This window comes from Schistocerca americana, chromosome 4, assembly GCF_021461395.2.
Source record: "Schistocerca americana isolate TAMUIC-IGC-003095 chromosome 4, iqSchAmer2.1, whole genome shotgun sequence".
In the NCBI taxonomy this organism is placed as follows: domain Eukaryota; kingdom Metazoa; phylum Arthropoda; class Insecta; order Orthoptera; family Acrididae; genus Schistocerca; species Schistocerca americana.
In genome coordinates this window covers 93,510,536-93,582,624 of record NC_060122.1, presented here as the reverse complement: position 1 = coordinate 93,582,624, position 72,089 = coordinate 93,510,536, and positions in this window count along the sequence as shown.

Genomic DNA, 72,089 nt, shown 5'->3' with positions numbered 1-72,089 from the left:
GGCTGCGTTTAAATTTGCAGTAAAGCTCTCTTTGCTTTCGCGGTAGTTTCGTAACTTTGTTGTTGAACCACGGTGGGTTTTTCCCGTCCCTCACAGTTTTACTCGGCACGTACCTGTCTAAAACGCATTTTACGATTGCCTTGAACTTTTTCCATAAACACTCAACGTTGTCAATGTCGGAAGAGAAATTTTCGTTTTGTTCTGTTAGGTAGTCTGAAATCTGCCTCCTATTACTCTTGCTAAACAGACAAACCCTCCTCCTTTCTTTATATTCCTATTAACTTCCATATTTAGAGATGCTGCAACGGCCTTATGATCACTGGTTCCCTGTTCTGCTCTTACAGATCAAAAAGTTCGGGTCTGTTTGTTACCAGTAGGTCCAAGATGTAATCTCCACGAATCGGTTCTCTGTTTAATTGCTCGAGGTAATTTTCGGATAGTGCACTCAGTATAATGTCACTCGATGCTCTGTCCCTACCACTGTGCCACGACTTTCTCTCCTCTGCCCATCAGTTACAACCAACGTCCTCGGTTATTCCAAATTTGCTATTACGTGTACACTCCGCAAGCCACTTTCCGGTGTGATGCAGAGGGTGCTTCGTGTACCAGTGTCCCTCCCTCCCCTTTGCTGTTCCAGTCGCGAATGATTCGCGGAAGAACGGCTCTCGGTAATCGACCGTGAGGGCTCAAATCCCTATAATTTTATCTTCATTGTCTTTTCGCGAGACGTACGTAGGAGGAAGCAACATATTTTTTGTCACCTCTAGAAATGCGAGCCCTCGGAAATTCAACAGTATACCTCACCGCGTTGCAGAACCTTTCTCTTGCGGCGCCTGCCACTGAAGTTGGGTAAGCATAACTGCGCACTTTCGGGTTTACTAAATTAACCTGTAACGTTACGCTCTGCTCTTCTTTCGATCTCTTATGTTATCTCTATCAGTCCTAGTACGGATCCCCGTGCCGAGCAATATTCAAGTAAATGTCGAACAAAGGGTTTGTAAGCTGCCTCATTCGCGGGTGGATTTCTGATGGTTCTTCCAACGAGTCTCAGTCTGGTATTGACTTTACCTGCGATTAGTATCTATAGGTTATATTCTAATCTCTATCTCCTCCTATAGTATTTGCCCTCTACGACGCTGTCTAATACCAGGCGACTTATTCGTTTATGTCGTAACACATTTCATGTAAATTTCTCCCTTCTTCCAGTCATTCGCTTCCTTAAATTCCCTCCATCTCCCTTTCTGTGAAGAATCAACGCGTTGTTTATCTTACCATCCCACTTAATATTCAACATCCTTCTGCAGCAGCGCATCTGAGTCGGTTTGATTCTCTTCTTTTCCAGATTTCTCCCAGTCCATGACCCACTGTAGTACATTTCTGTCCCATTTCCGTGGCGCTCACCTGGTGTTATGTTTACCTCTGATGAAGCATACTTCATTATAGCAATGTTAGTTGAGTCAGGACCTTGCAGTTAGTACAGGTACTGTTTAGATTGAGTCGTAATCTTTTTCTCAATGTGAGATTTCAGTTCAGTAGGAAATTCTAACCTGCCTCTTATTGTGCTAAATATAAAACGTAGGATTTAGTAAAGTTATTTTAGATAGCAAACGTCACTAGTGTCTTCTGTGATTTTGTTTGCAGCGTATGTTGTCAACAAATAAGGAGAGGAGGCAAGAAATTTGAATGAATCCAAATTCATGGTAGTAATAAGAATTTTCTCTTATGTGAATTCTGCTCATCGTCCATTCCATCGGCAGTTTTGTCTGAAACAGTATGATATTCCTACCTGCAAAATCAGTTCCATGTTTTATAAATATTTATGTACATCCGTAAATGAAATATTACAGTCTTTGTTTTAGCTCTCCACGTTTTATTACTGCTTTTGATGTAATCATTCTCAATGAACTACTAATCGTCATGAAGTCTAACTTGTTTTTAACACAACACTTAAGACGTAATAACACTTTTTTCCAACAAAGCACGTCTACATCTACATGGTTAGTCTGCAATTCACACTTAAGTGCCTGGCAGAGGGTTCATCGAACCATTTTCATACTACTTCTCTACCATTCCACTCTCGAATGGCGCGTGGGAAAAAGGAACACCTAAATCTTTCCGTTCGAGCTTTGATTTCTCTTATTTTATTATGATGATCATTTCTCCCTACGTAGGTGGGTCTCAACAAAATATTTACGCATTCGGAAGAGAAAGTTGGTGATTGAATTTCGTAAATAGATCTCGCCGCAAAGGAGACTATCTTTGTTTCAGTGACTGCCACCCCAACTCGCGTATCATATCAGTGACACTCTCATCCCTATTGTGCGATAACACGAAACGAGCAGCCCTCCGTCAATCCTACCCGGTAAGGGTCCCATACCGCGCAGCAATATTCCAGCAGAGTACGGACAAATGTTATCTAGGCTGTCTCTTTACTGGGTTTGTCGCATCTTCTAAGTGTTCTGCCAACAAAGTGCAGTCTTTGTTTCGCTTTCCCCACAATATTATCTATGTGGTCTTTCCAATTTAAGTTGCTCGTAATTGTAATTCCTAGGTATGTAATCTGTGGTGTCACCGCCAGACACCACACTTGCTAGGTGGTAGCCTTTAAATCGGCCGCGGTCCGGTAGTATACGTCGGACCCGCGTGTCGCCACTGTCAGTGATTGCAGACTGAGCGCCGCCACACGGCAGGTCCAGAGAGACGGCCTAGCACTCGCCCCAGTTGTACAGCCGACTTTGCTAGGAAACGTTCACTGACAACTACGCTCTCATTTGCCGGGACGATAGTTAGCATAGCCTTCAGCTACGTCATTTGCTACGACCTAGCAAGGCGCCATTACCAGTTTATATTGAGATTGTTATTAATGTACCATCAAGAGCGATGTACACCAATTATGGATTAAAGTTAAGTATTACACCAAATGCATCCGTTTTTCTAAGTTCTCAAATACTTGTCCTGTTCCAGACCTCACGCCAGTCTGCGTGAGATTAAACGCGTGCATTTCGGCCTCCTCTAGCAACACGGTGTTGGCTCTTCTGCCAAGACTTCATAATCGAACTAACAGCCCACAGATTTGTGCGATTTATCGCTGTTGTTGTTGTTGTTGTTGTTGTTGTTGTCTTCAGTCCTGAGACTGGTTTGATACAGCTCTCCATGCTACTCTATCCTCTGCAAGCTGTATACGCAAAATTTATCGGATTTCTTTTAGAACCCATGTGGATGACCTCGCACTTTTCTTTGTTTGGTGGTAATTGTCACTTTTCGCTCCATAAAGAAGTTCTCTCTAGATCACTTTGTAATTGGAACTGATCATCTGATGATTTTGCTAGACGGTAAATTACAGCGTCATTTGCAAACAATCTAAGGGGGCTGCTCAGATTATCACTTAGATCATTTATATAAATCAGGAGCAGCAGAGGGCCTACGACACTACCTTGCGGAACGCCAGATATCACTTCAGTTCTACTCGATGATTTACCATCTATCACTAAGAGCTGTGACCTCTGTGAGAGGAAATTACGAATCCATTCACACAACTGAGATGATACTCCATACGCACGTAATTTGATTAATAGTCGCTTGTGAGGAACGGTATCAAAAGCCTTCTGGAAATCTAGGAATATGGAATCGATCTGAGATCCCTTGTCGACAGCACTCATTGCATCATGGGAATAAAGAGACAGCTCTGTTGCACAAGAACGATATTTTCTGGATCAGTGTTGGTTATGTATCAATAAGTCATTTTCCTCAAGGTGATTCATAAAGTTCGAGCACAATATATGCTCCAAAATCCTACTGCAAATTGAGGTCAATGATATAGGTCTGTAATTTAATGGGTTACTCCTATTTCCTTTCTTGAATATTGGTGTGACTTGTGCAACTTTCCAGTCTTTAGGAACAGACCTTTCGACAAGTGAGCGGTTGTTAATGATTGCTAAGAAGGCGCTATTGTGTCTGCATATTTTGAGAGGAACCTGATTGGCATACCATCTGGACCGGAATACTTGCCTTTCTTAAGTAATCTGAGTTGTTTCACAACACCTAAGATATTTACTTTTATATCATTCATGGTAATAGCTGTACTGGTTTCGAATTCTGGAATATTTACTTCGCCTTCTTTCGTGAAGGAATTACGGAAAACTGTATTTTGTAACTCCGCTTTAGTGACACCATCATCGGTAGCATTTCCATCGCTATCGCGTAGTGACGGTATTGACTGCCTTGTTGCCACTGGTGTACTTTACATACGACCAGAATCTTTTTGGGTTTTCTACCATATTTTGAGACAATATTTCATTGTGGAAACTATTAAAAGCATCTCGCATTGACGTCCGCACTAAATTTCGAGCTTCCGTGAAACTTAGCCAGTCTTCGGAAGTCACGATTTTATAAAATTATTCCAAAAGTTTCGACGTTAATATTGTAACAGAATAGATTTTCGCTTACAATTTATTTTCATTTGCCTATTTCTAGTCATCCCAATGGTTAATAAAAATACTAATAAAATAATAATAATAAAAATAATTACTGATACAACCAGTTAACCAAATAATCACAAAATAAGCATCAGAATTTTTCAGAATGAGATTTTCACTCTGCAGCGGAGTGTGCGCTGATATGAAACTTCCTGGCAGATTAAAACTCGGGATCTTTGCCTTTCGCGGGCAAGTGCTCAACCATCTGAGCTACCGAAGCACGACTCACGCCCGCTACTCACAGCTTTACTTCTGCCAGTATCTCGTCTCCTACTTTCCAAACTTTACAGAAGCTCTCCTGCGAACCTTGCAGAACTAGCACTCCTGAAAGGAAGGATATTGCGGAGACATGGCTTAGCCACAGCCTGGGGGATGTTTCCAGAATGAGATTTTCACTCTGCAGCGGAGTGTGCGCTGATATGAAACCTCCCGAGTTCGAGTCTCGGTCGGGCACACAGTTTTAATCTGCCAGGAAGTTTCATCAGAATTTTGTTTTATAATAATCATTTTATAAATATGTATGTAGAAAATGTTATTTTATGAGAAGTATTGCGGTTGGTGTTGTTTCCAGATGCAGTGTATCGTGTTCTTCAGTACACAACGAGAGTGCATGATTGACTAGCTTCTCTAAAATGCTTACGGATCCCCGCCTGGATTTTTCTAGCATCTTGTGACTGGAAGAATGTGCTGTAGACACCTTGTTCGTTTATTTCATTAAAATCTACTATTTTTATGACGCTGGAATGGTAGTTTCAGTGTCCATTTTGTGCATTACGAAGACAATGTTTAGATATAGCGAGTTTCGTTACAGGGAGATCTTCTCACTCAACTTCAGTCACCATCTTTCTCCCCCGAACGCCTAAATATTTTGTTTATCCCATCTACATAGAAGGAAGTGACCAGCCTAATAAACTAAGAGGAGAGGTATTTCACACGGGAAGATGTACGTGTTCATTTTCCCCACGTCTATTCGAGAGTGGAAAAGTCTAGAAATTGAAAGTCGTTCTTTGAACTGTCTACCATAAACTTCAGTGTGAATTCCAGAGCAGCTATGCAGCTGTAGATACAGATCATCGTCTCCAGGCCTCTTAACTCTCTTCACACTTGGCTTTATAAACGACATCAGGATTACTGTCAGAATATCTATATTTTCTTCATTAACCACAAGGTATTCCCACGTAGATTTTTTGAAAGTACATACGTTTAAAGCTCTCTTTCCATTCTTCGGCCGTCTTCTGTCTGTCGTTAGTTATTGTGTTAAAAAAGATGTAAATTCTAGTTATATCAACCAATACTTATAAACTTCACAGAAGAGGGAAATAGTGGAATGGAAGGCATGTAAACTTCTTCCTTGTGTAATCAAGACAAGAACACATGTTAATAATGTAGTAAAATATTTAACACAAAATTGATGTAAACGACATGAAACATTAAAAAAGAAACGTACGTTACCCATTTGCAGTTTCGTATGAACTACATACACAATCACATTCAGTGTTATTTGAAAGATTATTATATTGAAATAATTTTGTATATTCCAGTATTTATGTCCGTAAATAATTATTTATGCCGCTTGAGACGGTATAATTGAATAAAAAATTTTGTTCAACATTTACAAGTAGTGTGGAGGCGTTTTGACTCATTAGCAATGTCACACTTAACAACACCTGGTGATTTTCCGGTTGTGGTTTACATACATATGATTGCTGCGTTGGGAACGTGTGATGTCTGTTTTCGCAAGGGTTTTGTACTTCACGTTCTTGGAATCAGTTTCACTGTGGTAGCTTCGGCATTTCTCTGATTAGTTATTGGAACTTGATCTCCAAAAACACAACTAAGTTTTCTTGCTATAACAGAGTCCACTGTCAGAGCGATTGCTTTCTCCAGTCTCCATTAATTGTCGGCTGGCCTATCGATGTAAGACCTAATTAGCTGCAAACCTACATGAGACAGAATCATTCTGCGACGATTTGATAATTTTCCTTTCCAGTTTGGAAAATACTGTGAACTCATTTACAGTTCCTGTGTTGATGTGTAGAACAGCAACAAGGACAAGGACCATCTTCGTTATCCCGTTACTGTGGTGTAATGCTTAGCTATATTGTCCACTTTAATTACTCAAACCTTCTGGAGACAATATTTTCTTTTGTGACTTATTTTACGTGGACAATTAACATTTTTGTGATAAAAAAGGACTTTCATAATGTTTGAGCTTAACATATCCATAGCTCTGAAAATATCTTCTTATTGTGTCTTCCTAAGTTCTCTTGTCTCTTCATTCGTTTTCTCTTCTCATTCTACACTCTACCCACACAGAAATGTGTGATTATGTAAGTTATTTTGAATAATAAGTACAATCAAAGAGACATATTGTATTGCACTTATTAATTTTCTAACACTAATGCTATATTTTTTAACAGACCATCGTTTGGAAGTGACGGTGAGTCTGTTTCGTGACTACGGTCATCCGACCTTGACCAATCTGTTTAGCCGCCATGACGGATGTCTCACTGAGATAATGACTAATTGCAATAATTTTATAGAAACTGCTTCTTTTTGCAATCACGAATTTCGATGCGCCATTGCCATTGCGAACAAGATTGGCGTTCTTCAGATATTTAAAATTCACAGTCACAGAATAATTAACCAAGCCATCTACTTCTACCATCTAAGTTCAGGTGGTTGTGCAACATAGACACGAGCAGTTCATCAGTGTTCCATTTTAGAGTCACAAGATGAGATTTGTTCTGTGCTGTGTTCCATTTCACTGAATTCGATGGCCACGCGGAGTGGTCGCGCGGTTTAAGGCACCATTTCACGGATTGCGCGGCCCCTCCCGCCGGGGGTTCGAGTCCTCCCTCGGGTATGGGTGTGTGTTTTTCTTAGCATAAGTTAGTTTAAGTAGTGTGTAAGTCTAGGGACCGATGACTTCAGCAGTTTGGTCCCTTACGAATTCACACACAGTTCAACATTTCTTTTTGGTTTCGATGTTTAAGCGTCCATATTTATCTAAAACTTGATTTATTACTGTCACAAGCGTATTTCCGCGGCTGTATCTTCTTGGTGTAATGATTCACTTCTTTCGTTGCAACATGCATGCCAGCCTGACAAAAGTCACGGAATTAGAAACAACGTGAACACTAGCGTGACTCTTTAGAGGCTCTCTGTATTCCCCACAGATGGAAGGAGGAGAATGGCGGGGATTAAAGCGCACGGCAAAATATTTAGTATTTATTAGACTTCAGGACGGAATATTAGAAAATGATACTGATATTTATAAAGCAAAATATATTTATGATAATAACAAACTTACTTCATGACGGTGTCAACAAATTTTCTCAGCATGACAATAATATATACGTGATCTGTATATCTCCCAGCCACAGTCGTTGGTATTGCCAAGGTTCGTCGATGGAACTAAAGTTTCTAAGTTGGTTTCTTCGTGACCTTTTCGTTTTCTATTGATTAATGTGCCTCTCACGTGCTCTACAAGCAATCTGCGAATAGTACACTTTAATTTAATGTATTCTATAATGTTTCTGTTGTCATCTCCTTAAAACTCTGTCCTTCTTTTCAATAACTGCATTCTTCTCGTGGTCACTTCCGTTGCTTCTGCTGCACCTCCAACATTCCTTGTTTGTCTAAGCGCGTCTGTCAAATGTTTCCCCATTTTTTTTCTATGTTGGAAGAACCTTCATTGTCTAAGACACTGAACTTTTTGATGCTTTAATCTGATACACCACGTTATCCTTAAATAATTCATCCGTATCTACATTTCTCATTCTTTATTGAATAGGTCTATTTCTTTCTACTTATGTATCTACTACTTCTCTACATGTTATTAGTTTATGATAACCTGAAATTTCAAAATAGTTTAGGACAATCTCATCCGGTATTCCTTAGTCGTTGTTCAATTTTGAGTTTGTTAAGTCAATTATCTATTTGTTTTCATCCGTAAAAATGTTTTAGGGACAAATTTTCTTCCTCACACCTATATCTGCTAATGCCTTATTTTATATCTCGTACAATATACGAAATTTCCCACTAAACGAAACCCATTTGGTGATTTTCCTACTTTAAATCGCAATCTCATACAATCTTCTACTGGTGTTTTCTGTCTTTCTTGAAGTACTATACTTTTCCGTAGATGTTTTCTACTTTCTCTTTATAGAACCAAAATGCACTTCTTCATATCCATGGAGTATCTGGTGCATATTTTTTTAAATTATCTTTTGCAATGTTCTACGAAATTACTTCAGTGTCAGTCTTTAATTTCTCAATAAAGCCTCCAGCCAAAATCCTTCCATGTTCAGTTCCTTTGCAACAGTACATAAGTACTGACTTTAATCCTACTTCATTTTAGTTTACTCGTCGTACAGCCAACAAACACACTGTATGCCAAGAGATGTAATTGACTTCGTCTTCTATTTCCATCAAGTTGACTCTGAACTGTAAAGTTCGGCAGTTTATGTCTTCCAAACAAAAACCAAGGAATTTGCAAGTATGAAGTCCGTGTTATTTCTTATTCAACCAAACTCAAAGTAACAGTGCTTCTTTCCCTAGGTCCAAACCCTTTACGTGAGTACACAGTCATTTCACAGTATTCTTTCACCGAGTTCAGAATACGAACTTTCCAGGACCTCGTCGTTCACAGTAGGACTCCTGACAAGTCTGCCTATGTTACACTGGACGACAATGATATGAAGCATTTACCGAGAAAAGTGAACAGTGCTGCAATCTGACAGAGGCTGTCAGCTGTGTGACTGCAGCCCTGTTCCTAAATCTCGAAGTTTGGGACCGACACGACCAGTATGTTTGCTAAATATGTTCCAGTAAAGCATTCAAGTTAATATTCACATTCAACAGCGAGTAAAGTTGTGTGTGAATTGTAACCTAGTTAACTCCAGATATTTTGTTTCAACATTCTGTCTACCGTCTAGTTTGGCCTCATATTTGTCCCCCTCAAACTGACGCAACAGGGCACTTACATCACGGATGCTAACAGATTCATGAAGTGACCATCTGGACGTCACATAAGTATCTGTTCTGGTTGTGCTTTAATGTTTATTAAGACTGAATTCATGCCTTGGTCTCCCAGTTCTTAGATACATTTTCTGTAATTTTAACTAAAGAAAAATTTAACCGTAATAGTCTGTCTAGACAAGCAGTGTTATAGGATTTCACATTATTCCTACATTTTTAAGTGTCATTTACTTATGTGGGTTCGCATGTGGTCAAAATACAATCAGCTTTTTATCATCAGTTGTAGTCTTCGTCTGCTAATATTATAGGCATAGGTCTACATAGTATCTTTTTGACAAAGCTGTGTTTACCATCCGTAAGAAGATAATGAACTATAGCCTGCTCACTCTTTCATTATACGGTAAAAGCTGATATTTTCGTTATAGTATGTTCTGACCCGTCATTTCAATGAAGAGTTTGCTTCCAGTTTACTACTTAAGCGGCGCCTCTTCGTAGATTCAGGGGATTCTAGATTGAATGTACATTATGTATCACTCGGCAAGGACTATACAAAATTTTCACGAACGTGTTTGTGGTTGTTGATATTCCCCTTAATTTTTCTTCTGTATTAACAAATAACTCTTGTACATGACAGAAATAGTTTTGTTATTACTGTGTATTTTTCAAGCTATAAATTAACGACTCTCCATTATACGTTCTTAGTAGCTCCCGCAGCACACAATTAAGCTCCATCATTCTGGAACTAGGCAGCGTTGTTTGTTGCTGATTGGGTTAGTTGTGTTACTGACACATTGTCCAAAACATGCAATTATTTATCCCCTGATACGACAAAAAAGGAAAGATAACAAGCAGCATTCATGGTAAGTTTTCCTTTGCAGAAAACGGAGTAGCCACGTGGATATTTTTCTGCTTCAGAAGTTCATCTGCGTCATCTTCCCTTACATAGTGCCTTTTCCCTCCCTACAACATCCTGTTTACATCCACATACGCTAAGTCCGACACTCTTTTTCTTAAGAATATTATACTCAGTAATGTTTAAGAGGAAGTTTTGAATCTAAAGGCACACCTCGTCTGTCGTTTAGTAAACATGTATTACTTTTCCTGTCTCGTACTGTATCAGCGGGTTTCTAGAGGAAAATAAGAATCCTTTCTGATTGGATGTCACCATATGCAATCTTGTGTTCCTCATAAACGAATCGGCGTTTGTGGAATGAATGCTGATTTTCCTAGATAAATTCTTCATTGTCGGGAAAAAGTTTTCGTACGTTAGCGACACACATGTTCCAAAATTAAAGATTTCCTGCTTTTAATATCGACTTGTAGCAAGAGCGTAATTCGACTCTTTCAGAACAACTAAGTGATGATTTGCTCACTTTGCTGTTTGTGAGTCCTTGTGCCTTGGAGAATGAACTGATTACTTTTCTATTCCTGTGAGTGTACGTATGAAACAACGCCACAAATGCGTGCGTGTCTGTGGGTGTGTGTGTGTGTGTGTGTTACGCGTATTTCCTGTGTCGATGGAATTCACGATAGGAGTATATGAACGCACTTAACAAGCTGGACAATCGGTGATAGCATTCCAATGTTGTGAAAAATAAAAATCCAGTGGCAGAGTCGGATGAATGACCAATCGACTGCGAGCTCCGGAATGTTTTAAAGGGAGAGCTGAGATAGCCACTGCAGCTGTGTGAGTACATTAGCTCGATCATTTGTCTGCAATATTCTGTACTAAAATGTAGAAAGGATGGCAGATTTAAATGACGGATAACAGTAAACTAACTAAAGGGGAATCTTTTGCGAACAATATTAGGCAAAAGGAGTTTTTACTAATGGTGAAGAAGAATCTTTAATAAGTGACCTATGTACATTATCTTTGGATTTAGCGTGCCAGAATGTTGTGTGACTAAAATTACATTACGTGATATTCTGAAATAAATAAGGACGTAAAAGGTGCATGTGTGTGTGAATCTACATATATTTCACTCCTTATGTAGCTACATGGCCTAATAGTATTCAGATGCTATCATAATCAGTGTGTGTACAACGTAGTTTTTATTGCACTGCCATACTATTAAAGTGGTCTGTGACCATTAACGTAATGCAGAAGGAAGTATTCATTTTCCTCTCTACTGATCTCTCAGTGATTTTATCCGTTGTCAAAGTGAAAAAAGAAACTATGTTATTGATTTTTTACAAAAAAATTTAGTCGTATTTCTTCATATAAATTTACTGAAATGATTCTTTTCTTTAGCAGCGTTGAAAACATTTCTGTTAGATGTTTTCCTAGTATCAAAGAGTGGATTATATATATATATATATATATATATATATATATATATATATATATATATAGAGAGAGAGAGAGAGAGAGAGAGAGAGAGAATATATAATACAGCAAACGCATGTTTCAAAATTAAAGATTTTCTGATTTTAATATCGACTTGTGTTACTGTTAGTAGCCAGCGCGTAATTAGACCCTTTCAAAACAACTAAGTGGTGATTTGCGCAGTTTTCTGTTTGTGAGTCCTTGTACTATGATAATGAAGTGATTAATTTACTATTCCTCTGATTGTAGGTATGAAAGAGTGCCACAAATGCGTATGACGGCTGTGTTCTACTATAATGAATAATAAATATGCGTTTAGCTAACGTAAAATCACAGTATATCCAAATTAAGCTCTACAGTTTAATATTATAAGCAGATATACCTTCCAAATTTGCTGTCATCCGATTGGAAAAGCTTTAGTTATCTTTAATGTACGTCATTGGCAATAGAGTTTGGTTCTTAAGAAGTAAAACACCAGGATCTAATCTTTACTTGATTCGTGCTGGTGTGATGAGATTTATTTACGATCTTTGGAACTGTTACCGTTAAATTTTGAGTAATCTCAATCATTTTCAAGAGCTCGTGTGGCAATAATAACTTCGGATGACTCAACCCACTGCTGCAAGTATTGCAACCGTACACCAATTCGTCGACTTTTACCTCCGTAACGTATCCCGTTGCTCCTATTGGGGAAAGAGATGTACAGTTAAACGTGGAAGACGAACCATGTGTCGTTGCTGGTGAATACACCATTGACAGCTGAAAACTAGGTGAAACGCATACTGAAAAATTTCAGTGGCCCGACTACGATTCAATTCCGCGACCTCTCCATTTTCTGGCATGCAATTTATCACTTTTTTCACTACTGCCTCCCCTTACAGTGCACCTTTTGCTCGCCAGTTTTGCTCTCATAAATGAAGCCAATACAAGTTTTCTTCAGAACATTCTATTTCCCAAATTAATGTAATTTCTGGGCTGTGACTTTCTTTTTAATTAATTAAAGTTTTCTTCTAAAAGAGATGGAACTCAAAATCAGGTAATCTAGCCGAATTTTATATTACCATCCTAAAATTGGTACGTAACGAGTTGTTTCAAAACACAACTTCAGCAGCTAAACTTTTTTGAAACAAAGTAATAATTTAAGTAAAAACCATAACAATAAAAAGAACCTCCTGCATCGTTAAAATTTATTTATAATGAAACGTCTATTTCTTCTTTCCTGTCTTGCTTCAGCCCTTCTATGGGCCCTTCTATTACAAGTTTATCCACTTCTAACGTGCTGATAAATAACTTTTTTTTGTTACTGACCCTTTCCGTTTTCCAGTAAACCATTACAAGTTAGGTAATGACGTTGGTAAAGTTATCGTCCCCTCTGATATCAATTGTTAACATAATTTCCCAGTAACTACATTACAGTATTATTTCTTGTGATGAGATACAGTTTGGTGTCAGGCCGACGTGGGATGTCTGTTGCGTGGTCGATTTCGCGGCCCCTTCTCAGTAGTCCAGGTCTATTCCTGGTCCATCTCTAAGGAATCAACCAATCTAATTGAGGAGCTTTTATCCATGTCATTAAATCCTACCAAGTTATGCACTGAGATATAGGCAATTATGTAACTAAGAAATTCAATGTGAAACTTTATAGGCTGCCTCCTCTCTTTATCAAGAATGTGACTCCATAAATATATTGACTTGTGCTTGCTACACGCCAACTGTTCTTTCACAGTAAACATTACCACATCCAGTACATTAGTTACACTATTACAGTATCCCTTGTAACCTCACAACCTACGGGCTCATACTCTCACTATCCTGTCAGACGTAATTAATATACGGAACCTAAACTGGAAAAATTATGTTGAATGCATACAGTTCTGAGCCTTCAGTGTCAAGAAGAGCTATTCTTGAACACTGTAGTAAGTAACACAGTCTTGCAAAACGTCGATAATTGGAAAACAGCCAATCAAGTCATTTGCTGGATGATCGAACTGTTAGAACAAAAGTTAAAGTTCTGACAAGCTACTGTGGAGCACTCTCCGTGAATCATGAGTTCGCGCTGAGCACAAGTACTGAAAAAGTCAGTGTTCTTAGCTACAATCGCCGAAAGGATGGCGTAGTCCAGACGCACCGAGCTAGTAGAGGCCCGTCCCTGGGGGCGCGATATCTCGGTTGGAGAGGTGCAGGACGACCACACCAGCAGCACCTCTGGCGAAGTTCATCTACATCTACATCTACATTGATACTCCGCAAGCCACCCAACGGTGTGTGGCGGAGGGCACTTTACGTGCCACTGTCATTACCTCCCTTTCCTGTTCCAGTCGCGTATGGTTCGCGGGAAGAACGACTGTCTGAAAGCCTCCATGCGCGCTCTAATCTCTCTAATTTTACATTCGTGATCTCCTCGGGAAGTACAAGTAGGGGGAAGCAATATATTCGATACCTCATCCAGAAACGCACCCTCTCGAAACCTGGCGAGCAAGCTACACCGCGATGCAGAGCGCCTCTCTTGCAGAGTCTGCCACTTGAGTTTATCAAACATCTCCGTAACGCTATCACGGTTACCAAATAACCCAGTGACGAAACGCGCCGCTCTTCTTTGGATCTTCTCTATCTCCTCCGTCAACCCGACCTGGTACGGATCCCACACTGATGAGCAATACTCAAGTATAGGTCGAACGAGTGTTTTGTAAGCCACCTCCTTTGTTGATGGACTACATTTTCTAAGCACTCTCCCAATGAATCTCAACCTGGTACCCGCCTTACCAACAATTAGTTTTATATGATCATTCCACTTCAAATCGTTCCGTACGCATACTCCCAGATATTTTACAGAAGTAACTGCTACCAGTGTTTGTTCCGCTATCATATAATCATACAATAAAGGATCCTTCTTTCTATGTATTCGCAATACATTACATTTGTCTATGTTAAGGGTCAGTTGCCACTCCCTGCACCAAGTGCCTATCCGCTGCAGATCTTCCTGTATTTCGCTACAATTTTCTAATGCAGCAACTTCTCTGTACACTACAGCATCATCCGCGAAAAGCCGCATGGAACTTCCGACACTATCTACTAAGTCATTTATATATATTGTGAAAAGCAATGGTCCCATAACACTCCCCTGTGGCACGCCAGAGGTTACTTTAACGTCTGTAGACGTCTCTCCATTGATAACAACATGCTGTGTTCTGTTTGCCAAAAACTCCTCAATCCAGCCACACATCTGGTCTGATATTCCGTAGGCTCTTACTTTGCTTATCAGGCGACAGTGCGGAACTGTATCGAACGCCTTCCGGAAGTCAATAAAAATAGCATCTACCTGGGAGCCTGTATCTAATATTTTCTGGGTCTCATGAACAAATAAGGCGAGTTGGGTCTCACACGATCGCTGTTTCCGGAATCCATGTTGATTCCTACATAGTAGATTCTGGGTTTCCAGAAATGACATGATACGCGAGCAAGAAACATGTTCTAAAATTCTACAAGAGATCGACGTAAGAGATATGGGTCTATAGTTTTGCGCATCTGCTCGACGACCCTTCTTGAAGACTGGGACTATCTGTGCTCTTTTCCAATCATTTGGAACCCTCCGTTCCTCTAGAGACTTGCGGTACACGGCTGTTAGAAGGGGGGCAAGTTCTTTCGCGTACTCTGTGTAGAATCGAACTGGTATCCCGTCAGGTCCAGTGGACTTTCCTCTATTGAGTGATTCCAGTTGCTTTTCTATTCCTTGGACACTTATTTCGATGTCAGCCATTTTTTCGTTTGTGCGAGGATTTAGAGAAGGAACTGCAGTGCGGTCTTCCTCTGTGAAACAGCTTTGGAAAAAGGTGTTTAGTATTTCAGCTTTACGCGTGTCATCCTCTGTTTCAATGCCATCATCATCCCGTAGTGTCTGGATATGCTGTTTCGAGCCACTTACTGATTTAACGTAAGACCAGAACTTCCTAGGATTTTCTGTCAAGTCGGTACATAGAATTTTACTTTCGAATTCAATGAACGCTTCACGCATAGCCCTCCTGACGCTAACTTTGACATCGTTTAGCTTCTGTTTGTCTGAGAGGTTTTGGCTGCGTTTAAACTTGGAGTGGAGCTCTCTTTGCTTTCGCAGTAGTTTCCTAACTTTGTTGTTGTACCACGGTGGGTTTTTCCCGTCCCTCACAGTTTTACTCGGCACGTACCTGTCTAAAACGCATTTTACGATTGCCTTGAACTTTTTCCATAAACACTCAACATTGTCAGTGTCGGAACAGAAATTTTCGTTTTGATCTGTTAGGTAGTCTGAAATCTGCCTTCTATTACTCTTGCTAAACAGATAAACCTTCCTCCCTTTTTTTATATTCCTATTAACTTCCATATTCAGGGATGCTGCAACGGCCTTATGATCACTGATTCCCTGTTCTGTACATACAGATTCGAAAAGTTCGGGTCTGTTTGTTATCAGTAGGTCCAATATGTTATCTCCACGAGTCGGTTCTCTGTTTAATTGCTCGAGGTAATTTTCGGATAGTGCACTCAGTATAATGTCACTCGATGCTCTGTCCCTACCACCCGTCCTAAACATCTGAGTGTCCCAGTCTATATCTGGTAAATTGAAATCTCCACCTAAGACTATAACATGCTGAGAAAATTTATGTGAAATGTATTCCAAATTTTCTCTCAGTTGTTCTGCCACTAATGCTGCTGAGTCGGGAGGTCGGTAAAAGGAGCCAATTATTAACCTAGTTCGGTTGTTGAGTGTAACCTCCACCCATAATAATTCACAGGAACTATCCACTTCTACTTCACTACAGGATAAACTACTACTAACAGCGATGAACACCCCACCACCGGTTGCATGCAATCTATCCTTTCTAAACACCGTCTGTACCTTTGTAAAAATTTCGGCAGAATTAATCTCTGGCTTAAGCCAGCTTTCTGTACCTATAACGATTTCAGCTTCGGTGCTTTCTATCAGCGCTTGAAGTTCCGGTACTTTACCAACGCAGCTTCGACAGTTGACAATTACAACACCGATTGCTGCTTGGTCCCCGCATGTCCTGACTTTGCCCCGCACCCGTTGAGGCTGTTGCCCTTTCTGTACTTGCCCAAGGCCATCTAACCTAAAAAACCGCCCAGCCCACGCCACACAACCCCTGCTACCCGTGTAGCCGCTTGTTGCGTGTAGTGGACTCCTGACCTATCCAGCGGAACCCGAAACCCCACCACCCTATGGCAAGTTCTCCGGTTCCAGGCTGGCTTTATCACTGCCTTTGCTGCCGCAGCGCGAGCTTAAATCCTCGGTATGCAGAGTGCAACGTATTTCTGACTAGCTGCTTGTCGTGGTCGCAGAAGCAGAACACAGCCTCAATGGGAGCATGCCGATGTTAGCTGTAAGCAACGATTGAGATTTTGGCGCTGCCACCGGCGTCGCCCTGTGATCGTCTAATCACTGACTTCTGTAATCAAGTGAAGCCGCGGGCGTTTGAACTGTGCGGCTGGGAGACATTGGGCAGGTGATGCTCTGCGGTAGAATGATCAAAGTTTTTACAGAAACCGGAGGAAAAGAGGGCGCATTTTACTCCGGTCAAAGCAAGCTATTGAAATGACGTCTCTGATTCCAGAAACAGCCGACATAATAGTCCTTTCGGGAATGCAAGTCTGACGTTCTTTTCACTGATTTCTTAAGCAACGGGGGCCATCCTGCTGTTCAAAAAAATGGTTCAAATGGCTCTGAGCACTATGGGACTTGACATCTTAGGTCATCAGTCCCCTAGAACTTAGAACTACTTAAACCTAACTAACCTAAGAACGTCACACACAAACATGCCCGAGGCAGGATTCGAAGCTGCGACCGTAGCGGTCGCGCGGTTCCAGACTGAAGCGCCTAGAACCGCTCGGCCACACCTGCCGGCCATCCTGCTGTTAATAACTAGATTTCCTAAGTTTTCCAGTCTGCTCTTCTTTGGTAGACGTCTGCTTTTCATGTCCTCCTTGCTTCGTTCATCATGTGTTAATTTGCTTCCAAAGTATAGAATTCCTTAACTTTGTCTACGTCGTATTCACCAACTCTAATGTTCAATTTAATGCTAAGCTCACTTCTGTCGGATTCGATTATTGGGTTCAGCACATCCCGCAAAGCCCCTTCACTTAACGCTGACGATAGCAATCACAGCAACGAGTCATATCATTGATATGCTCTCACCCTCAATTTGAATCCCACTCTTGAATCGTTCTTTAGTTTCCATCACTGTTTCTTCGATGTGTAGACGGAACAGTAGGTGCGAAATACTACATCTGTGCCTTAAACCCTTTTTAATCTGTGCGATTCATTCTTGGTCTTCCAATCTTATTCTTCCCTCCTGGTTCTTGTCCATTTTGTATATTACCCGTCATTCTCTGTAGCTAACTCCTATTTTCCTGAGAATTTCGAACATCTCGCAACATTTTACATTGTCGAACATTTTTTCCTGGTCGACAAATCCTATGAACTTCTCTTAATGTTGTTAAGTCTTGTTTCCATTACCAGAACTGGTCCTGTGGTGGCCTTACCTTCCCGAAAGCCTAACTGGTCGTCATCTAACACATCCTTAATTTTCTCTTCCATTCTTCTGCATATCAATCGTGACAGCCATTTGAATGTATGGCTTATAAGCTGAGTGTGCAACAGTTCTTATCTACTAACCACTCTCTACGACCTCCAGAAAATGTGCGATTAGAACAATGGATCATCAATTATAAAACAATGTTACAGCAGTACACTAGACAAACAGTTACTCAGCTACATCTATATCTACATTTATACTCCGCAAGCCACCCAACGGTGTGTGGCGGAGGGCACTTTACGTGCCACTGTCATTACCTCCCTTTTCTGTTCCAGTCGCGTATGGTTCGCGGGAAGAACGACTGTCGGAAAGCCTCCGTGCGCGCTTGAATCTACTGGAGATATTACACTTTTCCTTGATTATGGCGTTAATTTGGCGAGCAGAAGCATATCAATGAGGATGAGATCCCGCATGGTTAGAAAACTGCTGAAATATGGAGAAATGTACTGATATTTTCAATGGCACTTACTTTGTTTTCCAGACAGCGTGCACTGAAATCTGCGACATCGCGTGTCTATATTAATATCTCTGTGTTGGCCGCTCCCCATGGATACTGGTCGCAGGGGCAGTCAATCCGCACACTGAAACTACGAAGTGAGCTATGATCAAACCAGCTGCACGACTAAACTATTGCTAGTGAAATTTTTATAATATGGTTTATGATATCATTACTGCGAGAGAGAAAACTGTTGTGGATTGGCAGGAGAGCCAACCCACGAAGTTTAGAGGAAGCCGAAAGGCACGCGTTTAAGCTCACGCAGGCTGGCGTGAGGTCTGGAACAGGACAAGGAAATTAGAACTTAGAAAAACGGACGCAGATCGTGGAATACTTAACTTTAATCCATTAATGATGAACGTAGCTCTTGTCTGACCTGTACATTATTTACAATATCAATAGCAACTGATAATGGCGCCTTGCTAGGTCGTAGCAAATGACGTAGCTGAAAGCTATGCTAACTATCGTCTCGGCAAATGAGAGCGTATTTTGTCAGTGAACCATCGCTAGCAAAGTCGGCTGTACAACTGGGGCGAGTGCTAGGAAGTCTCTCTAGACCTGCCGCGTGGCGGCGCTTGGTCTGCAATCTCTGATAGTGGCGACACGCGGGTCCGACGTATACTAACGGACCGCGGCCGATTTAAAGGCTACCACCTAGCAAGTGTGGTGTCTGGCAGTGACACCACAAAACTTTTTTGATTGATTGGATGAAGACTTCATAATAACGTAATAATTAATTTTCCTTGCTTTAATTACGTGGGAGCTGCGGCATGCGCATCATTATGACAATTTGGTATGCAACACAGAACTTTTTACCTCCACTTAATTAGGCAACATTGGCAACAATTCAGGGAAGATTAACTCAGTTAATGCAAACTTTTGTAATCTACGATGAAGTTATTCTGTAATAATTCTTTGAACATGACGCTGTGAAACAAACAACTTTTAAGTATTTTCAGAGTTTGTCATTTGTTTGCAATTCTTGATTATAATGAAGAATTCTTGTATAAAGTGACTTTTCTAAATCTGTCAGTACACCTTTGAAAGGAATCAGCATTAACGTAACTTACCAAGTCATAACCCGTTTCCAGATCTTTGTCATTCCTTCAATAAAGTTTCACGATTGCAATTTAAAATGCAGACACGTGGACTCACTGCACACGGAGTTTACCTGTAGTTAGTTTGTCGCCCAGTAAATGAGACACGCCTTTTTAGTAGCTGTCAATAACAGCAGCAGTATCCTGAGAGCAGTTGCCTGAACGTTGTTCATTGCCACGGGTAAGCCAAAAGAGAAGAAAAAAAAAATACATTTCTGATTTCAAGGAACTTCCCTTTATACGACCAGAAATGAGTTAACGTTTTGTCAAATTCTATTTCAGAGAAGTAAAGAAGTATGAAGCAGAATGTTACGATTTATGAAGGGAACTTAGGTAAAATCTGGTTCTCTTTATTAAGCGACTCAGTACACTTTCTAGGAAAATACGCAGTCAGATTAATTTCCTTTTCGATTCGTTGTTTGGAATAGACGCCCGTTCTCAAACAGCCTTTCAGGCAACCAAGTAAAGCAACTGCCATTGCAAAACCAGTGAATAGAAACTATCAGCAAAACCTCTTTCAATAAACTTTCACTTGGCGACGTCTCTTTAGAGGACAGTTATCGTGGATATTTTGTGAAATTTTTATTCAGACCTACGTGCACTGCCCTCGCCTACGATTTTTTTGGTAAATTTCCGCTGCATTTGTACTGTATTTGTAGTGTCGATGCGCTTTTTGCTAGTCATTTGTATATTCTTTTTTCGGCCTAGTAGGAACATTTGTGATTTTCCAGGTTTCTATACTTCGTAAAATTCTGGCTCAGTTTAGACAGTGGCAGGAGAAATCACAAAACAGATAATTAACCGCATTAAACCAGAAATGATGAATTTAGGAACTTGAATCGAGGATATTTCCACCATCCAGACACATTTAGGTGAACACGTCGCGCAGAGAGACAAATAAGTGGACGAGAGATTCAAGGACCTCACTAAGAAATACACCAAGGATAAAGAACAAATGAGTCTGAGCACTATGGGACTTAACATCTGAGGTCATCAGTCCTCTATAACTTAGAACTACTAAAACCTAACTAACCTATGGACATCACACACATCTATGCCAGAGGCAGGATTCGAACCTGCGACCTTAGCAGTCGCGCGGTTCCAGACTGAAGCGCCTAGAGCCGCTCGGCCACAACGGCCGGCAGCTAAAGAACAGATCATTGCAAAAATCAAACAATAGTACCCAGTGCACTAGTTACAAAATTAGAAGAACAGTCACAATTAAAGACACAACAGATCCAACAATTAGAAGAGGAGACAGAATCACTACAAAAACTAACGAATTACATGGACTTGGAAATTAAAGAACATTAACACACTTTAAAAGAACGATGGATGACCTTTCGCAGATAATTTCACAAATAAATTTAAATTCCGACACCCACACTGATGATACACGTCCGATACATTTTACCGAGACGGAAGAATACCAATCACTTAAACGATTCAAAGGAGTACAGATGGCTATAAATGATAAGCAGAAAACTTGAAATTTACAGACTACCTGTTCAGCTCGCTGATATACAAAAAAGATTACTGACAGAAGACATCATACACGACTCTGGGAATCAATATCACTGTTGTGCACAGGAAAAACCTTACACAGATCATCCAGATAGACTTGCTAGAGAATGAGATTACGCAAACAGAACCGAATTCTCAAACACTTTACACAGGCATGACGATTCAGGGACACAAAAAATGAAAATTTTGATTACAAACATTTCCTCTCTATTCGAAAGTTCCAAGTGTTGAGGAATGGTACGAACGACTTGCATCCATTAGACTGGGTTCAGCAATTTAGCTTTTTCTTCGACTTATCGGACTGTTCACACACAAACTTGAATTCGTTTGTGGTTTTTTAGAAAGTGAGCCTACCACGCGAATGAGACCGGTCGTTGGACAGTGTTACTCTCTAGAAGAGTTTCAAAAGGCATTTCTCGTTGCATTTTGGTCAAAAACGAGATAACGCCGAGTAAAAGACAAACTAATCAGATTATCAAATTTCGAAAATTCTCACTTTACAGTGTTGACTCAATTTTTCGAATACGTAGTACAACAAAATCAAAAAGTGACAGCCCTTCTGCTTTAACATACCTTTGCATTTCGAAATTACCCAGATCGCTAAGAATATTATTGCTAAGAAGAGATTATAAAGACAACATCAATGTTTTCCGCGATGTATTACGTTTCCGGAATCAGACAATGTAAACTATTCATACAGCGGGAGGCACTTATCAGGCAACGGATGCAATTACGATCACAGACAATACAGGGGACGGCAGAGACGGTACTTCAATCAAGGAGCTCATAGCTACGACAGTCACAGACAGCCGCACACTCATTTTCAACCTGAATCAAATTATCGACGACGTAATCAGCCACGATGTAAGTCAGATAGAAACATGAATAATGGCGCAAATCGGCAATCAGATCAGCAAACAGACACTCACACCACACAGGATACAGAGGAATAACTAACCGCACAGACAGCGACTGCAGCCACAGCTTCCAAATCATTCCAGTTACAGACCATACAATAACGAACACAGAGATAACTTCAGAAATACAAACCGAGCACAGATCAACTGGGACGGATCAAACTGCGGAATGAACAACGTTTGTCTTTAAACAGTTCTGACAGGAGATCTCATCTAAGACAGGCAATTCGCCATCGCTAGCCTCAGTTCAAAATATTTAGTTTCGTCCACCGGACCCCAGACGTGTTAACACTCAGAGTTGCTACAGCGTGGGACAACAGTGACTAAAAACACAGCCTCCTAAAGATGCGCGCGTACTGCCAACACGGAATATTACTCATTCCAAGACCGTTGTTTCAAACATGATCACTCTGGAAAACATCAGGGACACGTTACTAGAACAGAAAGAAGAAACTAAAGGAAACAGTTCACCACGTTATTACCATACAAACAGGAAAACCTACTTTGTCTGTAGTTTTGGATTCGGGCTGTGCCATCTCACTAATCAGTGGCCGGCCGAAGTGGCCGTGCGGTTAAAGGCGCTGCAGTCTGGAACCGCAAGACCGCTACGGTCGCAGGTTCGAATCCTGCCTCGGGCATGGGTGTTTGTGATGTTCTTAGGTTAGCTAGGTTTAACTAGTTCTAAGTTCTAGGGGACTAATGAGCAGTTGAGTCCCATAGTGCTCAGAGCCATTTTGAACTAATCAGTGACACTGCTTTCAACGGATGTAACGAGGATGAAACTTACGCAACACTACCTTTACAGAGCACGAAAGTAAGAGGTGCTATTTCAGGACGAGAAGTAGATGATAAAACGCAAATATATTTACTTGTCGGCCGCTGTGTCCAAGTGGTTCTAGGCGTTTAAGTCCAGAACCGCGCTGCTGCTACGGTCGCAGGTTCGAATCCTGCCTCGGGCATGGATGTGTGTGATGTCCTTAGGTTAGTTAGGTTTAAGTAATGCTAAGGCTACGGGACTGATGACCTCAGATGTTAAGTCCCATAGTGCTCAGAGCCATTTGAACCACATTTAATTCACTGTACAAGGCAATACATATATTGCAAATTTCTTAATCGTCCGCTGCTTACAACCGAAGCTCTACTTGGCATGGATTTCTTGAGTAGACACAAAGCTATACTTGATTTCAGTAATTCTTACATTTCTCTCAGAAATAACGTCACTATGGTTGCATTCTATTTCGATCATTGCATGACGAAAGAAGAACAAGACATTACCACCTTCATTCTTTGACTTCACACAGAAACATGAATTGGTTTTCATCTCTTCATATTATTATAGAAATGCCTCACATAAACGAAAACAGCGAAACTGACATAGTATTTTTCACGTAATTCAGAACAATGTAGATAAAGTTGAAGCCGCGACAAATAGTAACAGAGCCTATGCTACAACGAGGTATCATTGAACCAGCTGTCAGCTCTAATAAAAGCCGTCTACACATTGTTGAAAAGAAAGATGGTTCGATCAGATTTCTTTTGGATTGACTACAAATAAATGCAATTATTGTTACAGAAAATTGACAGACCTCAAACACTAGACGTTTTCTACAAAAATTTCATGGCATCACCGTATTATCCACCCTTGAGCTCAAATCGAGTTTTTGGAAGATAGAGTTGCACCCAAACTGTTCTAAATACACATCATTCCTATGTTATGGAAATTGCTACCAATCTTTTAAATTCCCATTTGTTTAAATATCCCTTCAGCTGCATTCATTACAGGTCTGAATATGATTCTTCTAAACTACTTGGAAGACAGAATCACATCTTACGTCGATGACATTCTCGGTGCAGAGAAAACTTTGTATGACCGTAATTCCACTCTAACATTACTGTTAAAAAGCCTTTTAAATCATGGCGTTACTGTCAATCTTGTCAAATATGAATTTGGAAAACCCTCATACAATATTTTTAGGACATATCGTTTTGGGCACAGGCATTCTACCATATCCAGAAAAACCACAGGCACTTCGTGACATTCAAACTCCTATAGCAAAACGTCAAGTTAAAAGCTTCATTGGTCCCTTTTTTTTTCGTTGCTTCATTGACTGCAAGGCTCTTAACACTCCACAGTCATGCCAGCCAACAGGTAGGAACACAGTTTGGAATTGGGACAAACAAAGTCAAACAGAATTAGATAGTATAAAACATGCATTAATTAAAGCGCCATTCTTTCCCATCCCGACCTTTGTTGTGACGTCTGTATTTCCACGGATTCTTATAAGCCTGCACCTGCTGTACTATTATTTCAGGAAACTGAAGACAGAAATCTTATACTACAAAAGAGTATTGCTTTCGCTAGCTGTGTTCAGATCGTAATTATTCAGTCACAGAACTTTAAGCACTAGTTCTCGTTTGGACTTTTACAAGATTTCGGTACTTCTTATTTGGAAAACACTCCAAAGTCTGTACTGACTACCTTGCACTGAAAATTTTTAATAATCTCAGAGCATTACCACAGACGTCTGGCTCGTTGCTCGTTATTCGTGCAACAATTTCGATTTCCTGTAATACACATTCCTGGCACACAGAGCACATTTACTGACGCTCTTTCACCATCGATTGGCGGAACACGACATGATACAATAGAGAAATTCTGACAAAGCAACTTTAACCTTTTATACGTACAACAGGTAGCTTTTAAAATCTTTGGTCTCATCTGCTCTGAGCGACACTGTAGAAGAAAAAGACAAAGGTCCGATTTGGGAACACATTAAACAACGATGGTACGACAAGAACAGTTCGACAGTAAGAAACTACTGCTTGATGAGGGACGACATTCCTTTCGAATGACAGAATCCAAACAGTTCTACTTGGCTTCTATACATACACTCCTGGAAATGGAAAAAAGAACACATTGACACCGGTGTGTCAGACCCACCATACTTGCTCCGGACACTGCGAGAGGGCTGTACAAGCAATGATCACACGCACGGCACAGCGGACACACCACGAACCGCGGTGTTGGCCGTCGAATGGCGCTAGCTGCGCAGCATTTGTGCACCGCCGCCGTCAGTGTCAGCCAGTTTGCCGTGGCATACGGAGCTCCATCGCAGTCTTTAACACTGGTAGCATGCCGCGACAGCGTGGACGTGAACCGTATGTGCAGTTGACGGACTTTGAGCGAGGGCGTATAGTGGGCATGCGGGAGGCCGGGTGGACGTACCGCCGAATTGCTCAACACGTGGGGCGTGAGGTCTCCACAGTACATCGATGTTGTCGCCAGTGGTCGGCGGAAGGTGCACGTGCCCGTCGACCTGGGACCGGACCACAGCGACGCACGGATGCACGCCAAGACCGTAGGATCCTACGCAGTGCCGTAGGAGACCGCACCGCCACTTCCCAGCAAATTAGGGACACTGTTGCTCCTGGGGTATCGGCGAGGACCATTCGCAACCGTCTCCATGAAGCTGGGCTACGGTCCCGCACACCGTTAGGCCGTCTTCCGCTCACGCCCCAACATCGTGCAGCCCGCCTCCAGTGGTGTCGCGACAGGCGTGAATGGAGGGACGAATGGAGACGTGTCGTCTTCAGCGATGAGAGTCGCTTCTGCCTTGGTGCCAATGAAGGTCGTATGCGTATTTGGCGCCGTGCAGGTGAGCGCCACAATCAGGACTGCATACGACCGAGGCACACAGAGCCAACACCCGGCATCATGGTGTGGGGAGCGATCTCCTACACTGGCCGTACACCACTGGTGATCGTCGAGGGGATACTGAATAGTGCACGGTACATCCAAACCGTCATCGAAACCATCGTTCTACCATTCCTAGACCGGCAAGGGAACTTGCTGTTCCAACAGGACAATGCACGTCCACATGTATCCCGTGCCACCCAACGTGCTCTAGAAGGTTTAAGTCAACTACCCTGGCCAGCGAGATCTCCGGATCTGTCCCCCATTGAGCATGTTTGGGACTGGATGAAGCGTCGTCTCACGCGGTCTGCACGTCCAGCACGAACGCTGGTCCAACTGAGGCGCCAGGTGGAAATGGCATGGCAAGCCGTTCCACAGGACTACATCCAGCATCTCTACGATCGTCTCCATGGGAGAATAGCAGCCTGCATTGCTGCGAAAGGTGGATATACACTGTACTAGTGCCGACATTGTGCATGCTCTGTTGCCTGTGTCTATGTGCCTGTGGTTCTGTCAGTGTGATCATGTGATGTATCTGACCCCAGGAATGTGTCAATAAAGTTTCCCCTTCCTGGGACAATGAATTCACGGTGTTCTTATTTCAATTTCCAGGAGTGTACGAAAAGACCTAATAAACAAAACTGTGTGATGTATTCATCTCACCTGCGTTCATTATAATGCAAGAAAATGATTTCGCGTGCTAAATCAGACGTTTTATTCCTTCAAAATGGCAAACCTATTCGTCATGTTCTTGGCAAATGCGAACTTTATCAGAAAGATAAACCACCCGCAGTCGCACACATTGCTCGCACTTTTCCTATCATTCTAGTAAAATTACGTCCTCTAGCCACAGTTGATCTCCACGGAAAAGTCCTAACGAGAAAACAAACATATTCTTACATTTTTGCTGCAGTATGTCAACTTCTAAATTTGTTTATTTTACACTTTTACGAAAAGCAACAGCCTCTGTTAAGGACATCTTACTAGCGACTCGCTCTTTTCTCGCATAACATACTGAAAGCCACGTATCGAGGAAGTAGGATGGATGCAGTATTTTTAGGTTTTCGAAAAGCATTTCAAAAATGGTTCAAATGGTTCTAAGCACTATGCGACTTAACTTCTGAGGTCATCAGTCGCCTAGAACTTAGAACTAAGTAAACCTAACTAACCTAAGGACATCACACACATCCATGCCCGAGGCAGGATTCGAACCTGCGACCGTAGCGGTCGCTCGGCTCCAGACTGTAGCGCCTAGAACCGCACGGCCACTGCGGCCAGCCGAAAAGCATTTCATTCGGTACCACACTTACCCTTACTGTCAAAAGTACAATCGTGTATGGTACCATGCGAAATTGTTAGTTGGATTGGTGATATTTTGGCAGGGCGGACGCAGCAAGCTATCCTGGATGGGGAGTCATAGACGGATGTAGAGGTGACTTCGGGCGTACCCCAGGGCAATATCTAGAGTTACTTGCTATTCATGTTATATAGGGTATTTCAAAACTTGACGATAGAATTTCAGGAATGGATTCTTCATGTGACAAAAGGGAAATAAGTCAAGAAAACATGGCCTCAGATATACATAACAAGAGCTATGAGCACCTTCTCATCTTCAATAGTGCGAAACAAATCTGTTCCATTGCAAGCTCTTTGTTTTCCATATTTTGAAAGGAGGTAGTATGGACAAAAAAAGAAAAAATCAAGTAAACATGACCTCTAAAATGCATACATTAAGATATAAGAGTACTTGTTAATTAGAAGAGATGTATTTGGCAGTACCGAGATCAACATGTGCACGCAGCTCTTAAAGTAGGTATTTTAGAACCGACGTGTACTGGATATTTTTTTCTTGTTTTCGTCCATACTACCTCGTCCCAAAATATGGAAAGCAAGGAATTTGCAGTAATAGAAATTTGTTTCACGGTATCGAAGATGTGTTCATAACCCTTGCGGTATGCATTTTATAGCCCATGTTTACTGAGCTTTCGTCTTGTTGTTATAAGAGGAATCCGTTCGTGAAGTTTTGCTTTTGTGCTTTGAAACAATCCTGTACATTAATAACGCAACGGACAGTGTTAATAGTAACGTCAGACATTTCGAAAATGAAGTACAGTCTGAGAGAAGCTACACATATATTCACTCAGATCTTAATATGATTTCAGGGGCGCCGAGTTATAAAAAATATTTGGCAGGGGAGGGGGGGGGGGGGGGTACTGGGGAAATTTCCTAAATTTTAGATGTAAAGTAGTGAGTTTTAAAGTTTTTTTTTAAACATATAAGAGTCATATGATTAACATTAGAGCTCCGAAAACTGCGCTCTCGATAACTCGACACTCCGGGAAACACGAAAAGCCTGACACATTTCTTGGCTTTAAAAAAAGTAACAAAACATAAATACGTACGGTATTTCCGTAAAACGCTAATTTAATTTTCAGTAATAATTATGCTATTACAGAACAGTGAATATATAGCTCTGAAAAGACTGAAATTATAATTAAATAAATTCTAAACTATCATTAAAAGAATAAAACATAAAATATTGCTGTCGTACAGTAATAGCACTTTGATTAATAAGTGATATAGCTAATTTAAGCTTACTTTGAGTAAGGCACAGTGATCATTAAATAAAAACCATATCTCAAAGTTAATGCTTCAATACAGTTAATAATGTTAATACAGTATGCCTAATAGTTTCAGTCAAAAATTATGTAAATAGCGGGTTTTAATTGGGTCTTACACCCAAAAAATATTTAAGTATTTGAAAATAACTAATACAGTGCTATAGTAATATAGTAATACACTACTAAACTAGTACTAATATTTCGAAATTGAAAGTTTAACGTTAAGTATGTATTTAATTCTCTATTTTATAAAGATTTTTAATATTACTCTAAATGCCATTATTAGGGTTAGTGTGTCTTTAGAGAGGTGTCAATGTCGACCGTCTGACTGGATTACTGAATATGAAGTCGTTGATGACTGGTCGACTATCCAATTCATCCAAAACATCTCGGTGGGCATGAAGAACAGCCAAATTGTTCAATCGCTTCTGTCCCATTGTTGATCGGAGATACGACTTCAGACGTCTAAGGGCGCTAAATGACCGTTCTGCTGTTGCTGTCGTGATTGGAACTACGTGGAGAAGCTTAATGCACTTCACTATTTCACATAACATTTCTCCGTCTGCAGCCTCTTGTGTAATGTACTTTCTTACATCACGCATGTTTCTTAGGTCCATTTGTTTTTTATTTGCGATATCGGCTAACATATTCAACAATTGAAAAAAAGTGGAGTTTACATCTTCGTGCCCTCTAATTGGTAATCCTTGTCGGCATAGATATTGCATGGTAGTAAAAATTGTCACAAGAGCTAAACAGCCTTTCTTCATATCACTATCTAACTGTTCATGCAACTGTGAGGCCATACTTCCGTTAGTGATGGAATTTAGTTTCAGAACACCTTCTTTATGCGTAAACGTATTTTCATAAAGACGGAATTTTTCCAAAGCCTTTTTTCAGTTAGAAAACCCTATCGAAGTAAATGCATCATCCTTTTTTTTTTAAGAAAATTGCAATAGATTTTTAGCGTCTGACTCTTTGTAGGTTTTGCAAAATCCTTTTTCAGTAGATGCTTCATATTCTAGCCATGTATGTTTGATCAACCAAGACTTCTGAAATTATCTTCCCTTAACGGATTGTCCAGATTTTGGTTGTGAACGGTTCTCGCATGAAGACGACGAAGCAATTGACGACACAATAATTGTTAGAGGTTGACTTTCAGTATCACCAACTTCCAAGCCCTCCTTTTTAGTAATAAATTTATCCATTGCAAACTTAATTCACAATACACTAAGGGACTAAAGTAAACGTTAAAATATAGTCATATAAAATAGTCCACTGGACACTAGAGTCAGAACACTAAACACGTCTGCAGCATGCACTGAACGAAACTATCCACACTGAATGACTGCGTCAAGGTGACACGAGGCGGAGGGTTCCAGGCGCTTCCGCTCCAGTCCTTTTGATGTCGCCGCAGCCGCAGCACAGGCCCGCCGGCGCCAGACTTTATTCGAAGGTTCGCGCACCGGGACAAATCCTAAGTGTGCCCTCAGCACCGTAACACTATCATGATTCACACCACTCGTTTCAAAAAAATGCTTCAAATGGCTCTGAGCACTATGGGACTCAACTGCTGAGGTCATTAGTCCCCTAGAACTTAGAACTAGTTAAACCTAACTAACCTAAGGACATCAAAAACATCCATGCCCGAGGCAGGATTCGAACCTGCGACCGTAGCAGTCTTGCGGTTCCAGACTGCAGCGCCTTTAACCGCACGGCCACTTCGGCCGGCTCACTCGTTTCCATTTAACCTGCTTATTACCGTAATAATTATTTGTTTTAAGTCATTACTGAATGTATTTTGATAGGTAACTACCATCAAAAAAGGAAAATAAAAATTCCAACGTAATTTTGTCATTTTACAAAACAAAATATAACTAATAATATTCATAAATTATTGGGGGGGGGGGGGTTCAGTCCCCCTCAGGCCCCATGAAATCGGTGCCTGTGTATGGTTTCAAAGTTACGCGAAGAATGGAAACCCGCATTAACTGATCGTAAATGCAAAACTGTGCACTTCACAAAACGAGAAAAGTGTAGAATCCTATGACTACGACATCAGTGGGTCAGATTTATAATCGGCAAACTCTCAGAAAAGACCTGTAGGGACATGAAATGGAGAGCCCACGTAGGCTCAGTTGCGGATAAAGCAACTATCATACTTCGGTTTATTGGTAGAATACTAGGGAAATGCAATCAGTCTACAAAGAAGACTGCTTACGAATCACGTGTGCGACTCATGGTAGAACATTGCTCCAGTGTGTGGAACCCGTACGAAACAGGACAGACAGAGGATATTGAACGTATACAGAGAAGGGCAGCACGAATGGTCACAGGTTTGTTTGACTTGTTGGCGAGTGTGATGGAGATGTTGAAATGACTGAACTAGCAGACTCGTTGAAGATAGACGCAAACTTTCCTGATAATGCTTGCTTAGAAAGTTTCCGGTACTGACTTTAAAAGATGACGCTATGAATGTTTTACATCCCCCTACATACCGCTACCACAGGTGTCGTGAGGATGGCCGGCCGGAGTAGCCGTTCGGTTCTAGGCGCTAAAGTCTGGAACCGAGCGACCGCCACGGTGGTCGCAGGTTCGAATCCTGCGTCGGGCATGGATGTGTGTGATGTCCTTAGGTTAGTTAGGTTTAATTAGCTCTAAGTACTAGGCGACTGATGACCTCAGAAGTTAAGTCGCATGGTGCTCAGAGCCATTTGAACCATTTGTCGTGAGGACGAGATCAAACTAATTACAGCCCGATAAGAGGCATTTAAACAATCATTCTTCATGCTCCCCATACATGAATGAAATGGCAAAAGCCCTCGTAACTGGTGCCATGGGAGGTACCCTCTGCCATTCACTTCACAGTGCATTATAGAGCATGCACGTAGATGTTGAGTCCCTTTCTGTGTTGTCAAGACCACCGAAGATGTGCAGCTTTATTCGCTGCTGTTAGCAATGGCTTTTGCGGGATATCCGACTCTGAATGTCCCTTGCACACAGTTCCCTTCACACCGTTCTCTCGGAAACTAGTTGGCAAGGACCTGCATTCGTTGCAGCAGCATTCCTGTCGGGATTGAAACCGACTGGCATTGAGAAGGCCATTATGTCTTCACGTCTATCTATCTCATTTTCCTGGTGGCATGGAACTATATGGCACGTAACACGTTACTTAGCTGCTCTATCTTAGACCAGCAGTCGAAGGTCGCATGACCACTTCGTGGTAGTTTTCCACCATCTGCAGCACTCCAAAGCGACCTAGTGCTCTTTCAAGGAGATGACTAACATTTCGTCTAGAGTTTCACTGATTGCTTGACATTGCAGCAGGGGGTCTGAGGAATTTCTGTAGAGTGTCACTGACTGTTTAACACTGCTATATGTGATTGGCGGGGGGGGGGGGGGGGCAAGTGACTAACATTTCATCTTGGAAGCTTATGTAAGTTGTGACTGATCGCTTGACACTGCATCAGGGGATGACTGACATTTCGTCGAGTTTATTTAGAGTGTGAGTGATTGTTTGACACTGCACTGGTGGGGGGCAGAGGGCTAAAATTTCGTCTGGGGAGTTTATGTGGGCTATGACTGATTCATTGGCACTCATGGGGGTGGCTGGCTGACTGGTTGATGCTGCATCAGGGAGTGACTAACATTTCATGTGAGGAGCTTATATAGGGTGTAACTCTTTGTTTAAACTCAGTGGGGGGGGGGGGGGGGTTACGTTGGGGTGGTTGATTGCTTGATGCTGCAACGGGGGATGACTAACATTTTGTCTGAGGAGCTTATGTAGGGTGTGACTGGTTGTTTGACACTACAGTGGAGGAGGGAGGGGGGCTAACATTTCGTCTGGGGAGTTTATGTGGCCTATGACTAATTGACTGGCATTCATGGGGATGGCTGACTACCATTTCGTCTGGGGAGTTTATGTAGGGTGTGACTGATTGGTTGACACTGTATCAGAGGATGACTAACATTTCATCTTGGGTGTCTATTTAGGGAGCTCCTAATTGATTGACACTGCGATGAGCGTGACTTAACATTTTGTCTGGGGAGTTTCTGAAGGGTGTGACTGACTGTTTGACAGTCAGTGGAGGTTGAGGGTGGCAGTGAGTAACGTTTCGTCTGGTGAGTTTGTCTAGGAGGTGACTGATTGCTCGGCACTGCAACTAGGTGAGATTGTATATAGTGAGAATAATTACTTGACCCTGAAACGGGGTGTGACTAGCATTTCATCTGGGGAGCGTTTGTACGGTCTGACATTACTTGACACTGCAACTATAGTATTGATGCGTGTGCAAGACGGATCCTTACCAGGGTAGCTCGTGTTGCACTATCATGAAATAATGAGAGAGTGTCAAGGATGTGATGTGGAAGTTGGAGTGGCAGTCATTGAAACGAAGGAAAAATCGAATCACCAAGTCTCTTCTCAGGATTGTAGTACATTTTCTTCGCTCCTACCTATGTAGGGAGAAACCGAGAATCGAGAAGAAAAATAAGCGAAATCACAGCTCGCATAAAAAGCCCACATGCTATTCGGGAATGGAACGATCGAAAAATAGTTTCCGCCAAAAACTTAAATTGTGAATGCAGATTAATCACTTAGTTGTAGATATAGCTACAGATCTAAACAACCAGCTGTAACAAAAGAAGAGAAGCCAGCCTCTAAAAAGGCGAGGAATATTGTGCAGTCAAAAGTATTGCGGAATTTCTTACACGCAAAATGGTACATAACCTAATAAATCACTTAAGTACATCATGCTTAGTGCTGGCTTTTTCTTTTCAGCTTGAATTTAGCATTTTTTTGTTCTTCTTCTTCTTAACCATCGGTTAGAGAGTGAAGTAGGTTAAGACGTAGAACATTTAACACACTAGTTTTTCAATAAGTGCCTACACAAAAATACATAATCCTTTTCTCGCCTTCTATTCGTGATGAATCAACCAATATTATGCCAGCAGTCAGCGCCCCGTAAAGAAACGGGGACTTACTCTGTCCCTCCTTAGTTTCCGCTGCGGAGCTCGGGCGTACGGCGACTCTTAATATATTGTGGACGAAAATTAGTAACCAACAAGCGGATCCAGCACAAGACAAGCTGCGCTTAGGGGTCGGGCAGTATTGGATCCGGAGGAGAAAACAACGCCAGCGCCGCATACCAATGAGTCGCTTGGGATCAAGAGACTCGACGCCGTCCCTTGTCTCAGACGTGAACGTAAAAGATGAGGTCCCTAAACAAAACTGCTGGCGTATAAACTACCAATCGTGCACTTAATTCAGGACGAACGAAATAAAACTGGCCCACATGACTTACATAATCTACATCCAAGGGCAATGTTGAAAGTTGGTTTTCCTAGCTTAGCGGCATGAATATCTCTCTGGGCTAGTTTTAGTTTGCCCACCCTGTAAAAGGAAGCCTCAACACGGTTCAAATTACTCCATATAGAGCACTGGCAATAGGGCATGGAATGATAATATCTCGTAGATTTGGTGATCATTAGTGATGGAGCTCATGCTCGGACTGGAAAGTATCTGGGAAGAAAATCGGCGGTGGTCTGTTCAAGGGAACCATATAGACGTTAGTTTCAAGTGACCCTAACCTGGATGACATTAAGGCCCGTCTCTGCATGAATATGGTAGTGTCTGCAGATACACAAACAGCTAAACCAAGATGAGAGTGGTTTACATAGGATCATTCAAACATATCATGATTTAAGAATTTGATATATACATCTAAGACGGCTGTGGTGAGAAGACACTCATTTCCCGACTCCTCTTTGAAATCTGAATTACTCGATTTTGTGATGAAGTGCATTCAAAACAGCACCTAGTCGTTTCAGAATGAACAAATACAGCTCCTGTCGTATTTTCAAGGGAAATTTTTACCATTCTTCCTGCAAAATAGTGATAAATTCCACTAACGATAACAGGTTGATAGGGATCACGCACCCTTCTTTCCAAAGTACACCACAAAGGCTCAATAACATTGAGATCTGTTGACTGTAGTGACCACAGGAAGATGTGAAAATTCATCCCCGTACTCAAAACAAATCCTGGACGATGCGAACTGAGTGAGTAGGGACACTGTCGCCTTGGAACACCGAAGCACCATTGGTGAACCAGTATTGTACCATAAAATGGACCTGATTAGCCAGAATAGTCTCATAATTATTAGCAGTGATGCGACCTTGCAAATCATGAGGCTCATGGAATGGTACGATATGGGTAACCAAATCATCACCGAAGCCCCACTGTTTTCCACACTTTGTAACCTCCCTCTTACTAATCGGCCTATACGATATAAAATATGACCGTGGATCACGTGTATGCCTAAAGGATTTTTTTTTCTAATTGTATAAGGCTATGTTTCCCGAAGAAGTGATACCGACAAGTAGGAGGAAAGTGTACAACCGACCCTTCTGATGGAAAGTCTACTAAAAATAAAAGAAATTAAACCGAACAGGGATATAATTTGAAAAAATGAAAGTTATTTTGTGCATTCAATCGCGAACAACACTGGACAGAAAGGGGTATCACTGATCATGAATTCAAAAGTTACACTAATGAACGAAAAGCAAGTAATTAAGGGTCGCCAGCCCATTAGGGCAATTTACATCCAAAATGCTGTACAAGATGATGGGAGAGAAAAACATGTATCATTAAACACTGACGTGGCAACTAAAGGTTGCCACGGTGTTATTTAATTTTTAGTGAGTATGTAATGATAAAGAAAACTGAGATGACACTCTTACGTTATGTTTGGCATTAAAATTTGAAAAAGGCAATCGAGTAATGATTTGAAAATATGCAATTAAATTGTATGTTAGTACTGAACTTCGTTACGTGAACAATGACTTTCAGTGACCTCAGCATAACGTCATCAAAGAAATTTAGAAAAAAAGCAGGTACTATTCACTTTGCCGTTACTTATTTTGCAAATTCGATTTCATATTATTGTCTGAACAATGGAGCCTTTTTTTTACTGACTTGAACAGAATTAAATACTAGAATATGTACCAAACCAAACAGCCATGTGCTCCAAGCTATACGTAAAATAAATAAAACTTCAGCGCTCTTAATTTGTGCATTTCTTTAGATTTGGATTTTTTCCAGTGATTGATTCTCAAACTTGAAAAATGAAATTGTTCTACTTAGAGTCATATACTGAAGCCTCTGGTGTAGTACAACAGTTAATTGAAAATAGATGGAGGCTAAAATCCTTAAAAGAGAAATTATTCGTTAATAATCTGGCTGTAACTATTCAATTTCTTTCTTGTGACACTCAGTTAGCATATTAGGGAAAAAAAGGAACAAGGACCCTGCTTTGTAACAATGTCTGGGGGCAATGAGGACACAATCGCCCTGAGTTTAACCGATTATTATTTAAATAAATCTTATCAACAAATCACATTCAGTTGTGCTGCTGGGTTAGCCGTTAATACTTTGCACAAATGAACAGACTTACTTCAGTAGTGTGCATACGACGAAACTCAGAGCCGACGACGGAAGTGTGTTGCTGGAACTGCTGCTGTTGTTGAAGACGGTAGCATATTGTGGAGCCACGGCTAAGTATAGGAACGGGCAATCTTAATTAATACAGCCTCTTCCGCCTGTCCACTGTCCTTACTCCTGCTCTAGACATCTGGCCGGCGCGCGTACATGCTGCTGCCGAAAATGGTTTATGAGTGCGGGGCTAGCGTCGCATAGTACCACGGGTGATCTCCATCTGGTTCAGATCATGCGAATTGTGCCCAACATAACAAAGTACGTTCCCTATCATACTCCTGAAACCACAGCACCACGATTCTGGACTTGTGACACGACTCCTTCTGGAAGACGCCATAGTCGTCGGCGAAAAGACATCAACCTTAGTTACCCATAATAGTGTTCACATAGCTCTCCCATGGAAGTCCAGTTGAATGTCCCCACAGCATAACATTGCCCGACTGGCTCTCATCCGTGGTGCGGTGATTGTTTCAATAATCTGCTCGTCTCGATGAGGGAGTATGTAAACAGAACCATCAACTCTACTTAAAAAGAAACGTGATGCTTCAGACCAGACAATATGTTTCGAGTCTCGGTTATCCCCTGCGACTGCAGTGGTAATTGACGATGTAATACGGTCAACATGGGAAAATGTAGGGGGTGTTCTGACGAGGTGCCACAAATCAACATTGAGCGGTAAATCCCGTCCTCCGAAACACTTGTTCCTGTACCGGCAGTGCATTCTGGGGTCAGATGCGCCACAGTTCGCCGCCTATCCCCCTTTACGTTCCGTATTGAGGTGCTGACGTCACCCACCTCGAAGCCTATTCACGGCTTCGTTGTCCTCCAGTCGCCTTCCAAAGATGCTCACGACTGTAGCAAGCGTTCAGTCGACCACTTCGCCTTTTTTTTGACGTATACGTTCTCAAACGCAGGGCCACAACAATCCGCCCATTGCAGTCACATTGTACCGTAATACAATGGGAACAATTTTGGCCCAGCAAAATTTACTCTGAGCATTGTCTTTCATAGTAAAATGTGCAACAAAAATGTTAGCCTTGCATGAACATTCAGAAAAGAGTTCAGGTAATTCTTTCAGCAAGCTAGCTACACTGTCTTTGGCATTGAATGCCGTCACTGACAATACAGTGTCCTGAATTTGAAAGCCAAACAAATCAAAGCAATCAAGGCCAAATTTGTTCTCGCAATCACGTGATTGTAGCGCAGCGAAAGTCACAGTTCGTGCATGCAAGCGAAGCATGACAGGCGAAGTACATTTTCTGAGAATGGGCATGTCTTGCCCATTATAAGCTGTCAGGTACGTGCTAATTTTAGACAGGTGTGGGGAGCCTTAGAGTTCATACGAGTTATGATTTAGCAATGTAACAGAGGTACCCATATCCATCTGAAATTTCACACGTTTTCCGCTAATATGCAAATGAACAAAAAGTTGGCTGGTCTGGCGTAACAGTGAAGAAACTGTTTGCTTGCTGGTTTTGCTAATGCCTACAGCAGGCTCTGAACACACTGCATTGGTTACATGCGCCTTGTGACTAGAATTTTGAGAGTGGGCAGAATTCTTCTGATTGTTGCGTTACAAACATACGGATTGTACGTGACCTTTCTTGTCACAAGCGAAGCACTGTGCTTCTCTTGCCAGGCAGTCTTGGCGTTTGTGCCGTGAACAGCACCGAGGGCATGACATAATTCTGTTCACCACTGTAGAGATCTGTTTATGCACTGTGGAGAACTGTTTACAAGGCGCAGCACGTGCATGTTGTCAGTGCCTACTGGGTCGGTCGTAAGCAAGGGATGACTCAACCCAACAAATTTGTGGCTGCTCGGATTTATCGGTCGAAATGGCACTTGAATCTTACTGATGTAGTATCTGCACTGCGTGCTGAAATGATGGATCTGAGTGTTTCAAAATTTGTCTTCAAAGTCCGACATCAATTACATTGTACTGGATCGCATCACGCCACATCACATCTGAATATAAAGCACCATAAGCACATATGAATTTGCATTTGCCGGCTGGTGTGGCCGAGCGGCTCTAGGCGCTTCAGTCAGGAACCGCGAGACCGCTACGGTCACAGGTTCGAATCCTGCCTTGGGCATGGATGTGTGTGATGTGCTTAGGTTAGTTAGGTTTAAGTAGTTCTAGGGGAGTGATGACCTCAGATGTTAAGTCCCATAGTGCTCAGAGCCATTTGAACCATTCTTTTTTAATTTGCATTTAATCATCATACCTTACAAATCTGTTACCCACTCACGATAAGGTTGTTCTAGCCGTTTCTTGGAATTAAAGAATTGATAGATAGCTGCTACCACATTCACTTGTTGGTCATTAAAGGTAGTTAGCCAATCTAAAACCTGATCACTGAATGTTCACTCGGAGTTGCGTCAGGGAACAATTTTTGAGTGAGGCAAAACACTGCACTTCCTACAGCTGACAGAACGTAATGCGGCTTAACAGTACATGGAACGCTGTGAGCAATTACTTGAGCTTCAAACTGTTACAACCACATAAACCATTCCTCGTTTTTTTCATTACATTAGCGAAATGGCGGTGCGGCACTCAGAGCTACAGTTGTTGTATTGTGTGCTGTTATTAGTGGTTGGAGTCATCAGGAGCCGCTGTACTGTGTTAAGCAGTGAAGCAATTTGCTGGATCTGAAACTGAAACATCTGGGTTAGCTGCGCTTCATCAATTGCTTGTAGTGGAGGCGCCTGAACAGGAAGTGGGTGAGGTCGGTTGCTCATTGCGATAAACAGACAAGGCAAGCAATAAAAATAAGCACACAAGCAAAGAAAAGTTCTGCAATGCCCACTTTAAAACACTGATTAGCAAAATCACTATAAGAGGCACTGTTACGGTTAGTAAACACACCCCTACAAAGAAAAGGCAATTTAGAATTAACTTGCCAGCAAAACACAAAAAAAAATCTGTGGCCGTCAGGCACTGGATTGTTCTTAATACTCGTCGCCAGTGTTGAATCCAGCGTAGTCTTCGAATATGGGTTGTCTAGGAAACTGGCTTTCTCTGATCGCTAGGCAACAATTCAAATAATTCGAATTAACGAGTTTTATTACGAAAAGTACATGACAATACTTAAAATGGCTCTGAGCACTAAGCGACTTAACTCCTGAGGTCACCAGTCGCCTAGAACTTAGATCTAATTAAACCTAACTAACCTAAGGACATCACACACAGCCATGCCCGAGGCAGGATTCGAACCTGCGACCGTAGCGGTCGCTCGGCTCCAGACTCTAGCGCCTAGAACCGCACGGCCACTCAGGCCGGCGACAATACTTAACTTTGAATGTATCACAGATGTGTCGCAAGCAAAGGGTGACGTGGAAATAAGAAATTTCTTCCGTGTACACAATTCCTAATATAAGTGAAGTGTTACATCAGATTCTTCTATTCAGATCGCTAGTCGTGAAGCTTCTGTAGAACTGGGCTGCGGCCATTCGGGCGCGGCGCTTACGCTCTCTTTGCATAGGAGCCGCCGCTGTGGCCTTGTCGCCCTGGAGAGGGGTTGATCAGCGTGCAATTGGCTGATGACTTCTTCACACCCCTCTCTGCTGTGTCGTTCTAGACCGGCGAGCCGGTGCTTGACTTGCGCCATAACAGTTGAAAGGTGGCTACACTGAGCCACAGCGCCAGAGATTGCGCCAAAGAGTTTTATTCCGCCGCCTCCACTGGCAGTTCTTGTCGACAAGTCGTGGTGGAGAGTTCTTGTCGAGATGTGGCAGTAGTCAGTGCTTATCGAGATGTGGTAGTGGTGAGTCGGTGTTGAGATGTTGTAGTAGGGAGTGCTTGTTCCATGTTTATGCAGTTGTTTGATGGGCTAGACAGCAGATGTTGTTAGAATGGAGATATTGTAATGATCAGAGTGCTTTTCGTCAATATATATGAAGGTAAAAAAATTCCCTTTTCTTTTTATTATTTCAATGTCTTAAATAATGCGTCATTACAGGTTCAGTCAACAAAGCATCTGGCTTGTGTTCTTGTATTAGAGTGTAATTCTGGTTTCCTTGCGCAATTATAGTATTTCTACTTTGTTTAATTACTTCAGTATAAAAGGTATTTAAAATTTCTTGTCTTATTGAAGAAGAACCGTGCCAGATGTGTACGTTGAATCACACTTCCACACACAGAACAGTTACACTTGTGCTTTGGTTTCGTACGTTTTATAGTTGCTGGGGACTTAATTAATTAATTGTGTTAACGGAAATTTTCTTTCATTCTTTGTTGTTATTCTATGCAGTCAGATTGCGGAGTAATACTAGTCAGGGCCAACCGTTTACGACACAGCGTAATCCGACAAACAGCTACTAAAACTAAAAAATTAAAGATATTTGCATTCTAAATAATTAAGTCCCTATACACAGTGTCTACATTTATTCCGTCAGATAGAATTTCCACGTCTCCACAATGAACCTGCAAGAGTGGTACAATATTTTGATTGACTTATTTATGTGAAAGACCTTTTTCGAATACACAACTAAATATCACAATTATAGGGAAACTTGAGTGCAAAAGTCTGTGAAATTGACTGTGTTAGTCCATATGCCGACAGTTTCTATGAAATAAAAATTATATTATATATTATGTTTTCAGATCACCGGAAATTACTAAATAATACTGAAAATTTGCTTTGTTTGTTTTCTACCCTACTGGACAATAAAATTGCTATACCAAGAAGATGACGTGCTACAGACGCGAAATTTAACCGACAGGAAGAAGATGCTGTGATATGCAAATGATTAGCTTTTCAGAGCATTCACACAAGGTTGGCGCCGGTGGCGACACCTACAACATGCTGATATGAGGAAAGTTTCCAATCGATTTCTCATTCAAAAACAGCAGTTGACCGACGTTGCCTGGTGAAATGTTGTTGTGATGCCTCGTGTAAGGAGGAGAAATGCGTACCATCACGTTTCCGACTTTGATAAAGGTCGGATTGTAGCCTATCGCGATTGCGGTTTATCGTATCGCCTCATTTCTGCTCGCGTTGATCGAGATCCAATGACTGTTAGCAGAATATGGAATCGATGGCTTCAGCAGGGTAATACGGAACGCCGTGCTGGATCCCAACGGCCTCGTATCACTAGCAGTCGAGATGACAGGCATCTTATCCGCATGGCTGTAACGGATCGTGCAGCCACGACTCGATCCCTGAGTCAACAGATGGGGACGTTTGCAAGACAACAACCATCTCCAGGAACAGTTCGACGACGTTTGCAGCAGCACTGACTATCAGCTCGGAGACCATGGCTGCGGTTACCCTTGACGCTGCATCACAGACAGGAGCCCCTGCGATGGTGTACTCAACGACGAACCTGGGTGCACGAATGGCAAAACGTAATTTTTTCGGATGAATCCAGGTTCTGTTTACAGCATCATAATGGTCGCATCCGTGTTTGGCGTCATCGCGGCGAACGCACATTGGAAACGTGTATTCGTTATTGCCATACTGGCGTATCACCCGGCGTGATGGTATGGGGTGCCATGGGTTACACGTCTCGGTCACCTTTTGTTCGCATTGACGGCACTTTGAACAGTGGACGTTACTTTTCAGATGTGTTACGACCCGTGTCTCTACCCTTCATTCGATCCCTGCGAAATCCTACATTTCAGCGGGATAATGCACGACCGCATGTTGCAGGTCCTGTACGGGCCTTTCTGCATACAGAAAATGTTCGACTGCTGCCCTGGCCAGAACATTCTTCAGATCTCTCACCAATTGAAAATGTCTGGTCAATGGTGGCCGAGCAACTGGCTCGTCATAATACGCCAGTCACTACTCGTGATGAACTGTGGTATCGTGTTGAAGCTGCATGGGCAGCTGTACCTGTACACGCCATCCATGCCCAGGCGCATCAAGGCCGTTATTACGGCCAGAGATGGTTGTTCTGGGTACTGATTTCTCGGGATCTATGCACCCAAATTGCGTAAAAATGCAATCACATGTCAGTTCTAGTATAGTAAATTTGCCCAATGAATACTCGTTTATCACCTGCGTTTCTTCTTGGTGTAACAATTTTAATGGCCAGTAGTGTAAGTTTCTGCGAAGTGTAAAATACAAAACCAAGTCATACGCATTATGACAGTACTGCTGTTTATTTGTGGCTTCTTCGAAGTTTCCCCTCTTCCCCCTCTGCATACTCAGACAGCATGGCGGTGGGGAAAATGTGTAGTGAGGTTGAGAGCAATGGCACACGTGCGGGTGGGCATCACTGGTGAGCCCAATTCCAGGCTGCCCCTGCTCTACACATTCTGACATGCCTGCCCCCTAGTGGTACAATCTGCAACTGTGCAATGGTGCATAGGATAAATCGAAGCTTCTAGAAACCCTCTACCCAATAATACGTTTCATTTTTCTATACGTTTAGTAGTTTCCATGCAGACCTCTTCTGAAACCCCACAGGTCTTTGGTTCAAATGGCTCTGAGCACTATGGCACTCAACTGCTGAGGTCATTAGTCCCCTAGAACTTAGAACTAGTTAAACCTAACTAACCTAAGGATATCACAAACATCCATGCCCGAGGCAGGATTCGAACCTGCGACCGTAGCGGTCTTGCGGTTCCAGACTGCAGCGCCTTTAACCGCACGGCCACTTCGGCCGGCCCCCACAGGTCTTTCTCAATACCCCTGTATCTACTTTCTTCACCATACCAGTTGCCTGCAATAGCAAAAACCTTAAAAACCTACTTCACTTACATTATTATTGATATCTAAATAGAGTGTTAACCTCAACAACATTGTTACAAAATGTAAGTTGTCAGTATTCAAAGGTTGGCCAGAGCACGACTGTTAATGGCCGTCTTTTTCTGTGTGTGTTCAATGCGCTGGACGTTTTAGTTGTCTCCAGAAATTTTTTCTGATTGATAGTTCTATTTTGTGCTGTTGGCTTCATTGAGATTTCCCGTTCACTGCATCATGGCGGCCGCTGCTGGCGATCTGTCTGCAGTGTATTCCCGAAAGAAACGTAACTACGGATATCATACTCAGTTTTCTGCAATTACCAATCGTCATTGTTGTTGCAAAGAGCTCAGTAAATTATGTTACAGAAGAGTAACCTAACACCGTTACTTTTTCATTATTTCCAAGACTAAACTAAGTCCAGCCAGCTGGATGTAGGAAGAAATCTATCCGTGTGTGTAGTAGATAAAAACTACCATTACAATGCTCATTTTTGACGACCATAAAGCACACCATTACGGAAAAGTATTTGAAGTAATAGAAAAACGTTGCCTGGGTCTGAAGAGGTTATTTGTTTTTAACATATTTAGGCAATGTTCACCTCAACTGAAAGTCAATTTTTTTGTTTGTTTCCAAAGAACTAAGGATGGCTGCTAGCCAACCGAAAGTGGTTTTCAGTTACCGTCTGGGCAACATAAAACTGGAGCAGAAGTCATTTGTAACACTCACACGGGATTGAACCTTGTTTACGAACAGGGGAACGTATCATCGCAAGAAGTTCTGGGAGACGTGATGTTGATGCAGTAATCAATTGTTGTCACAGGTGTGTGCACGCGAAAGTTCGGCGCGCTCTGTCCTAGATATTTCGCTGCGTCACTACTATAAGGCGGGTGAGCAGGAGACATTTTCAGTTCTGTGTTTCAAAATCTGTTGAGGAATGATTTCCCATTCTTCTTCAAGAAACGATACCCGAAAATGCAGTATTTTTGGGTGCAGGGGTCTGGAGTGAAGTCGACGTTCTGCCCCATCCCATAAACGTTCCATTGGGTTCAGTTCGTGACTCTGATCCACTTCAGGAATTTTATCATCCTCAATCCATTCCTTCACAGATGCTTCTTTGTGCCACTATGCATTATCAAGTTGACACGAACAATCGTCGTCTCCGAAGAGTTGTTCTACTGTAAACACCACACCCTGCTGGAAAATATCCTTCCACATTTTGCGTTGTAGGGGACCACATTCCAACTACGGAACACACCCCCTTATCGTAACAGTACCTCCTCGGTGCTTAACTGTCGGCATTACACATAATGGCAAGTAACGTTCTCCATACATTCGCCTATTCGCCAAACCCAAAACTTGCATTGGTTTCCAAAAGGATGTACATGTCTCATCACTCCAAATCACTTGTTTCCTGTAATCCAGCCACTAACAGCATCGCCCTTTACACCAGTGCTTAGTACTGAACACAGAAATGCGTGGCTTGCGAGGGCCATTTTACCCATCCTTTTTAACTATCTATGGACAGTCATCACGCTAGTTGGATGCTAGCCGGACTGCTGGTACCACTTATGAACTCAACAGACCTGCCGACTTCTAGTTTCGTTTTGGAGTGTTTGTCATTTCGCGTTTTCACATCACAATCATATTATCAGTTGAAATGAGTAGATTTGGAAGGGTTAAATTGATCCTGATGGAGTTGTTACTCACAAGGGAACCTCCCCATCGCACCCCCCTCCGATTTAGTTATAACTTGGCACAGTGGATAGGCCTTGAAAAACTGAATACAGATCAATCGAGAAAACAGAAAGAAGTTGTTTGGAACTATGAAAAAATAAGCAAAATATATATACTGTGTAGTCCATGCACAGACTAGGCAACATCAGGGATAATTCCACTTTAGAAACGCCGTGGTCCCGTGGTTAGCGTGAGCAGCAGCGGAGCGATTGGTCCTTGGTTCAAGTCTTCCCTCACGTGAAAATTTTAATTTTTTATTTTCGGACAGTTATCAAATTTCAGGCATTCACACATAATCAACTTCGCTCTCTAAAATTCCAGGACATGTTCAGATTTGCTTGGACATATGCAGGATTTGACGGTCTACACAAGGAAAAATTTGAAAATAATAATAACATATGTTTTGACAGAGTACAGGAAAAACTGTGCGACTGTGAAACTGTTGCATTCATTTGTTGCAGTTTATGTGACAAACTGTTATGTTTTCATCACTTTTTTGGGAGTGATTATCACATCCACAAAAAAACCTAAATCGGGCATGGTAGAAGAATCTTTTTACCCATTCGCCAGTGCACAAGTTAGGTGAGCCGACAACCTATTCCTGTCATGTGACGCACATACCGTTACCAGTGTCGTATAGAATATATCAGACGTGTTTTCCTGTGGAGGACTCGGTTGACCTATGACCTTGCGATCAAATGTTTTCGGTTCCCATTGGAGAGGCACGTCCTTTCGTCTACTAATCGCATGGTTTTGCGGTGCGGTCGCAAAACACAGACACTAAACTTATTACAATGAACGAACGGACAGATCATAACTTTGCGAAAATAAATTCTTCACCCGAAGGAAGACTTGAACCAAGGACTTCTTATTCGGCAGCTGCACACGCTAACCACGGGACCACGGCGGTCCTTCGCTCATACTGTCCTTGATGTTGCCTATGTTGCACATGGACTACTCAGTTTGTATATTTTGCTAATTTTTTTCAAAGTTTCACACAACTTCTTCCTGTTTTCTCGATTTATCTGTGTTCAGTTTTCCAAGGCCTATCCACTGTGCCAACTTATAACTAAATCTGAGGGGGGTGCGATGGGGAGGTTCCCTTGTCAGGTGTCCAATGCGTAGTCCATTTTCGAAGTCACCGACGCTTCCTGATGGACACATTCCTTCGTTAGCGCTTCCCTACTGACAACACAATACTCCCCACTTCTTTTTATACTGCCGGGTCCGCCTCTGGCGACCTTTAATGGTCAGTTTCGTATTACGTAAGAGTATTCAGGTCCTTTTGATCAGATCGTGGATAACTGAACCCGCACTCCACCGACCAATTTTAATGGCCAGTATTGTAACTGCGGAGTGTTCATTCCTGCTGGAATATCTTGCACCTGCCGGCCGAAGTGGCCGTGCGGTTAAAGGCGCTGCAGTCTGGAACCGCAAGACCGCTACGGTCGCAGGTTCGAATCCTGCCTCGGTCATGGATGTTTGTGATGTCCTTAGGTTAGTTAGGTTTAACTAGTTCTAAGTTCTAGGGGACTAATGACCTCAGCAGTTGAGTCCCATAGTGCTCAGAGCCATTTGAACCATTTTATCTTGCACCTACACCGCAAAATAACGAACTGCAGTATTCCAACACTCTCCGTACATTATGAGCATGTCGTCTTTTTCTTCATTGGTAAATCCCATCGTTCACTCTCGACCTGCTACTTGTACTGTGACAAACAAACTGCCCAGCAAGTCGCCATGGACTCGAAGAACGCACAAGGACACTATAAGCAGACATACGCCAAAATACGCAGGTTGAATGGCACAAGCAAGCGTTGATGTGGGAACTTCTCAACATACGATATCTCCTAAACGACTGCACTACAGTCCTGTAACAAACACAACTGACATTATAATGTACTCTACTTTAAGTTTGTTATTGTCAACGGGCACTGTTTCATTTAAGACATCTACATCTACATGGTTACTCTGCAATTCACACTTAAGTGCCTGGCAGAGGGTTCATCGAACATTGTGTGGTTGCACAAAAAATAAAAAATAAATGTTCAAATGTGTGTGAAATCTTATGGGACTTAACTGCTAAGGTCATCAGTCCCTAAGCTGACACACTACTTAACCTAAATTATCCTAAAGACAAACACACACACCGATGCCCGAGGGAAGACTCGAGCCTCCGCCGGGACCAGCCGCACAGCAAAAAATACACAGACGGAAAAATCGCAAAACCAGGTAGTCATCAATATAGAGTAATGAGAGTTCGGGAATACATTTGTCTAGGTAATTTAAGTGATTAACATTGCAAGAGCGTATGTCGATTTAAACGCGAGATAAACCGTTGCAAAAGTGAAATTCTGGCATATTAATAATTGGTGTAACCGACAGAATGTTGAATGTTAGCATTAAAATGAGCATAAGTAGTTGCAAATGTGAAATTCTGGCATATTAATAATTGGTGTAAACCCCAGAATGCAACAGTGCATGTATTGTGTTGTGTAGGTGCCAGTTTGTGGGATGGAGTTCCATGACCGTTGCAATTGGTCGGTCAATACAGACACGGTAAATGCTGTTTGTGGATAACGCTGGAGTTGTCATCCGATGATTTCCCATACGTACAGAACTGGAGACAGATCTGGTCATCGATCAGGCCAACGCAACATATCGACGCTCTGTAGAGCATGTAGGTTTACAACAGCGGCATGTGGACGAGAGTTTTCCTATTGGAATACACCCCCTGGAATGGTAGCACGAGAGGTCGACTCACGAGTCGACGCACGAATTTGCAGTTAGGGTGCGTGGGATACCCATGAGAGTTGTCCTGCTGTCATACGAAATCGCACTCCATACCGTAACTTCACGTGTAAATCCAGTGTGTCTAGTTGTCAGAGAGGTTGGTTGCAGGTCTTCAACCGGCCTCTTTCTAACCAACATACGGCCGTCGCTGACATCGAGACAGAACCAGCTTTCATCAGGAAACACAGGGGACCTCCACACTGCCCTTCAATGAGCTCTCGCTTGACACCATTAAAGTCATGAATGACGGAAGTTTGTGGTCAATGGAATGCACAGTACAGGGCGTCTGGATTGGAACTGTCCTTGAAGTAACCGATTTCTAACAGTTCGTTGTGTCACTGTGGTGTCAACGGCTGTTCACATTGCTGCTGCAAATGGAGTCTAATGCACCAGAGCCATACGCTAAACACGATAGTATTCCCTCTAGATAGATCCACGTGGCCGTCTGCAGCCCGGTCCTCTTGCGACCGTACATTCTCGTTACCGGCGCCGCAGCAATCATGTACAGTGTCTACATCCCTGCTATGTCTTTCTGCAATATCGCAGAAGGAACATCCAACTTATCGCAGCCTTATTACATGCTCCAGAATGTATTGTACGCAGGTTAGCCGTGTATAGATTGTCATCTTTCTGAAGTTGGAGGGTTAGCAGGAACAGCATCAGAATATTTATCACCACATACACCAGAAGCTGCACATCACACCTCTCGTTTCTAATGATCTGTAAACGTCTTTGTTCAGGAAAATGTGCTACAATAGTTCATACAGACCTGTGGGTCGCTTTGGCTCAGTTGGTATAGTACCATACTAGCATCTTAGTAGTATTAGTAGCAGTAGTAGTCAAATAGCAGGCCTCATTGCGAAATCAGAGTCCAGTAGGTTCCCAGTTAACTGTAGGACGCTCAGCCAACTGTATCACAGCGACCCACACACTCTTTCGATGGGTGGCAGTACAACTTTTTTAACTAACGCCGATTTTTGCTGTAGACATGTCCTGGTGCAATGTGTTTGATGTAGATGCAGATGAAACGTTAAATATCCTTCCTATAAACGGAATGTAATTTAATGTCAGGGCTGGAATGGCATTTTTGAGTGATTCCTCACATAAATTATAAGTGTTTTATGTATATGTAGGACATCTAATATTTCCAGCAGATTCCCATCCATTTCTCACCTGTAGCATGTAGGGTTATTACCAATCAAGAAGTGTCTACTGTGAGTTGCTAAAATGTTATTCAAATCTGACATTTCAACACAGCAAACAACTGAGCCGGGACTAACCTGCATGGTTCTAAGTTTAGAATCCACGATGTCTTCAATGACATCAGAGTCGAAGAAGGCTGATGCTGAGATATGAAAGAAGTCCAAAATAGTTATTCCAATTTGCGTGACGCTGATATTGTCTACCCTCACCGCTCATCCTCAGTGGAGGCTTACTAACCAGCAGGCGAACCCACCAGTTATGCTCTTTACTCCATAATGAAAGTTTGATCATCATCATCATGAAGCGTCATCAGATAACTACTACCTCCAGGCAGAAGAAACTGACCCGCACAGTCGATTGTAAGTACTACATCACTCATCTCTGTGTTTATTGTTCGTTATGTATGTGTGTACGTGTATGTATGCGTTTTTATGGTTTTCTTTTTTTGCTCCCTCAATTCAACAGCTCCATGATGTAGACGATGTAGTATCTGATAAATCAGGGCAGCAGCTGATATCAAGTTAGCATGCAGACCTGATTCCTGATGCAACTCCTGTTGGAGTGAAAATCAAGTACAATAGAGCAGCAAAAAATCAAGTCAGCACGCAGACGAGTTCCCTTATGCAGCTCCCAACACGCTGGAGTGCAGATCAGGTCAACATGGAGAACGGTTTCCAGTCTTCCAGTTAGCTACATCCGTCACCCACACCAATAATTCAGTATGCAGACAAGTTTCTAATACACCACCTGATACAACGGAACAGGATACGGAATTGTTTCCACTGTTCGACTTTCCGCTATATCTAAAGTCAGCACCAGTCGTTGAGCCGCTGCTAAATCCTTACAGAGTGTTGTTGCTCAACACTGCATATCAGCTGACCTCCAATGGATCGAAGCATGCTAGTGTTGATTTAGCATCTGGCACAGATTTCAAAGTAATAGTGGAAACCGAGAAAGTCCAGCGAGAGACAAAGAGCACTTCACTGATGTGGAGTGGGATCGACTGCGCAGCTAGCTGAAATACATCGATGATTGTATGACAACGGAGAACAATCCATTGCCTCAAGACATCAAGATCTTCGGCCACAACGCTATATCCATAGTCGACTTGTTTCGGACTGATACAAAGAAGTTAACATTTCAAGACCTAACGCAATGTGTATATTTAAAGCGTCCAACTATCACAAAGCAGAGTGATCTGTAGAATCCATAACAATGGAGAGAGAGAGAGAGAGAGAGAGAGAGAGAGAGAGAGAGAGAGAGAGAGAGAGAGAGTCTATGTGAAGTGATATTAAACCACTCTTCGACGATATTGTCAACTATCTATTGTAACACGAAGTCACGAAGAGGATGAGGAGTCAAATGTGTGTGTAGGTGTATGTATGTGTGCAATAGGAAAGTATGCATGTTTTACTTCTATGAACAGAAATTCCATACGAGTGGAGCCGTAAGTCTATTAGTGCTCCAATTGGACTGCGAGAAATACAAGCTGAATTTAAAACATACAAAAACAGTTTTTTTGGGAAGTATTTCATAACGATAAATAGGGTTGCAGTAGCCAAAAGAGAGTAACAATATTTTTAAGGATGCTAATTTACTTCCCACAGTTCAAAAAGTAATAAATTTGTATTAACACTGTATGGACATTGCAAAAAAAATGCTGATAATAATGGAATAATATCTTTCTTTTCCAAGTTGTGATATGTTTTGTTTCATTATACACATACACCATGGAAATTTAACAGTTCAGATGTTGGAGACAGAGTTCTAGTATTTCATACATTTGCAATGTCCGACAGACTTTACAGATCAGTTGTTTTATATCAGAGAAACATAGGACTTTTATAGCCTTCACAGTCATATACTTTTCAAGATGACATTGAACATGATGATTTAGGCATAGCAACCATTACAAATTCTGAAGTTTGATATTAGTTACATTCCTTGCTGTAATTAAAACTGGTGCTCCGACCTAATGTCGTGTAGGGCCCCCGCCAGCACTCAGAAGTACCGCAACACGAAGTGTCATTGACTCGATTAATGTCTGAAGTGTTGGGGGGAATTGACACCATAAATCCTGCACGGCTGTCCATAAATCCGTAAGAGTACGAGGGGGTGGAGATCTCTTCTGAAAAGAACGCTGCAAGGTATCCCAGATATGCTCAATAATGTTCATGTCTCGGGAGTTTAGTGGCCAGCGGAAGTGTTTAAACTCAGAAGAGTGTTCCTGGAGCCAGTCTGTAACTATTCTGGACGTGTGCAGTGTCGAACTATGCTGCTGGAATTGCTCACGTCCGTCGGAATGCACAATGTACATGAATGGATGCAGGTGATCAGATAGGAAGCTTACGTACGTGTAACATGCCAGAGACGTATCTAGGCGTGTCAGGGGTCCCATATCACTCCAACTGCACACGCCCCACACCATTACAGAGCCTCCACCAACTTGAACAGTCCGTTCCCAACATGCAGGATCCATATCACCGTGCACGTTCATCCGCTCCATAAAATTTCAAAAGAAACTCCTCCGACCTGGCAACATGTCTCCAGTCATCAACAGTCCAATATCGGTGTTGACGGCCAAGACGAGGTGTAAAGATATATTTCGTGCAGTCAGCAAGAGCATACAAGTGGTCCTCCGGCTCCGAAAGCCTATATAGATGATTTTTCGTTGAATGTTTCGCAAGCTGGCGCTTGTTGATGGCTCATCATTGAAATCTGCAGCAATTTGCGAAAGGGTTGCATGTATGTCTCACTGAACGATTCTCTACAGTCGTCGTTGGTCCCGTTCTTTGAGGACCTTTACCCGGCCGCAGCGATGCCGGAGATTTGCTGTTTTGCTGCATTCCTGATATTCACGGTATACTCGTAAAATGGTCCTACGGGAAAATCCCCATGCCGGTCGAAGTGGCCGCGCGGTTCTGGGCGCTGCAGTTTGGAGCCGCGAGACCGCTACGGTCGCAGGTTCGAATCCTGCCTCGGGCATGGATGTGTGTGATGTCCTTAGGTTAGTTAGGTTTAAGTAGTTCTAAGTTCTAGGGGACTAATAACCTCAGAAGTTGAGTCCCATAGTGCTCAGAGCCATTTGAACCATTTTGAAAATCCCCATTTCATCACTACCTCGGAGATGCTGTGTCCATCGCTCATGCGCCGATTGTAACACCACGTTCAAACGTAGTTAAATCTTGATAACCTACCATTGTAGCAGCAGTAACCTATCTAACAACTGTGCTAGACACTTGTTGTCTTGTATAGGCGTTGCCGATCGCACCGCCGTATTCTGTCTGTTTACATATCTCTGTATTTGAATAAGCATGCCTATACCAGTTCCTTCTTCAATGTAGTATCTATGAAAAATATTCATAAAACTTTCTCCACACGTGGCTCTGTGGCTTTTATCGACTAAGGTGACAAATTTTTTTACAGTTCATTAGGTCTATGGAAGCGACTACTATGATCACAGGTTGCCTGTTCCCATGGACCAGTATGTGCAACGCGATTGGAAAAATCTCAACAATTAATGTGTTAACTGTGTAACATTCTCCTTTAACTGCAAACTGCATTCTCTGCTTCTTTTTATTAGAGAAAGCAAAACGCGTTTTCATGATTTACGGCTTCTTACATGTACTGCAGAACCCAACATGACAATACTTCTTGTGGTGGGCGTTTGATCCTATATATACCCATCTGATGTATACCATGTAGTATGTGGTGTGATGATTCACAGTCACAAATAGCTGGAACTATATGCACCGATCAAGTGAATGATACACAATGTGTTTGTGGCAGTAAGGGAGAGAGACCGCCCAGCCTCACATAGAAAAAACGTTAGTGTAGGTGGCCTATTTTTTAATTTTCGGCCATTTTGTATTTCCTGTCAATTCTTTAATTTCCCCAAAAAACTGAATTCCCACCATTTCATATGTAAGACAATTGGTGTTTGTTAGATGGGTGCAGAGTTGGGGGTGGGGTAGGATTTGGGATTAAGGGTGGGGTGGGATGGGGTTGAGGGTGCGGGTTAGGTTGGAGTTGGAGTTAGGGGTGGCGGTGGGATTTGCATTGGGGTGGAAGTGTGGGTGGGGCTTGGGGGTGGATGAAATGCATGACGCCATCAGTGAACTCAACGGTGACTCAGTTTGCTGCTTCAACCCACCGTTATCCTACATGGAAAGCCATTCATCCCCATGAGTAGAAAACAGAGAGATGTCGGAAGCTGGGGCGTGGGGAGAAGTTGATGTTTAAAAGTCTCCCAATAGTTTCTGGTCGGGAATTTGGCAGGCCAGTCCATTTCAAAACGAAATTTCCACATACCATTGCCTCACAACTACTGCTTTATGACAGGGTGCGTTGTCATGCTGATACAATCATCACCTCCGAACCGTTCCTCTACTGTACTCAATAGACAATGCTGTAAACTGTATTCTAATCCTTCCACATACAGTTTTTTCTTATGTGCATTAAGGGGACGACAACCTAACCACAGAAAACACTCCCACACCATAACACCACTTCCTCCGTACCTGACTGCTGAGGTGGCAGGCAACGTTCTCCACTCAGTCGCCAACTCCATATTCTTCTATCGGACTGACACGATGTGATTCCAAATCACTCGCTTCTTGTCACCCATTGTGCAGTGTAGTCGATCTTTACATCACCACAGTCGTGCCCTAGCATTGGCTCGTGAGGACCTGTTCGACCATGGTACCCCATTTGCTTTAACTCGCTACGCACGTACTAGCTAGACTTCTGGTAACACTATGCAACTCACGAGTTATCCCTCCGCCGGTTTTAAACGATATTTTACAGCCACCCTCTGCAATACTGGACTGTCACTGTCCATCAGTGCATAAGTTCTGCAAAACCTTGGTTTTGTTGCGATTGTATCTATGCTTTTCCACTTCATAGTCACATCAACGGTCGACTTGGGCAGCAAATATTCCTACTAATTTGTCCCTCAGGTGACATCTAGTGACTAGTCCACGTACTAAAACACTGAGTTCTCCCGACGGACTCTTTCAACTCTTGCTGCTTCTGCACTGACAACAGCCTCCTTTTGCAATGGCGGAGCAGACTCTCGTCATATCTGGTGCTCAGTTCCGAGTTACACAGAGGCTGTAGGGAACTTGTGTTCAGCCAGTGTAGTATGCCTCACTGTCTCGGCGTCTTTTTCTTATTGTTTGTTAGTTGTAAGAGTCCATCATCATTGGACGATATCACCTTCTTTCATTCGTTTGCCCGCATCTCGTGGTCGTGCGGTAGCGTTCTCGCTTCACACGCCCGGGTTCGATTCCCGGCGGGGTCAGGGATTTTCTCTGACTCGTGATGGCTGGGTGTTGTGTGCTGTCCTTAGGTTAGTTAGGTTTAAGTAGTTCTAAGTTCTAGGGGACTTATGACCATAGCAGTTGAGTCCCATAGTGCTCAGAGCCATTTGAACCATTTTTTTTCATTCGTTCATCCTGATGATTTTATGCGGGTGTGTATCTCTCAAAGACAGTAGCTTACAGGTATGCCACCAGCAAAGTCTGCTGAAGCAAACATACCACCTTCAAATCATTGCTAATCCACGCGTACATCATATAGACTACTGGCCATTACAATTGCTAATACACCAAGATGACGTGATACAGACGCGAAATTTAACGGACAGGAAGAAGATGCTGTGATATGCAAATGATTAGCATTTCAGAGCGTTCACACAAGGTTGGCGCCGGTGGCGACACCTACAACGTGCTGACATGAGGACGTTTCCAACCGATTTCTCATACACAAACAGCAGTTGACCGGTGTTGCCTGGTGATACGTTGTTGTGATGCCTCGTGTAAGGAGGAGAAATGCGTACCATCACGTTTCCGACTTTGATAAAGGTCGGATTGTAGCCTATCGCGATTGCGGTTTATCGTATCGCAACATTGCTGCTAGCGTTGGTCGAGGTCCAATGACTGTTAGCAGAATATGGAATCGGTGGGTTCAGGAGGGTAATACGGAACGCCGTGCTGGATCCCAACGGCCTCGTATCACTAGCAGTCGAGATGACAGGCATCTTACCCGCATGGGTGTAACGGATCGGGCAGCCACATCTCGATCCCTGGGTCAACAGATGGGGACGTTTGCAAGACAACAGTTCGACGACGTTTACAGCAGCATGGACTATCAGCTCGGAGACCATGGCTGCGGTTACCATTGACGCTGCATCACAGACAGGAGTGCCTGCGATGGTGTACTCAACGACGAACCTGGGTGCGTGAATGGCAAAACGTCATTTTTTCGGATGAATTCAGGTACTGTTTACAGCATCATGATGGTCGCATCCGTGTTTGGCGACATCGCGGTGAACGGACATTGGAAGCGTGTATTCGTCATCGCCATACTGGCGTATCACCCGGCGTGATGGAATGGGGTGCCATTGGTTACACGTCTCGGTCACCTCTTGTTCGCATTGGCGGCACTTTGAACAGTGGACGTTACATTTCAGATGTGTTACGATCCATGGTTTTACCCTTCATTCGATCGCTGCGAAGCCCTGCATTTTAGCAGGATAATGCACGACCGCATGTTGCAGGTCCTGTACGGGTCTTTCTGGATACAGAAAATGTTCGACTGCTGCCCTGGCCATCACATTCTACATCTACATCTACATCTACATCCATACTCAGCAAGCCACCTGACACTGTGTGGCGGCGGGTACCTTGAGTACCTCTATCGGTTCTCCCTTCTATTCCAGTCTCTTATTGTTCGTGGAAAGAAGGATTGTCGGTATGCCTCTGTGTGAGCTCTAATCTCTGCGATCCTATCCTCATGGTCTCTTCGCGATATATACGTAGAAGGGAGCAATAAACTGCTTGATTCCTCGGTTGAATGTTCTCGAAACTTCAACAAAAGCCCGTACCGAACTACTGACCGTCTCTCCTGCAGAGTCTTCCACTGGAGTTTATCTATCATCTCCGTAACGCTTTCGCGATTACTAAATGATCCTGTAACGAAGCGCGCTGCTCTCCGTTGGATCTTCTCTATCTCTTCTATCAACCCTATCTGGTACGGATCCTACACTGCTGAGCAGTATTCAAGCAGTAGGCGAACAAGCGTACTGTAACCTACTTCCTTTGTTTTCGGATTGCATTTCCTTAGGATTCTTCCAATGAATCTCAATATGGCATCTGCTTTACCGACGATCAACTTAATATGATCATTCCATTTTAAATCACTCCTAATGCGTACTCCCAGATAATTTATGGAATTAACTGCAGTTGTTGACCTGCTATATTGTAGCTAAATGATAAGGGATCTTTCTTTATATGTATTCGCAGCACATTACACTTGTCTACATTGAGATTCAATTGCCATTCCCTGCACCATGCGTCAATTCCCTGCAGATCCTCCTGCATTTCAGTACAATTCTCCATTGTTACAACCTATCGATACACCACAGCATCATCTGCAAAAAGCCTCTGTGAACTCCCGATGTCATCCACAAGGTCATTTATGTATATTGTGAATAGCAACGGTCCTATGACACTCCCCTGCGGCACACCTGAAATCACTCTTACTTCGGAAGACTTCTCTCCATTCAGAATGACACGCTGCGTTCTGTTATCTAGGAACTCTTCAATCCAATCACACAACTCGTCTGATAATCCATATGCTCTTACTTTGTTCATTAAACGACTGTGGGGAACTGTATCGAACGCCTTGCGGAAGTCAAGAAACACTGCATCTACCCGTGAACCCGCGTCTATGGCCCTCTGAGTCTCGTGGACGAATAGCGCGAGCTGGGTTTCACACGATCGTCTTTGTCGAAACCCACGCTGATTCCTACAGAGTAGATTTCTAGTCTCCAGAAAAGTCATTATACTCGAACATAATACGTGTTCCAAAATTCTACAACTGATAGACGTTAGAGATATAGGTCTATAGTTATGCACATCTGTTCGACGTCCCTTCTTAAAAACGGGGATGAGCTGCGCCCTTTTCCAATCCTTTGGAGCGCTACGCTCTTCTAGAGACCTACAGTACACCGCTGCAAGAAGGGGGACAAGTTCCTTCGCGTACTCTGTGTAAAATCGAACTGGTATCCCATCAGGTCCAGCGGCCTTTCCTCTTCTGAGCGACTTTAATTGTTTCTCTATCCCTGTGTCGTCTATTTCGATATCTACCATGTTGTCATCTGTGCGACAATCTAGAGAAGGAACTACAGTGCAGTCTTCCTCTGTGAAACAGCTTTGGAAAAAGACATTTAGTATTTCGGCCTTTAGTCTGTCATCCTTTGTTTCAGTACCATTTTGATCACAGAGTGTCTGGACATTTTGTTTTGATCCACCTATCGCTTGACATGAGACCAAAATTTCTTAGAATTTTTTGCCGTCAGTACATAGAACTTTACTTTCGAATTCATTGAACGCCTCTCGCATAGCCCTCCTCACACTACATTTCGCTTCGCGTAATTTTTGTTTGTCTGCAAGGCTTTGGCTATGTTTATATTTGCTGTGAAGTTCCCTTTGCTTCCGCAGCAGTTTTCTTACTCGGTTGTTGTACCACGGTGGCTCTTTTCCATCTCTTACGATCTTGCTTGGCACATACTCATCTAACACATATTGTACGATGGTTTTGAACTTTGTCCACTGATCCTCAACACTATCTGTACTTGAGACAAAACTTTTGTGTTGAGATCTCTCACCAATTGGAAACGTCTGGTCAATGGTAGCCGAGCAACTGGCTCATCACATACGCCAGTCACTACCCTTGATGAACTGTAGAGTCGTGTTGAAGCTGCATGGGCACCTGTACCTGTACACGCCATCCAAGCTCTGTTTGACTCAATGCCCAGGCGTATCAAGGCCGTTATTAACGGCAGAAGTGGTTGTTCTGGGTACCGATTTCTCAGGATCCATGCACACAAATTGCGTGAAAATGTAACCACATGTCAGTTCTAGTATGATATATTTGTCCAATGCATACCCTTTTATCATCTGCATTTCGTCTTTGTGTAGCAATTTTAATGGCCAGAAGTGTACAATAATCCACTGTCAGGCTATACACCATGTGATGCGGTCTTTTCATAAGAAGAATATGAGCCACAGCGCGTAATGTGTCTCTTAAATAAGCGGCTGTGAAAATGGCGGCTATCTACATCGTGTGTTAATTTTTAATTTCACCGGCCCGGTATCGGGCTACATGCCGATATTCCGTGAACGTGTAATTTATTATAGAATTTCCGTAATTTTTTCAGGATTGTGATTTTTAGCTCGTTATCAGCACGTTCTCGTTATATTAACGTGAGGCAGCGTGAATTACGTATAGAAATATTGAGAAAAATCTCTGGCTAAAAGTATTATGTATTGTTTTAGCAGCCAAGAAATATCTCGAGCGACTAAGCAACATTACGTGCAGGTAAGTCGACATTACAATTTACAAATGATATTACATGTTGTCACATGGCAGCGGCATTCATCTGGGTGTGCTGAGGCAACAAAGAAATTCAGAGTAGGTAATGCAACGGCTTAAGGCAGTTTTTACCTGTTTCGATTTGAACTATAGCGTTGGTCGACGTCAAAATCAATTTAGGTGTTTACGAAAATTTTGCAGACAAGTGTGGAAGCTGACATTTAATATATCAGCTCCTGCTTGTTCAACTAGACTTGACTGGACTTTCCAAAGCCGTGTCAGGAGCCAGATAGAGGATCTTTGATATGCAATGGAGGGCTGTGGTTTGGCAGGTGTATTCGATCCAAAAACCCGGAAACAGCTGCTCACAGCTCTTTAGAAAGACTGGAAACGGATTCCACCTAGAGTGTATCAGTATTTTTTGGAAAGTTAAAAGAGTACCGACTCGCCCTGAGTTACACGGCGGCATCGTTTGGAACGAACACCTATGAGTATGAACATTCTGGGTCATATATCGAATGGCTCTGAGCACTATAGGACTTAACATCTATGGTCATCAGTCCCCTAGAACTTAGAACTACTTAAACCTAACTAACCTAAGGACAGCACACAACACCCAGCCATAACGAGGCAGAGAAAATCCCTGACCCCGCCGGGAATCGAACCCGGGAACCCGGGCGTGGGAAGCGAGAACGCTACCGCACGACCACGAGATGCGGGCGGTCACATATCGTGTTTAACCTCAGTTACGATGCCATTATGCTTTTGTCTGTTTAGTGAGTGTTTACATCGACGTAAGTGGATGTGCGTCTAATGATGAGCCACTAAGGTGGAGTATTGCGTAACAACCAAGGATCTAATCCACGACTGGCCACCCTGATTCATCTGTAGGCGTAATTCAAGTAGAACAATTCATTTTGAGAAGATACGGCTGTATTTCTCGATTACCGAAAAGCATTTGACTGAGTACCACGTCTATTCCTGTTGTCAAAAGTACGACCGTATGACGTATCAGACGAAATATGTGCTTGGACTGACGATTTCTAGGTACAGAAGACGCAGCACGTCACCCTGGATAGAGAGTCATCTACAGATGCAGACGTAACTACGTATGTATCCCAGGGAGATCTGTTGGGTTCCTTGCTGTTGAGTTCTGTATTAATAACCTTGTAGGACCCAGTAGCAGCAGTGTTCTTCTGAAGATGGCCGACAATTGGATAGCAAAAATATTGAATCAAGTTGATTTTAGGGTCTGGCAGCAAACCAGATGACACTTTTAAAAGTTATTACGTCGGGGAAGCCTACGACATGAAGCAAGCACAGTGTGAATGAAGCTGCACAAATTTTCAGTGAGAGCTTGAAGAGATTTCAAAGTGTCGCAAAGGTTGGCAACTTGCTTTAAATGTACATAACTGTAAAAGTTTCCGATGCATGCTTTGAATGTAACGTCAGTGAATCGCAGCTTAAGCCGGTAAAATTATACAAATACCTGGGTGTAACACTTAGCAGGGACATGAAATGGAGCTCTCATATACGCTCAGTTGTGGGTAAAGCAGATGGTTTCGCTTATTGGTAGAATACTAAAGAAATGTAGTCAGTCTACGAAGGAGATTGCTTACAAATCTCCCGTGCGATCCATCCTAGAATATTGCTCAAATATATGGGACCCGTACCAAATAGGATACCAATGGCAAGGAAATCGTTTCTGAAGAAGAGAAATTTGTTAACATCGAGTATAGATTTAAGTGTCAGGAAGTCGTTTCTGAAAGTATTTGTATGGAGTGTAGCCATGTATGGAAGTGAAACATGGACGATAAGTAGTTTGGATAAGAAGAGAATAGAAGCTTTCGAAATGTGGTCCTACAGAAGAATGTTGAAGATTAGATGGGTAGATCACATAATTAATGAGGAGGTATTGAATAGGATTGGGGAGAAGAGAAGTTTGTGGCACAACTTGACTAGACGAAGGGATCGGTTGGTAGGACATGTTTTGAGGCATCAAGGAATCACAAATTTAGCATTGGAGGGCAGCGTGGAGGGTAAAAATCGTAGAGGGAGACCAAGAGATGAATACACTAAGCAGATTCAGAAGGATGTAGGTCGCAGTAGGTACTGGGAGATGATGAAACTTGCACAGGATAGAGTAGCATGGAGAGCTGCATCAAACCTGTCTCAGGACTGAAGACCACAACAACAACAACAACCAAATAGGAAAGACCTGAACTAGCAGACTCTTGAAGACAGACGGAAACTACCCCAAGAAAGTCTACTGACAAAGTTCCAAGAACTGGCTTTAAATAATGACTCTAGGAATATTCTAAAACTACGTATCGGTCCCATGAGGATCGTCAGAAGAAGATTAGAACAATTACGACACGTACAGAGGCATTTAAACCATCATTCTTCCCCCACTTCATAAGTGAATACAATGGGGAAAAAAGCTAAATGAAACTATGGGACGTACCAACTCCATGCACTTCACAGTGGCTCGCAGAGTATACATGTAGATGTTAGTGTAGTTGTAGACTTACTTGTCCGCCTATGACCTGCAGAATGTTGGGTTAGTCTATACGTACATCGTTGTCAAAGGGACATTAGACCCCTCCCCCCCCCCCCCCCACTCCCACCCGCCCCTGTACTCTTGCCTAATGTTTCCTCTTTGTTTTTGTGGTAGTCAAATGTTCTTAGTAATCAAGTGGTAAATTAAGTCATTTTCGAAAGATTGGTAATATGAAACAATAATCACAGAGTCTCTCACGGTTATTCACGTAATGATAGACAGGTGATTTCAAGGACAAAAAGAAGGACAGTATAGAAGTTTGTATCAGAGCTTATTAATTCTTTTAGTTGTTTATTCAATCAATGTCTAGGGTACCAGCCTGTTCCTCGACTTGGAAGAACAGACGTCGGCAGAAATTGGAGTCGTATCACGCTACATAATATCCGGCTTGTTTGCGACTCAAACTTTCTGACAGTCGCCGCTTCATGGGCACGCGAAACTCTCATTATGAAACGACATACAGAATCGTGCGCTTGTGGCATACATAAAATACGTTTATATAGTACATACGGCTCAAAATTAGGTATGAGTATGAAACAAGAATCGCAGTATAAATAACGCTTCGAGAAATATTTTAGAACCCAACAGTGTCCTTCTCTCCAGAAAGCTGCTAGCATTAGCGGCTAAACATAGGGGCAATTTGGCGTTTCTAATTAGCGGGTCAAAGGGACTTGGTTATTAACTTAAAAGACAGTCGATCCGTGAACTTCAGGGCTGGCTCCACTAATGTACCCGATAATTCAACAGCAAAGCAGCTCTCACAATTACGGAGGTACCAGTCCTCCTAAAGAAAGTTAAGGACATTAAAAAGTTTGTACCTAGATTTTTCACTTTGGCGATACGACGATAAGGCCGTTACAGCATCGATACCACAGAAAATGGCGGTCGTCAGCGCTACCTCACAACTTTATTTTAACGACAGGCAAATGGTTTTCAGAAAAATAAAGTAATTGTACCCCGTATGGCCTACCTAAGAAAAGTTAAGTTTCTATATTTTTGTGGTAAATTACGACACTTGGTTACAATATAAAGTACATGGAAATGAAATGAGCGTTTGGCGTCATTGGACGGAAGGCCCCTCGCGGGGCAGGTCCGGCCGCCATATCGCAGGTCTTATTACATTCGGCGCCACATTGGGCGACCTGCACGCCGGATGGGGATGAATTGATGATGAACACAACACAACACCCAGTCCCTGAGCGGAGAAAATCTCCGACCCAGCCGGGAATCGAACCCGGCCCCAGAGCACGGCAATCCGAGACGCTGACCACTCAGCTACTGGTGCGGACATATAAAGCACATCAAATTGGTCGTGTTAAATTATGATGTGGAACAAGTACAATCGTTAGGCAAGCCAAAGTAACAAGTATAAAGAAAAATTGGTTCTGGGACACTGAGTATGCTTTGTCCCAATGTGGAATATCTAACATTTTTAGTAACAAATAAACAATAATAATTGCCGGAACCGGATTTTCAATATGCATTAAGTTTATTACACGTAATAGAAACTGAAAATAATCATCTGGTAAAGGTAATTTTAAGAAATTTAACTGATACAGATATAAAAAAAAAGTAAATGCTTAAACAGCCCGTATGATTCAGCCTCACGAAACTGTTTCGCAGAACGTGTTAAATAAATTAATGGTTTACGAAGGGTCAATTATGTACTTACGTAACTAATTTCTTACATTGAACTGACAGAAAAATATTCCTACATTTTGTTAGTCACCGTCTTCAGAGATAGGGTATATAAAACTGCCCCTGTCCTCTTTCGTTAATCGGACGCGTTCCTCATGTGTGTATTGAGTACAAACGAAACAACACGTACGCCTATCTTTCAGTGAATCTTTTTTTTTTTTTTCTTCAGCCGGCTTGGCTGTATTTTGGATATTCTAGGAATTCTGGTTTTATATTTCGTCGAAAATTGCGATTTCTTCAAAACGGTACCTTTACTATTCAAAGCATGTTTGCTCTTGGTCACTTGAATATTTTTGTGATTTGGTGTTGGGAGCAGGTGGGCAAGTGTGTCGTATCAGCAGCTCGGTCGCCATTTGCATTAGTACCGCCCATTTCGACAGAGTTATCCTCCACACACAATATGCGTACTACATTCAGAGTTCTGAAGGCCTGGGCCCGGAAGATGAAGTGTCTCCTGTAGACAGAGCTTCTGATGCTGAAGAATTCTGTAACTCGTAAGCATTACTAGGTGCAAATGGAACTTCTGGATTCAGTTTAGCATCATACGGGTACAGTCCAATAACACTGAACCAAGATGTGGCATTACATACGATCATGGATTTCTTCCAAACTTTGGCAAAGGTTGTTTCAAAGTATTGCATACGTAATGTTCTCTCACAAAGATTTTGGCAGTACATCATTACTTCTTAATCCCAGCGCTGTTCGAGTGAACAAAATACTGTCCTATCGAGCGGCTGCAACTTATGAGTAGTGTTCTAAGGTTGGCAGGATAAAACTGTGTCATACAGATCTGCGGTCTCCACTGTTACATAATATAAGTGGCTTTGGGCTCCAACAGAAATTTATTTATTTATTGTTCCGTGGGACCAAATTAAGGAGAAGTCTCCTTGGTCACGGAACGAGTCAATACATGAAACTATAACACGATAGTAGAAACAGATAGAATGAAATACGAGAAATATATTCAGGCGACAATTCGTAAGTTTAAATAAAGAAAATAAACAATTTAACACTGGAATATGCTTAATTTTTCAGCTCTTCCAGGAGCTCCTCGGCAGAATAGAAGGAGTGAGCCATGAGGAAACTCTTCAGTTTCGACTTAAAAGTGTTTGGGCTACTGCTAAGATTTTTGAGTTCTTGTGGTAGCTTATTGAAAATGCATGCAGCAGAATACTGCACTCCTTTCTACACAAGAGTCAAGGAACTGCATTCCACATGCAGATTGGATTTCTGCCTAGTTTCAACTGAGTGAAAGCTGCTAACTCTTGGGAATAAGCTAATATTGCAAACAACAAACGACATTAAAGAAAATATATACTGTGAGGGAAATGTCAAATTTCCCAGACTATTGAATAGGGGTCGACAAGAGGTTCTCGAACTTACACCACACATAGCTCGAACAGCCCGTTTTTGAGCCCAAAATACCCTTTTTGAATCAGAAGAATTAGCCCAAAAATAATACCATATGACATAAGCGTATGAAATTATGCAGACTACTTTACGTGTTGAGCTGTCACTTATTTCAGATACTGTTCTAATGGTACATAGAGCAGCATTTAGTTTCTGAACAAGATCCTGAACATGGGCTCTCCACAACAGCTTATTATCTATCCGAACGCCTAGGAACTTGAACTGTTCCGTCTCGCTTATAATATGCCCATTCTGTCTGATCAAAATATCGGTTCTTGTTGAACTGTGAGTTAGAAACTGTAAAAACTTAGTTTTACTGTGATTTAGCATCAAATTATTTTCCACAAGCCACGAACTTATTTCATGAACTACCGTATTTGATAATGTTTCAATATTACACACAAGATCCTTCACTACCAAGCTGGTGTCATCAGCAAACAGAAATATTTTTGAATCACCTGTAATACTAGAAGGCTTATCATTTATATAAATAAGAAACAGCAGTGGCCCCAGCACCGACCCTTGGGGAACCCCCCACTTAACAGTGCCCCATTGGGACCGAACATCACTACCACTCCCAATATTGCGGAGAATTACCTTCTGCTTTCTGTTCTTGAAGTAAGAGGCGAACCAATTGTAAGCTACTCCCCGTACTCCATAATGGTCCAACGTCTGCAGTAATATTTTGTGGTCAATACAGTCAAAAGCCTTCGTTAAATCAAAGAAAACACATAGCGTTCGCAACGTTTTATTCAATCCGTCCAAAACCTCACAGAGAAAAGAGAATATAGCGTTTTCAGTTGTTAAACCACTTATAAAACCAAACTGTACATTTGACAGCAAATTATGTGAATTCAATTGCTCCAGTAGCCTTGTACATACAACCCTGTCGATAACTTTAGCAAACACCGATGGCATAGAAACAGGTCTATAATTGTCAACATTATCCCTGTCTCCATTTTTATAAAGTGGCTTCACTACCGAGTACTTTAATCGGTCAGGAAACCGACCACTCCTAAAGGAATAGTTACAGATATGGCTAAGTACTGGGCTAACATACATAGAACAATACTTCAGCATTCTGCTAGATACCCTGTCATATCTATGAGAGTTCTTGGTCTTTAGTGATTTAATTATTAACTCAATCTCCCTCTTGTCAGTATCATGGAGGAGCATTTCAGGTAACAGTCTAGGAACATTTTCTTCTACGAGCGCTATATGATTCCTTGTTGGGACTAGGTTTCTATTTAGTTCACCTGCTATATTCAGAAAGTGATTACTAAATACTGAACATATATGCGACTTAACAGTAACACGGACATTCCGACTACACACTGATTCTATATGCTCGACCTGTCTCTGCAGACCAGCCGCTTCCTTTAAGACTGACCATATGGTTTTAGTTTTATCCTGAGACTTAGCTATTCTATCTGCATACCACATACTTTTTTCCTTACTAACAACATTTTTAAGCACCTTACAATACTGTTTGTAATGGGCTGCTGCATTTAGATTTTGACTGTTTCTAACGTTTTGATATAATTGCCATTTTGTTCTACATGATATTCTTATCCCTCTAGTCAGCCACCCAGACTGCCTGTTTGTGCTAGTACCCTGTTTTGAATGTTCTAACGGAAAGCAACTTTCAATGAGCACGAGAAAAGTCTTGAGGATAGCATTATATTTATCGTCTACTGTATCAGCACTATAAACATCTTGTCACTCTAGTTCCTTGATAAGGTTTACAAAGGTCTCTACAGCAACTGGATCAGCTTTCCTAACCTTGATAACTGTATTTAACATGTGTTGCAGCACAAAAATCTTCTAGAGTTAAAATATGTGCATCATGATCTGAAAGGCCATTCACCTTTTTGCTAACAGAATGCCCTTCTAGTAATGAGGAATGAACAAAAATGTTGTATATGGTTGTTTTCTGTTCCCTTGCACTCTCGTTCGAAAGAATACGGTTTGCATAAGATTATATGAATTAAGGAGGTCTACCAGCATCATTTTCCTTGTACAGTCACTTATACAATTAATATTGAAGTCACCACATATAACTAACTTTTGGTATTTCCTATAAAGTGAACCAAGAACCTCCTCTATCTTTAGCAAAAATGTTGTGAAATCGGAGTCTGGGGATCTATACATAAGTTATGTTTAGCTCCACTAATTTTAACCACACCTGCACGACATTCAAACACCTTTTCAGTGCAGTACTTTGAAACATCAATTGACTCAAATGGGATACCGTTTTTCACATACATGGCTACTCCCCCACACCGCAAATAGCTCTTAGAAAATCTGCCAGTCAACCTGTATCCTGGTAAAGGAAGCCTCTGAATTATCTCCCTCTTTAAGAAGTGTTCAAATATACCAATAATTTCAGAGTCAACACCTATAAGCAGTTGCTGGAGAGACTTCCCTTAAGCGGGAAAATCAGAATCACCCACCAGCAGGTTTATAATGACCAACTTGGTGTAATCATTTATTATAACTCGTTGATGTAATTGATCCCTCTCCTGTCATGTAGCGCCGGCCAGAGTGGCCGAGCGGTTCTAGGCGCTACAGTCCGGAGCCGCGCGACCGCAACGGTCGCAGGTTCGAATCCTGCCCCGGGCACGGATGTGTATGATGTCCTTAGGTTAGTTAGGTTTAAGTTTTTCTAAGTTCTAGGGGACTGATGACCTCAGCAGTTAAGTCCCATAGTGCTCAGAGCCATTTGAACCATTTGCCATGTAGCAAACAGAGCCTGTATGTAGATCTTCAGGAAACACGGGTTCCCCTTTGAATAAGATCACTGGGGGAATAGCTGCTCCTGTTGCACTCACAAAAGAGACGACCGTCACATTTTCCCCACGTTCATTGGCAATTTTGTGTACTCCGCGCGTGCCTTTCTTTGTGAGTACTTATGGTTCTTTCTGTAACTTCAATCTGCAACTTTTCTCATCAATAATGAGAAGTTTTTCAGGATTTCTAAAAATATCAGGTTCTTCAAAAAGAGTTTTAACTTTCTGAAAATGGTCTTGAATTACTACTTTGTTTAACTTCTGTCCCGTAGCCGGATTAAAAATTTGAAATTTTCTGATAGAAATGGTAGTGTTATCCTTTAAAAATTTCCTTGCCCATTCCTGGCTTGCGAACCTACTTAACAACAGAAAATTGACGAACAACATCGTTTTTCTTACAGTATCTGTAGACACATAGTCAAAATTTTAGTTGTTGCTTGATAGCCCATTTCTGCCAAACTTACTGTTAGAGAAAAGAGCTCAGCATTTTGTTCTTCCGATACAGTAAAGTTCCGCCTTAGCTATGGTTTTACATCCGGATCTGACTTACCGACGGAGAGTTCTTCGTGGAACACCGAATTCTTTTTGTGCTTTATAGTCTGACATGTCTTTCCTGAAGATGGCTTCAGCAGCTCTTTCAGGTCAAAAAAAAAAAAAGAAATGGTTCAAATGGCTCTGACAAGGGAACCTCCCCATCGCACCCCCCTCAGATTTAGTTATAAGTTGGCACAGTGGATAGGCCTTGATAAACTGAACACAGATCAATTGAGAAAACAAGAAGAAGTTGTGTGTAACTGTGAAAAAGTAAGCAAAATATACAAACTGAGTAGTCCACGGGTCACATAAGCAACATCATGCACAAACTGAGCACAGGAGCGCCGTGGTCCCGTGGTAGCGTGAGCAGGTGCTGAACGAGAGGTCCTTGGTTCAAGTCTTCCCTGGAGTGAAAATTTTACTTTATTTATTTTTGCATAGCTATTATCTGTGCGTTCGTTCATTGACGTCTCTGTCCACTGTAATAAGTTTAGTGTCTGTGTATTGCGACCGCATCGCAAAACCGTGCGATTAGTAGACGAAAGGACGTGCCTCTCCAATGGGAACCGAAAACATTTGATCGCAAGGTCATAAGTCAACCTATTCCTCTACAGGAAAACACATCTGATATATTCTATACGACACTGGTGACGGCATGTGCACCACATGACAGGAATATGTTGTCGACCCACCTAACTTGTACACTTGGCGATTCTTCTACCTTGCCCGATTTATATTTTCTTGTGGATGTGATAATCACTCCCAAAAAAGTGATGAAAACATAAGAGTTTGTCGCATAAACTGAAAATAAAAAATAAAAATATTCACTCAATGGAAGATTTTTTTTTAGACGCTACCCCCTTTTTTTATTTTTTTTAACGACCGTAGCAGTCGCGCGGTTCCGGACTCAGCGCCTTTTTTTTCTTTTTTTTTACATTCAATTTGTAATTTTGATTTATAGAGGCTTGTAATTATTTTTAATCAATTCCTTGCTAAATTTTCATTACTAAATTAAAACAAGCATTTGAAAAAAACAAAAAGAAAAGAAAAGTAGCATAGACGGGTCTCGAACCAGGGTCGCCTGGACGAGGGTCTCGCTCGCTTGCCACTTTTTTTTTTTTTTGTAGACGCTACCCTTTTTTTAAAAAAAAGAAAACAAAGACTCCAATTCTACTGGTTTCTCCGTCCAGTAAACAAAAATGAGTCTCCTTCGTCTTGTTGGCGAAGAAGCAATCTTTTGGAACAAAATATTTTTTTTTTTTCAGAAGAAAATAAAGACTCCAATTCTACTGGTTTCTCCGTCCAGTAAACAAAAATGAGTCTCCTTTGTCTTGTTGGCGAAGAAGCAATCTTTTGGAACAAAAAAAAAAGTTTCTCAAAGCCAAAATCAAATTTCTTTTTCCTTTAAGAACAAATTATGACGAATAAATAAGGAAAAGCTTTTTAAGTCGTCGTGCGACTTGTAGTTAAAGTCCAGTTTACAGGAGCTCCTGAAGTGTATCCGCCTACAGCATGCCAGCTCGTCCAAACGTGTCTTCTCATGGCGTAGGCGTGGGTTCTGGGTAGCAGATCTATTCAGTTCGGTTCGGTTTATTCAGTTTTCAGCTTCTCAGGGCTTGGACGTTCCAGCTACTAGGTGGGTCATCGAAAGTGCTCCGTAAGAAATTGGAAAAATATTGTTTGTAGCGTGGGTTGCGTATCAGGACGCAGTGTCGTTCGTTGAGATAAGTCCAATATCCTAGCGTAGACTTGTCGCCAGAAGTAAAAAGATAGCGGATCGTGTGGCCACAGATCCAATTCACAGAGTTAGTTTTGGCGGAGGGGTAGAAAGTCTTATCGGGGTACAAAAGCATGTGGACGTCGATCTGAGCCGGTGTCTGGCGAGTAAGAAACGCCAAAATTCGCCACGCAAGTGTCCAGACGTCTAGCGCTGTGCCACAGTGGAACCGGTGGACATCGGTGTCATCCACTCCACAGTAGGTGCAGAGGGATGAATCGGCGAGATGGATGCGGTGCAGACGATCTCGGTTAACTTGTTTGCCATTCACGGTGATGTACCACGCTGATTGAACGTCTGATTCGAGAAAACGCGCATGGATCGCCTTCCATATGTGTCGCCACACGTACTGTGGATACTTACGTTCGATGGGGTTGGACGGGCGGCACTGTTGTAACAATTCGGAGACAGTTTTCGTGAGGTACAAACGTGTAAGTGGTAAGGACCGGTAGATATAACTGAACTTCAGGAAAAATCGTTGGATGTAATAAAAGGGGGTTGGAATGGTCGATACCAGTACTGGGGCGGACAAGGAGGCCGGTGCAAAGTTGTGAAGCAGGACGCTAGTAAGGCTCTGCGGGCAACGATGCCAAAGTTTTAGTTGGGACCTGACGTATAGCGCCTTGACACGAGTCGGCACGTGGATGAGTCCCACCCCGCCACGATCTCGTGGCAGTGCAAGGGATTCATACTGCACCTTGAATAGCATCCCCGAGCTGACGAAGGAGCCGAAAGCCATCAACAGTCGTTGCGCCAGGAGATTTGGGACTGGTAGTACTTGAGCCACGTGTGGTATACGGGAAGCATGATACATGTTCACGTATTGCGCGCGTTGGATAACGTCGAGAGCTCGTAGCCGGTGATCTGCGAGATTTTCTCTGATTGTCTGTAGCAAGCGTCTACCATTGATAGTCGCTGAGCGGCGCAGGTCTTCTGTGAAATCAAGTCCAAGACACCGTATGGTGGCGGCGACACTAAGGGGGGCAGCGCATCTCTCCGGCAAGCCCTCACCAATGAGCAGGACCTTGGATTTTGACACGTTGAGGCAGCTTCCCGACGCTTCTCCGTAAGTCGCCACCCATGTCAGTGCTGCTCGTACTTCATCTTCACTGCGCAGATATAGTACTATGTCGTCTGCGTAAGCTGTACAACAAAAACGGTGGCCTTGCACAGCCATGCCTTCCAAACGTTGGCGCATGCCTTGGAACAGGGGTTACAAGGCGAAAGCATACAAAATCGTGGAAAGAGGACATCCTTGCCGTACAGAACGTGCGATGACCAGGGACGGTGTAAGACGACCATTGTACATGATTTTAGAGGTTGCACTACGCAACAGGCGCATAACCACTGTGACAATACCGCCAGGATAACCCGTATGCTGAAGAACTGTCCGTAAATAGAAGTGGTCAACACGGTCGAAAGCCTGGCTAAAGTCCAGTGAAGCCAAGGCGCCAGGGAGACGCTGATGATGCGCTAATGCTATCATGTCTCTGTTACGGCAAAGGACCGTACGGATGTTGTTGTCGCCTCCTAGGGAAGTCTGGTCGCAGGATGTGACGTAACGTGCGACCTTCTTGAGTCGCGATGCCAGTAGCCGTGTGAATATTTTCATGTCGCTGTTGACCAAAGTAATTGGTCGATAGTCCTGGACCCTCGATAACCCGCGCGGTTTATGTACGGGGATAATAATTCCTTCTAGAAAGGCGCTCGGGACCACTGTCATCGGTGACATCAGCTCTTGTGCGATTTCCGTCCACGTGGAAGCCAACAAATAGTGAAAACTTTTGTAAAATTCTATGGGAATACCGTCAGGTCCAGGAGATCTGTTATCGGAACCCGCCTTGATAGCGTCCACCACTTCATCTGTGGTTACGTCGTCTTGGAGGTCATGTACTGCATCCTCCGGAAGAGTGTTCGTAGTAAGCTGAGCGGCTTCTGTGACCAGTGCTGCAGAATGCGGTACGGTTGCGTAGAGCCCGGCAAAATGAGCATGGAGAGCACGACCGATGCTTTGTTGGGTGTCGTGCCGGCGCCCTTCCACATCAGTGAGTCGTCGTTGTCTTTCCTGAAGGAGGTGGTACATCGACGGACGTTCTTGAGGGATTCGATTAGAAGCTCGAGAACGGACTACAGTGCCTTCCAAGTTACGCCGCATGATCAAGGAGATCTGCGCCTTCGTGCGATGGACCATCGACCGCCGGGCTGGCGAGAAAGGCATCGTCGTACAGTCACGTAGAATGGTGTAGTAGAAGTGCAGGGTATTAGTTTGCCACGCCTTTAAATCCTTCCCATAACTCATCAGAGTCTTCCTGAGGGTCGGCTTTGCACAGGAGAGCCACCATGATAAGGTGGAGTCATAGGCTTCTCGACGATGGTGGCAGCGTGCCCACGCTTCTTCGACCATACGGCGACAGTCTGAGGAGGTCAGGTGAGCGACATTGAGTTTCCACAGACCACGACTATGCCACACTTGCTGTCGGGCGAGAGTGACGTCACAGAGGTACGCATCATGGTCTGAAAAGGCCAAGGGCCAGACTTCCGCATGACGTGTGCCATCAGCAAGGGAGCGGGTAACGTAGATGCGATCTATGCGGCTTGACGAGTGAGAGGTGTAGAATGTATAGCCCGGTTGAATTCCGTGGAGCTTCTTCCATGTGTCAACAAGTCGGAGACGGTCGATAACCACGGAGAGAGATGCACAAGGGGAATGTCGCGGGAGTTGGTCCGCGGGCTCTTGTGTCGAGTTAAAATCCCCACCGAGTACCATATCGTCCTGCGGACCGGTGAAGAGGGGTGTGACGCTTTCGGCAAAAAAAGTTTGTCGGTCATGACGGCGGCCAGTGCCGGACGGATCGTAGATATTAATAATACGCACGCCGAACAGTGTGAGGGCCATACCTCGCGCAGTGGGGAGGTAGATGACGTCCTCTGCAGGGAGTCCGTCGCGTAGCAGGATGGCGACGCCGCTACCGGTATCGGATGCGGGGGAAACATGGGCGTTGTATCCGGTGGGAACTAGGAAGTCAGCCACAAACACCTCTTGTAAGAGTGCTATATCCACATCCGCAGAGTAAATAGTGTCTCTGAACATGGCCAGTTTATGGGGGGCACGAATGGTGGCCAGATTCATCGTGGCGATACGATATTGCTGTGTACGGCCACCCTCAGTATTTGCAGAACGTGCGTTAGATGTAGCCGGCAGGTGGAGACCCGCCGGTGGTCCCGCCGTGGTGATAATTACTGGGGGGGGGGGGGGGGGGGCGCCAGCCCCAGTGTCGCCGAGGTGGACTCCTGTGCAGACACGCTGGC